Source organism: Notolepis coatsorum, assembly GCF_963971535.1.
Source record: "Notolepis coatsorum genome assembly, chromosome: 2".
NCBI classification, from domain to species: domain Eukaryota; kingdom Metazoa; phylum Chordata; class Actinopteri; order Aulopiformes; family Paralepididae; genus Notolepis; species Notolepis coatsorum.
This window is the reverse complement of record NC_140166.1, coordinates 173,180,435-173,252,523: the sequence shown is the minus strand read 5'-3', so window position 1 is coordinate 173,252,523 and position 72,089 is coordinate 173,180,435. Positions and strand designations below refer to the sequence as shown.

Genomic DNA, 72,089 nt, shown 5'->3' with positions numbered 1-72,089 from the left:
GACAAAAGTCTTTCTCTGTAATATCACATCAGATGTTGTAATCTCACAATAGCATATCAATTTATCACATTATATTATTCTTATTTCACAATAAAATATTGTAATTTTATACAAAACAAGACGAAAGTCTTTCTCTGTAATATCACATCAAATGTTGTAATCTCACAATAGCATATCAACATATCACATTATATTATTCTTATTTCACAATAAGATACCGCAATCAAAATCCTTTGTAATATCACATCAGATGTTGTAATCTCACAGTAGCATATGAATATTTCACATAATTTATTTATTATTTCACAATAAAATATTGCAATCAAAATCCTCTGTAATATCACATCAGTTGAATCAATTGACTTTACCCATTCTAGTCGGAAGGCGTGGCAAACGATCAACCAGCTTACAAGCAGATGTACGAAGCCCCCAAGCTGCCCAGTCACTGCAGATGCCATCGCCTCCGAGCTCCTGAAGAACGGTCGTTACCCAGACGCAGACAAAGATGTTACCCGCCTGATAACACAGGAGGTGTTTTCCCTCTCCAAGGTGGCCAGTGTAGATTCTAACTTCTCAGGAGAGTTCACAGCAGATGAACTCGATGAGGCCATGAGTAAGCTCAAGACGGGCAAATCTCCAGGCCGTGACAACATCCACCCGGAGTTTATCACCCACCAGAGCACAACAACATCTGACTGGCTCTGTGCATTCTTCTCTGCATGCTATCAGAGGTGCAAGATCCCCAAGACCTGGCGTCGTGCTTCTGTAATTGCCCTGCCAAAGCCAAACAAACCTGCGGAAGACCCCAAGGCATATCGACCCATCTCGCTGCTCTGTGTTCCATTTAAGATATTGGAAAGAATGATCCATAGCCACATTGAGCCAGTAATTGACACACAGCTCCCACAGGAATAGGCCGGTTTCCGACGTGGTAGATCAACAGTGGACCAGGTAACACTATTGTACTGTCTGGCACCGTGGACTCCACCTGAAGCTGATGAGGATGGTACCTGATCGGCATATGGTGAAGTTTATCATGGAGATGTTGTCTAACCGCAGTTTTGTCCTACACACCAGCGATGGCCAGCGCAGCAGGCTCAGAAGACTGAGGAACGGTGTCCCACAGGGGTCAGTCCTTTCTCCGATGCTGTTTAATATTTACATCTACGATCTCCCAGTCACAGCATCCAGAAAGTACGGCTATGCGGACGATCTTGCCATCATGCTGAGAAGACCCACATGGAAGGCACTGGAGGACGGTCTTAACCAAGACATGGACATCCTAGTAGCCTATCTACAAAAGTGGCGCCTACAGCTCAGCACCAGCAAGACCGTTTCAGCAGCATACCATCTCTGCAATAGAGACGCCAAGAGGGAACTGGAGGTATATGCTGACCACAAGCGTCTGGAGTCCCAGCAAGCCCCTAAATACCTTGGCGTGCGTCTGGATCGGACACTGTCCTTCAAACAACACCTCGAAGATGTCAGGGCAAAGACAACATCAAGGGTTGCGCTGATCCGACGCCTCGCAGGTACAACCTGGGGAGCCACTGCCAAGACCCTTCGGATATCCACCCAAGCCCTGGTCTTCTCGGCAGCAGAGTACTGTGCCCCAGTCTGGAGCAGAAGCCCACACGTTAAAAAAGTTGATGCGGCTACTAACAACGCCCTCCGGATCATCACTGGATGCCTGAAGGCTACACCCGTCTTCCTGCTGCCAGTCCTTGCAGGAATCGCACCAGCTGGCCTACGACGAGAGGCTGCCACTCTCGCCCTAGCAAGGAAGGCAGTGAAGCATGACTGGCACATCCTACACAACACCACAACAACAACAGCACCTATGAGCAGACTCAAGTCCCGCCACCCCTACAACAAGGTGGCACAAGAGATGCTCCGTTCCACCACTGAGGACCTATCCAGAAATGGATGGCTGGCGGCAGCCTGGAAGAGAGAGTGGGAGAGTGCTGGGCCAACCCGTATCCACCACCACATCTGGGATCCAGGAGACGGCGCCACAGGAGACGATCTTCCACGCCGGCAATGGGTTCTGCTGAACCGTTTAAGATCTGGGGTTGGTCGCTTTAAAGCATCATTAAAGAAGTGGGGCCTGGCAGACAGCGCTGCATGTGAGTGTGGAGACCCTGAGCAGACTGTTGACCACAGCCTGACCATCTGCCCCCTATACAAACCACCCTCGGAAGCCAGCCTCTTTGATGTGGGACCAGAGTTAAGGGCATGGCTACAAGATACGGAGTTGGACCTCTGACGTTACACGAAAGAAGAATAAAATATTGTAATTTTATACAAAACAAGACAAAAGTCTTTCTCTGTAATATCACATCAGATGTTGTAATCTCACAATAGCATATCAATTTACCACATTATATTATTCTTATTTCACAATAAAATATTGTAATTTTATACAAAACAAGACCAAAGTCTTTCTCTGTAATATCACATCAGATGTTGTAATCTCACAATAGCATATCAACATATCACATTATATTATTCTTATTTCACAATTACCGCAATCAAAATCCTCTGTAATATCACATCAGATGTTGTAATCTCACAGTAGCATATGAATATTTCACATAATTTATTTATTATTTCACAATAGAATATTGCAATCAAAATCCTCTGTAATATCACATCACATTTTGTAATCTCACAGTAGCATATGAATATTTCACATAATTTATTTATTATTTCACAATAATATATTGTAATTTTATGAAAAAAAAACAAGACAAAAGTCTTTCTCTGTAATATCACATCAGATGTTGTAATCTCACAATAGCATATCAACATATCACATTATATTATTCTTATTTCACAATAAAATATTGTAATTTTATTAGAGGTGGGCATAGATTAATGTTTTTAATCTAGATTAATCTATCTGCAATCCTGGATTTAATCTAGATTAATCTAGATTAAAATGCCCCAAAAAAAACCTGCTGAAGGCATTCAAAATATGTGTGTTCTACCAAAATAATGACCAGAAGTAAGTCCTTACTTTTTCTTTCCTCCTTATGTTTCTCAGGCCAGGTGGCCCATTACACCATGAGCCCATCTCCCATTTCCAAAATGCATTACAGACTGTTTGAAAAAGCTGTTTTGCTATGATAATTGGTAATGAAATATCAAAATAATGTTCAATAAGATGTACTTGTGTTTAATAAGTTGTTTTATTCAGAAGTTAACACAAATAAATAATATTACCAGTACAGTACAGTATCTAGCACTCTCAGGAGCAAAACAGAAAGAATAATTTCAAACTTGAACTATGTGACATGGCTTGAATCAACTGCTCCAGTGGAGTTGCTCAGTGGCCAATGGTGTCAACTGTGGTTGTACTGGGCAGCTCCCAGGTGTGAATGGAACTGTGTGAATGTGAAGCAGGGCGTTCCTGAAAAAGAGCATCTGTGCTCAGCGAACCTACCCTGGGTAAATAAAGGTAAAAAAAAAAAAATGTAAAAAAAAAAAAAACATTATATTTTTTTTAGATTAATGCGTTAATTATATTATCGCGCGATACTAGTATAGCGTTAACGCAGCACGTTAACGCCGTTAACGGCCCAGCTCTAAATTTTATACAAAACAAGACGAAAGTCTTTCTCTGGTCTGCATCCCCTTACAGTTTTTCTCGATTGCTAAAGCACAATTTCTAGATCTCTGAGTACAATGACCAGTTGCCTAAACACATTTAATAAATCAGGCCCCCAGGACACATTTCACCTCAATCTCAGATTTCACAAAACTCTGAACACATTGGCATTTGCCAAAACACACGTTGCAGAACTCTAAACACATTCGCACTTACTCTAAACACTTCCGCACTTGCTAAAACACACGTTGCACAACACATTCTCATTCACTGAACACATTTTGCTCACACGATGCAAAATGGTAGACTCAATCATCAAAAGTTGAACACAATGAAAGCACGGGTGTCATTGCTAAAACACGGTGACTCAAAATTGAAGACACCTGCCAATGATGTGACAACACCTATAGGCCAGTTTAGAATGCATAGTTTGCTGAAGGTGCCAAACAGCCGGCACAGACCCCTCCACAGGCCCCTCCACAGGCCCCCCCACAGGCCCCTCCACAGGCCCCCCCACAGGCCCCCCACAGGCCCCCCACAGGCCCCCGCACAGACCCCCCACAGGCCCCCCCACAGGCCCCCGCACAGACCCCTCCACAGGCCCCTCCACAGGCCCCTGCACAGGCCCCCCACAGGGTTGCTAGGGTGTTTCTAGGTGGTTGCTAGGGTGTTATAGGTGGTTGCTAGGGTGTTTCTAGGTGGTTGCTAGGGTATTTCTAGGTGGTTGCTAGGGTGGTATAGGTGGTTGCTAGGGTGTTTCTAGGTGGTTGCTAAGGTGTTATAGGTGGTTGCTAGGTTGTTATGTGATTAATCACGACAGGAAACCAAAGTGTGACCTTCAGGAAGTGTACTGGAGCTGGACTACAAAAATACATGTAGGCTATTGTAAATACACAATACATTGTTGTAATATATATACAACAAAATAATGTGATATCACAGTAATTTCTTACAATTTGATGTTGTGAAGTCACAATACATTGTTGTAATATATATACAACAAAATATTGTAATATCACAGTAATTTCTTACAATTTGATGTTGTGAAGTCACAATACATTGTTGTAATATATATACAACAAAATATTGTAATATCACAGTAATGTCTTACAATATGATGTTGTGAGGTCACAATACATTGCTGTAATATATATACAACAAAATAATGTGATATTACAGTAAATGTCTTACAATTTGATGTTGTGAAGTCACAATACATTGTTGTAATATATATACAACAAAATAATGTGATATCACAGTAATTTCTTACTGTAAGAAGTTGTGAAATTACAACAATGTATTGTACTACCATTACTGTGAAATTACAACACATTGCTGTGAAGCCATTCACAGTAAATGATTGTGAATCTTACTGTAAAGGTCATGCAACACATTGCCAGTAAGTATTGTAATATCACAGTAATTTCTTACAATATGATGTTGTGAAATTACAACAATGTATTGTACTACCATTACTGTGAAATTACAACACATTGCTGTGAAGCCATTCACAGAAAATTATTGTGAATCTTACTGTAAAAGTCATGCAAAATATTGCCTGTAAGCTATTGTAACTTTATGGTGAAAAATCTTACAGTGTGCATCTGAATGTCGCGGGCTGAATTTGTGTCCCAGTCCGCCACTGGGTGTGAGCTTGACACATGGTAGTTTTGATGAGCTTCTCATGGTGCTCCCTGCATGGCTCGCTGTGACTGGCTGAGACTATATCATACAGAATGTTACTTCCTTTAAAGGAACACGCCAACTTTTGGGGAAATTTGCTTATTTGCCATCTACCCTGGAGTTAGACAAGCAGATACCCTTTTCTTCTCTGTGCATGCATTAGGCTTAGGGAACAGCCGCACCATTAGCCTAGCTTAGCCAAATACAACTCCAAAACGTTCCTAGTGTAAACATGTTGTGACCTGTGCATTTACCACGTGGAGAAATAAAAAATTTGACATTTTCGTTTTCTAAACAGATATTTTTTGCTGAACCACTGCTGCCTGGGCGCAGTGATTTCATCACCTCAAAAGCCCTGTTGCAAATTTTCTTTTTATTTCTCCATGTGGTAAATACACAGGTCACAACTTTTGGAGTTGTATTTGGAGTGTATTTTGTGACTGTTGGGAACTAGGCTACACTGGCACACCTACTTCCAGTGAATGGCGCTAAGCTAGGCTAATGGTGCGGCTGTTCCCTAAACCTAATGCATGCACAGAGAAGAAAATGGTATGTATCTGCTTGTCTAACTCCAGGGTAGATGGCAAATAAGCAAATGTCCCCAAAAGTTGGCGTGTTCCTTTAAACAGTCTTTGATATTGTTATTTTTGTTGTGATTATTATTATTTGTGATATAATTATTTATTTATTCCAATCCCTTTTTCATGTCCAGGGTTCACAGCAAAGCTGATAGGACAACCAAAAACATACAAAACAAAGAGATACATAAATAATAAAGAGGGCATATGTATATAAGAGCAAAACACACCAAGATACTATTCATCTTTCTCTTATTATTAAAGTTCCAATCTTCCAGTTCCAGTCTTTGAATGAATGAATGATTGAATTGAATATCCTCTGACTGATTAAATTAGCTTTCACCAACACTTAGTTGAGGCAACTGAATCAGATATGCAAATGTGTGTCTTGTGTTAAAAATTGTACATAGCTTGCCACCCCCCGCTCCAAAAATGTATTAAACTGAGAACAAGTGCAAACCTGATGCTTGTAGCATCACAAGAAAAGACTGCATTGTTGCACAGTGACAAAGCGCTTTCAGTCAGTCCACTTTCTCCATTCAAACCACACAAGAATAGAACTCCCCGCCGGTGCACATTAGAGAACTCAACTTTATTGTTCATTCAAGAAACTAAATAAATCAGCAGTCAGAAATTAGGTATTAATCATTTAATTAATTAGGGATGTGAGGGCTGATTGCCTTGGTCCCTGGTGCACAGATGAGGACCAGATGTGTTGATTTGTGAAATGTATGGCTTGGATGAATTATTGTGTTTGAATTTTTGGTATGTGTTTGTTTGACTGGTTTGTAAACATGGGAAACAACTGTTGCTTGCGTGTCTTTCTGTTTAGTTTTGTCTTTTGCTTTTGGGTAAACATATTTCAATTGCTGTTGATCACTCACTTTGCCAAGTGATTTTTGGATTGTGATTAGAGAGTGATTACATAATGGTTCAAATTTGGGATTTCTTACATTGCTTTGTCCAGAAATCGTTGACTAGTGTATACCTAGATGTGAGATTGTGTGTAATTTAATGCATTTCACCTATTGTCATGTAACACGTCCTTAAGATATGCAGTGTGTCTAATATGAATGACATATATAGCTATGTGTGACAAAACATTATAAGATGCCCATGTCTTATGTCCTTGTCACTTGCTGTCCTGTGACTTTTGTTGTGGCCAAGGTACTATCCATATTATAAAATACAAAAGTGAAGAACATTCATCATGCAGATGTTTTATTACTGGGAAAATGTGTAGTCTTTCAGAGATCTTTTTAATTGGTTGAAAGGTGAATTTGGAAGTGGGTGGGACTCTTTGACACAATTCGTCAGGTTCAGAGGTTTTCATCTAGAAGCGCTCGGAGTGGCTACACAAAAAAGGCGGCGCGCACTCTGAAGAAAAGAAGCCGGGTGCAGCTCTTTTCCTATAGGTGACCCCCTGAGGATCTAGCAATTTGAGCTTTGCAGACAGACTCTGAATGGTGTTCTCTACTAGCTGTTAATGGCCCACAGATTTGAACACAAAACCCACTCTAACCACTAGGGAAAAGGACGTCTGTCGAAGGGGGTTTGACACACCATTGCTTCATGGTTGTCTAGATCCCATAGACGTAATAATTTTCACCTAAAAAGTTGTTTATTAACCTATATACTCAACCCTAAGCTTAAAGGAACACGCCAAGCTTAGCACAAATGAATGGAAGCAGATACGGACCACTAGCATAACTTAAAACTCTGGGAGAGGCGTTTTTGGCCAATAGCTATAGGCTAGTGGTCCGTATCTGCTTCCATTCATTTGTGCTAAGCTAAGCTAGCTTGCAGCCGGATATCTTTCTACTGAACATACAAAGAGGAAATTGGGATCTATTTTCTTGTCTAACTCTGGAGAAGACGGTAAAGTGCATTTCCCATAATGCTGGCGTGTTCCTTTAACCATTCATCTACAAATTTAAATGAAATGTGTAAACATCCTTCCCGCTATGGGATCTAGACACCACCTTTCTTTTCATCGTCAAGAGACATTCCGCAGCCCTTTGGAACAAGCGTAGAACTGGGCCACAAATTCCTGAATACAAGAAACAATGAACACGGTATGTCTGAGTAGGTTTAGGGCTCGACTCTGATCACAAGATGAAAACAAACAGCTCTCTCTGCAGGATCCACTCACCTGTGCACCATGTCCATGAGACCGGCACAGCAAGGCCTTGTTAAAACAGTGCACCCAGATGGGCCACCATTAACCCCACTGTGGAGCCAGACCCAGAGGCTTGCTGATCCAGGGGCTGGGTCACAATGAAAAGCAGATGTCTACAGCTCCCATTTGTTTACCCAGGTAGAGACCGGCTTTTATTGTGCACATCTTTCTCAAATACAGATGTCAGAAGTGATAACGGGAGTGTATTTTTTTTTCTTTTACATATAACGTACAACGTATATCATGCCAGTTAGGATACCTTGTGTGTACTGCACCTGTGCATACTGTTTACTTTACTCATAGGATATATTCAGATTCTAATTCTTTATTGCCCATATTTATTGTAACGTATAATGTAACTGATAGGGCATGCATACCCTCATCTGCACCTTTGATTACATTGTTTACGTTATCATATTCTTATTAATTACAGTGTATTGTTTACTCTGCTTATTTCTTTTAATCTTTATTATAATTGTATTGCCTATATTTATGTCTTTCTACTATTACCCTGCGCATACCTGTATCTCCCCTCCCCCATGCTTCTATGATGCCTGAATTTCCCCAAGGGGATCAATAAAGGAATATCTTATCTTATCTTATTTTATTGAAATAATCATTTCCACTCACCTGGAATTCATCTTGAATCTTTACTTTTTCCCTCCTGAATTGCCTCATATCGGTGTGGCTTATCAAATTCAGCTGCTGGCTCCACACTAGCTTCACTCGCCTTGAATACACTACATGACCATGAAAACAAATACATTCCCAAGCAGTGTAACTCGCTGAGCACTGATTTAGATAGGGAAACCAGGCCTAAATGACCTTCAGGTCTTCACTATTTATTTCTACCGAGACGGCTTAAGCGTAGTGCTTACAGGCACAGTGTCAGTTCTACAAGTTAACAATCGAATAAAAAGCATCGTTTATCAAAGCCCTACGTTCCTCAAAGCGCCAGAGCGTCGCTCTAAATAGAAATGCTCAAATATAAAAATAAAGTGTCTATAAATACACTCCTCTCTCTCTCGTTCTGCTCCGTTTTGACTTTTGTGGAAACTCCACATGCGCCGACGCACAAGCCAGATTCCAGATCGACATGAGCTGATGTTTACTTTTAGTCCCTTTGAGGATGAGCTCTTGAACAGGATCAAAGTCGCAGACTTTGTGTTGAAATCGTATTTCTTCCCTTGCTTAATTAAAGCAAAACAAAAGAAAAGGGCACGTGTCTCTGAGGCCATGTGAATACCGCAGGTACACCTAATAAGGCTATGGTTAGACTAGTGTATTCCTGGCGTTTTTGTATACGTTTTTGACGACGTTTGATGTCCTATCTACACAGAAATGCGTTTTTTGGCGTTTTTTTGTGGATACGGCTGAAACGCAAAATTGTGTTTGCGTTTGGAGATACGCAAAAAAAACGCTTCGACAACAGCGTGTAGTCAGCACGGAGCAGTTGTTGCGAAAACGCCCATGCGCAGTAGATACCATCTGCGTGCCCTTCCGGTGACAACAGTGTGTGTGTTTGGGACAGAGCTCCGTGTCCCAAATAGCTTCAGCTACCATGTGTTGTCAAGTTATTGTTATAAGGACCCCAGTCCAAGCTACAACAGTCTGCATTCCCTTAACAATTGTTTGTATTGAGCCGTATTGTATTGTACCCATATGCAATATGTTAAATAAAGTTTACATCCATTCATTCTGCTAGCATTACCGATTGCATGAGCAGCTGGCTAACGTGAGCTATCAGGATTCAGACCCTGTTAGCTCAGAGTTCCTCTTTCAACTTAACAAGCATTAAACAAAATGGCCCAGTCATCTATTCACCTTTGTTTAATACACACAGCGTTGTCTCTAATGTTATCTAACTACTGATAGCTCGCGATATCATCAGTTTTGGTGCTAAGTAGCGTGAGCTAACGTTAGCTTCTAGCCACAATGCTATATTGTTATAATGGCATACTCCATTGACGTTAGCATGCAGCTAACAATGCTACCGATCGTTTTTTAGACTAAACTATCCGCTCTTGGTGGTCACTTGTGTTGATGTTAGTTTTGTTTCATCAACAAATGACAGGCAGAACACACAGTGAATGTATCCGTTTTGTTTATTGCACTTTTATTAGGCTTTGCTGAAAAATTATTGCTGCATTGAGTAAATAGGCAAGATGGTGGCGCGGCATAGGCGCCTGCCTTATTGACATTTTCTTTTGCTGGAGCTTCCACCAGGAAGTGTATTGGCACATTCGTTCTGATTGGTTGAAATTGCCTTCATGTTTGCCACCTACTGCCACCTACTGCTTTGGCAGTGTACTACATCAGTGTGCTCGGCTGACAAAAACGAAAAAAAAACGAAAGTGTGACTCGAGGCGCATGACGTCGCGGCGATACGCGGCGATACGTATAAGAAAACAATACGAAATGATACGAAAGGTGTAACCGCAGCCTAAATGTCTGTGTCGTGGACTTTCTGTATGAACTTATCATCATAAGGAATCGTTTTTTTACTCAATATGAATTGATTAATTTTCAACGAATAGGCTATTTACTGTAATTGTGTGAATTGTGTTCAGAGGAATGCTGTGTTTTAATTCACCTTGTATTAAAGATTCATTACTGAATCTTAACTACTCATTCCAAACGATTGAAAATCTTACTGAGTGCCCCTTTAACTGCCACCTGTAGTTGGAGTGTTGAATATCTTCCTCGCCAAGCTCTCCATACTATAGTGCTTTGTCCTTGAGATTAATGATGACCTTGCTGGTGCACACCCTCTGGCTTGGAAACAGCCTCCTCTCTCTCCTTATAAAGTTCTTGTAAAATATTCCTTGAACTAATTACAAAACATTCCATGTACAATCTCCGCCAATCTAAATCTAAAGTTGCCGTTCGGGTCCAATTTTCAAGGTTCGGGAACCGCCAAGAAAGCTTTTGAGAAAAACACATACTCTAGTATCCTGAATTTGTCAATACCTGAAGCTCACATCAAAGGGGCATGGGTCTGTTGCGGTTGGCAATGCTGTTTGTGTTGGGGATTGTATGCGACCCCAATTGCATGACACAGACAGGTAATCAGAGTTAGCCAAAAACAAGGGCATGATTTATTTATACAACAGAAATGTGCAACACTGACCCATAAAGGGTAAAAAACACTAAAGTCCAAGAACACAAAAATAGCAGCACTGTGCCTTTAAAGGGCGACCAAAAAGGTACACAGGAATCTCCTAGAACACAGGCATCTTCCCGACCAGAACGCTTCCGATGGGCAACGCAGCAAACAGGGGGTCCAAGGGGAATGGGGTGAGAACACGGGCATCCTCCCGTGGAACAATAGAGAGCGATGAAGCGATCTCGCCCCGGGAACGAGGTCCATGAAGAGGGAGTAGGGATGGCACGACATCTGGAGTGGGAACATTTGGATCCTCCCGTGGAAGTCTAGAGTGCGAAGACGGTGTCCTACTGCAGGAAACGGCGATAGGTGGTAATGTACAGAGACGACCTGGCAAGGAGTGGAAGGCAACCATCAGTACTAATACTCTCCCGAGGAGCTGATTGCCAACCACTCACAGGTGCGTGAGGAAGAAAGTTCGGCACGCCCCCTCGTTGGGCAGCATGCAGTCCTACCCAGCCCTCACAGTACCCCCCACCTCCACGGGAGCCACCTGGCGACCAGCCAGGCCCACAGGGGTGGGGGAAACTTTTTTTTCAGAGAGCGGGGCAGGGGACATGACAGAGCAACAAAAAATGGAGGCCATGCTAGCAGGGGAAGCTACACATAAAGTGGGGCTAGCAGAGGGACAGGGTAGCTGCCAGGGCATTGCTAGCTACAGGGCCTATGCTAGCTGTAAAACATACATCAGCATAGAGCTGCGCTAGCTGCCAGAGCTAAGCTAGCAGAATGGCTGGACTAGCATGAGAACACATGGGGTTAGCTGCAGGGGCTAAGCTAACAGATGGCTGGACTAGCTGAGGAAGCCGGTTAGCTGCAGGGGCTCTCTAATACACTGTCTGTGCCGGCTGGGGTCGTCAACAGGGCCAGGTCGTAACTGTTGGGGATTGTATGCGACCCCAATTGCACAACACAGACAGGTATTCAAAGTTAGCCAAAAACAAGGACATGATTTATTTATACAACAGAAAAGTGCAACACTGACCCATTAAGGGTGAAAAAACACTAATGTCCAGGAACACAAAAATAGCAGCACTGTGCCTTTAACACTTTGAGTGCCAGCCACGGCATAATTCGTTATTTCATGCCAACCGTTGAGTGCCAGGAACGTGATATGCCATTTTTTTGTCGTTATTTTTTTATTAACGATTTCCATTTATATTTCATCAATCTAGCCTCACATTACCACTGGCAGTCTCTCTGAGCTCGAATTGGGAAAATACCGCCCCCTATCGTCTCTCCGGATGGTACTGCACCCCATTGGATTAGACTGAATGAAACGCATGGCAAAAAAAGAGTCCGGAATCCCCATTTTACTTCTCGGGCAAGTAACCCGAGCCGATCAGACTCATTGTGGACCATCAGAACAGCGTGGAATATATATTTCCAGTACCCAGCGTTGGATCAATAAACACGATCGATATTTGGAATGGCGATCAGGAATTGGAATAATCTTTTTGGAGAACATCTGATCTGAGGTAAGGAATCTATTTTTACCAGTATTGGGATAATCAGAGCTGTTTTCACCTATATATCAACATGTCCCCTATGTGTGTGTGTGGCTGATCAGGTAATAAGAGAATCGATTTTTTCCCCCAAAAAGGTAAATAGGAATCTCCTAGAACACGGGCATCTTCCCGACCAGAACGCTGCCGACGGGCAACGCAGCAAACAGGGGGTCCAAGGGGAATGGGGTGAGGACACGGGCATCCTCCCGTGGAACAATAGAGAGCGATGAAGCAGTCTCACCCCGGGAACGAGGTCCATGAAGAGGGAGTAGGGAAGTAGCTGGCACGACATCTGGAGTGGGAACATTGGGATCCTCCCGTGGAGGTCTAGAGAACGAAGACGGTGTCCTACTCCAGGAAATGGTGATAGGTGGTAATGTATAGAGACGACCTGGCAAGGAGTGGAAGGCAACCAGCAGTTTTGCCAACCACTCACAGGTGCGCAAGGAAGAAAGTTCGGCACGCCCCCTCGTTGGGCAGCATGCAGTCCTACCCAGCCCTGACAGTTTGGGGGTCATTATGGGCCACATTATACAGTTGTAGTGTGTAAGTCCATAGTATTTATATGCATGTTAGACTTTCTTTTGGAAATGGGAGTGGGTTTCTTCATTGAGCTCTTATCCTTATCATTAGGGCACAAGTATCTTGTGTTTTATTATAAATAAAACTACTGTGATGTATCTTTACAATGAAATCTGTTTGTTTAATGCAGGTCTTTCTCTGTAAAGGGTCCCAACTAAGGCTGTCAAAGTTAACGAGATATTAACGCGTTAACGCACGATTCTATTAATGCCACGATTAACTTTTTGGAAAAAAGAAAAAAATATATTTGTAACTTTTTTTTTATTAGACTTTGAAGTGGATTCCCAAGCTGTTACGGTTCTGCTCTGTTCAGAACCGGGTGCTTAGTACTCTGCGTTGTTTCAATAGCTTTAAAGCTCTGGGAATTACTTCTATCTTCTCAGCGGTGCAGGCAGAAGGAATCAGGAGGAAAAGGTAGTTAACAACAGCTGTTTAATTAAAGTTAAGAGTTGTATACAAATTACAATAAAGAATGCTATGGTTGTGATCAAAAACACTATGCCGTAAATTAACACAACCAGAATAATATTACAGTAAAGAGAATGATAGTTGATAAATTGTTGATGGTCTTTGTTCTCTGCTGATAACAAAGCAGTCCGTTTTCCCTCCAAAAAGTTCCTTTGTTCTTCTGCCGACCTGCTGCCTTGACTGTGGATGAGATGGTTGGTTCGAGGTGTTCTCGTGTCGGTTGGGTTTTCCAGAGTCCTCTCTCCCCATCACACCCAGATCTTATAGCCAAGACCTGCAGTCTTTTGTGATGTCATCAGAATGACATCATCAAATTCTTTCCTCCAATCCCAGGCCTGCTAAGCTTGAATTTGAAAATAGGGGTTTGGCTTAATAGGCCAACCCTCTTCTTAGTTTAAACCCAGAGAATAGTTTGCCTGTATTTTTAATACTTTGATTGATGAACCTCAAGATATATTGATTACATAAACACAGATATATCATACTTAAACACATTACTTGTACACATTCTGTTATTTTTAGGACTAGTTTCACCTTAAGTGAAACTAATCTTCTTTACCACAAAGTCGGCTGACTTTCAATAAATTGCTACCAAGTCCAATCATTCTGTTAGCTTATATCAATATTTTATACAGTTTTAGTATGACTTCAAAATTATTACCACAATGTAAACACTTCTAATTATATTTTCATATCAAAAACTAAGTTGTGTGTGTATGTGTGTGTGTATGTGTGCTCTGATTGTGTGAATGTGTGTGTGTGTGTGTCTATGTGTGTGTGTGTGTGTGTGTGTGTGTCTGTGAGTGTGTGTCTGTGTGTGTCTGTGTGTGTGTGTGTGTGTGTGTGTGTGTGTGTGTGTGTGTGTCACAGGAGACTCCAGCGAGATAACATGTTTACGTGACCTTTTGGTCCTTTGTTACTTTATATGTAAATCGACCTCTGTGTGGCCACAATGTCAATCAGTCTCTGTAAACACACTCACAATCTATGAACTATTGTTTGAGGGCCAAGTGTTTCTACACATTCATGAGATCTATGTTTCAGAATCTACCACATTTCCACACTCGGATAGTTTATCTATCCTTAATATGTCAAACATAGATATCAATTTCTACACACTACTATCTAGATAATACTTAAGACATTTTAAATCATACTAGGATAAAATACATATGGTTTGCCACACTCAGATCCTAAAATTCAAATGAGCAGTTTCAGTTTTTGTGATCCCGTGTACAGTCTTTAACAACCTGTTCTCGTACCAAGATCAATTTCCATTGGTTTCAACTGTGAGTTGTCAAATTCTGACTTGGAGCAGTGAGGAGGGGGGTCCATGTTTTCTAGATTTGACCCGGCCTCCTCTTTATCGCTCAGAGCTGGTGCAGTTCACGACTGCTGGGTGCGACCCCCCATTCTGGGAGGTGGAATTTAGAAAGCAAATTGCCTTTCCTATCCCACCCCATCTTCTGTCGAGAACCTCTTGACTCGTGTTGACCTCTATTAGGGGGTAGAACCCCCTGCTGTATTTTTCTATTGCTGTCACAGCGGTGGGGAGGTCGTCGCTGGCTGCTCGACCCCCGTTGACCTTTGGATTAGTGGAAGAGGTTCGCTTCTCTCCCCCTCCGCCTGGTCGTTTATAGGGGCGATAGCAGCTCCACCCTTTCGCTTGTTGACCCCCTGGTCAATGGTTGAGGCATTGCGTCTGTTGACAGCCGGAGTTGTTGCTGAGGCCTAGCCGCCTGTCTCCTCGTTGGTTGCCTGTCGTTTCCCTCTGAAGCCTCAAGACTCGGTCACTGCGTTGGCCGAAACTCTCCCGGCCCGAGAGGTAGGCGTCTCCTGGTTCTCCGCAGTGTTGTGGTTCCCCATGGAACCGCTAGGTAGACACTAGCCAGTGTCCTGGATCAACAGTACCGATGGAGTCCTTGTCTTCCTTGTACCACACTCTGATGACTGCTGACTCCCCAATCTCCCATCCGTATCCTGCAGTGAATATATATCGCTTCGGGGGACAGTGCAGGTCACTTCTACCACAACAATTGATTGAGAATCCATACTTTTCCTCCCTCAGACTCTCTTTACTGGTCTGAGCTTTGACAACTTTCTTTTCCAAATCATTTATCTATATATTTCATGGCTTCTAGATCATTAATTTTCAAAATTCTGAAAAATTCACATGGCTCTCATTATATTATGCTGTCAAAACAGTATACTCCTACCACCCTTCAATGTGGAATACACATTCAAACATTGTTACCTTCGTCCTTTGGACAGCTGCACCCCGGACCGGACGGTCAGCACTGACACATCCACTCTCCCAGTAATCCTGTGTGTATGGCAACAAATCACAGTCCGCCTTAAACACACATCTTCCACACTCTCCGCCAGCCCTCATCAAGCCCACGGAGTCCCCCACAAGCCAATCATCAATTGCACATGTTCACACCCTACACAAAGACTAATTTGGCCAATAGCGACCAAACCTATTGAGCTTCATTAATGTACAGAGAATCATGCTTCCCAACACTTTCACCAATCACGACACACCCCCAGCCCCTAAAACCGGGTATTCAATGGGCGGAGAACAAAAATCCATGAACTAGCTCATGTCCCTTCACTTTGTTCCCAGTCCATTTCACAGACATATACTACCCAGTCCCGATGTGTCGAGATCACTCCCAGCTTGCCAGGTACCCTAAGAAAAAATATATAGAAAGAAAGGAAACAGAAAACAAAACATACAAAGAAAAAACCTTGCCAAACCAAATAAATGAAAAAATAATCCAAACTTGTGAGCTTTTTCTTTTTTCTTTTCAACTAATTTTTAACCTATCATCTAGAGGCTTATGCACCCCTGTATTAACTAAGAAACAAAAAAGGGAAATCAAATGAATAGAGAAGTAAAAATAAAAGTAAATAAACACCTATATCTATTGCTCATAACTGTTAATAATCTATCAATACTATAAACCACTATGGGTCTTTTTAATCTCCTAATCATGCACTCCACCCTTTGACCAATCTGAATATTGACCAAGCATGGATAATTTACTGACCACTCGCTTCCGCCGTGTCAATATTAACTGTTTAACATAATTAGATTTTCTTGTTAGTCTGATTAGTTCATGCATTTGTCAGCGCTCATACATCCGTTTTTAGTAACTTCCATTCATAATCTAATCACCTAACCCCTCTATTTATTTATTTTTATTCTATTTTTATTCTAACCCGGAGCATATATTTTTTTATTCAACCTATTCCATCTGTACCCTAATCAGTTGTATATATTTTTATTCTGCCGGTGGCCTCTGCAGACATGACCTTTGAAAATGACCTTTCACGCCACAGATCCAACAACACTGGCTGTCTCCCCCGGGTTGTGGGACCCGGTGGGTCAGCCGCCTGTGACCGGACGACCCTGGGGTCATCGGGCCCAGAACATGTCCTGGCGGTATGCCATCATCGCCATGGTTCCCTGGAGCCTGTTCGGAGGAGAAAGCCACGTACCTATTTGGTTCAGTCACAGTTCCTTGAGAGGGTTGTTGGGAGGGGCCCGCCACCTGTTTCTGTACAAACACGCCCTGTTGTCTATAGGGCGCCGCCTTTTCCCCCATCTCAGTGCTGGCGGCTTGACTCCCCATTGCTGGGCTCCGCCTCTCATCTTGGCTTTGGTGCTGCGGGGGTCCTGGACAGGGGGAGCTTGCGGGCTGTGGACACTGTACTTGATACCGACCTTGGTTTTGCCCACGCCCACCTCCTCTGTTCCCCCATCGAGGGCCTCCTGTTGTGGATAGATGGTCCCACTCTGCACAGTCCCGAGAAAGGTGTCCGAGAGTCCCACACGGCCAACACTCCATCCGCCGCACCGCGTAGCCATTCGGATTCCTGCCTCTGCCTCCACCTCTTCCTCGTGGTTGCCACCCGATTGCCCCTCTCGACCTTTGTTGTTGTTCTGGCGCAGGACCCCCTTGTGGCCCCAACTGGGCCCGTCTCTGGCCATCTGGTTCTCCATTGGAACCTGTCTCCCCTCCGGGCTGTGTGGACTGGATTAGGCCTTGGAGGTATTCCACTACCTGTCTAGCCTCGGCTAGCTGTTGTTCTAGAGGGAGGCACGTCTTCCCCTCTTCCTCCACCCTGGCCCTTGCTGACTGACTCCTAGTCATCGGGCCACATCCCTCAGTTTGGTACTGATGGTGGGGGTGGAGAAAACCTGGGCACGAGACACAGGTGGGCTGTAGAAACTGTTCATGTAGTATCCCATACCTGTTGTCGGTCTCCGTACGGCCAGCGTCAACTCCCTGGGACTGCTGCAACAACATCGCTCTCCTCTGTTGCTTTCTTTGTCTCTTGGTTAACTGGCAGTCACCTGCAACGGACACTTCAGCGTGGATCGACTCGGGTAATACAGTTGTCTCTGGGTCGCTCGCTGCAACGACTCCCTGTGGCGGAGTAAAAGACATTATTTCCAGTCCCTCCGTCACACTGGACACTAGAGGGGAGTCGATCACATTCCAGTCAATCAAGTTAACGTCACTGTCCAATTCGGTCAATGTAATGTCTGCAGAGGTTATCGGCATTACCCCACTACCGGCATTATTTAATATCTTTGGCCATTTTTTTGTCACTTTTATTGTGACATCTCCAGTCGTTAAAATAAACAGATTGTCTACCCTTTCTATGGTTAGTGCATCTAACCCTCCAGTTGCTCCTATCTGTGTATTTTCCATTCTCACCTTTCTTCAAACACTCGTAACGTCACCGTTTGGAAAGCAAGTTTCTCTGTATTCAAACTATTTTTACCAAACTTGAGTTAATTTCACTCACACTTATATATTGGTGCAAACAGGAATTGATAACTCGCTGTGTGATACTATACCCCCTGACTGTCAACAGTCTCTTTGATTTCCCTGTTGGGGTTCGGAATTGTCAGTGCTGGCCATCCGTCCTGGAGCAGCTGTGAAGAGAGAAGCAAAAAAATACACTTAATTATCAGTGACATTTCCCATTCACAATCCATCATTTATCTTTAAGCATGGAATGTCGGGCATCTCCTATACTAAAATCACTTGAGAGCATTTGTGCAATTTTCGTTTTTGATTTATCAATGACACAGCCTTAATCTTTTTCCAGTTGTCTCCATTGGAAAACCAGAACTCTCAATCCTGTTGTCATGATCCTCCTTAATACAACTCCGGGGAACTTATTTTGCATCAGCCTCCTCCTTCTGTTGGTCAATCAGAAATGTGTTATTTACAGCCTATCATTTCTAAACATCTGTATTGGACATGGTAATCTAGGTGAATAATCTCACTTTTACTCTAATTGTTCTTTGCAAATGACTATGTGTATGTGTAACTATATTTATTTCTGTCCGTGAAAGCCTAGTATGTATTCCGCTCATATTACATTATACATATCAGTAACATACATATTTTCCATTCATAATCTCTCACACAGTTACTATATTTCCCCCGTAACACCTAACCCCTTAGGTGTTAAAAACGCGCTTCTCACGAGAACAGAAATCAATTTTCAGCGTCTTATGTCACTGAAGTCCCCGTGCATTTAGAACAGTGTCACACAACCCGTTCATAACCACAGGCGCCGACACCATCCCCACATTGAAATCCCTGCCGACCAATGACATCCCACTGGTCAACCTAACTTGTAGCCCACGGCGTCCCCCTCCAGCTTGCAATCCTGGAGCGTGACACCCCGGGCTCCCTACTCAAGGATATCCAAAACTCATTCCACTCACAACCACTGCCACACACATACAGCACCTCCGACACCATTCAACCACCGTAACCACAGTCACCCAAAAACCCATACACAATACAACCCAATGCACGTAGTGTGGCAGCGAGCCTTTGACGAGTGCACGCATAGCGCATCCCCGTTAATGCGCGGTGGCAGACAACGAGCCCACCCCCGCCACGACGTCTAGCAGTCCCCGTACCCCCGTTAAAATGAAAAATGTGCGCAGTGTGGTAGCGAGCATCGACGAGTCGCACACATAGCGCATCCCCGTCAAAGCGTGGAGGCAGACAGTGAGCTACGACGAACTGTCTACCCACACCCCCATCGTAGGCGCAGCCGAGCAGAGTAAATATGCTCCGACTTACGGCCCACCAACATGAACGCCACACAAAAATACTGACACGGAGCCCCCGCCTTACCAGCCGGAGCTTGTCCAAATGCAAGGAAAGAAGTACGAGCGCCTTGTCGACCAAAGCGTAGCGCCACTGGTTCAACACGACCGGCCGCCACCCAGGGACCACATCATATGGTCCATATGCAGCTTCGTCAACCTGAACCCGCAGCAACCCCGGTTCGAATCCGGGTCATGGCACCAAATGAAGTGGATTCCCAAGCTGTTACGGTTCTGCTCTGTTCAGAACCGGGTGCTTAGTACTCTGCGTTGTTTCAATAGCTTTAAAGCTCTGGGAATTACTTCTATCTTCTCAGCGGTGCAGGCAGAAGGAATCAGGAGGAAAAGGTAGTTAACAACAGCTGTTTAATTAAAGTTAAGAGTTGTATACAAATTACAATAAAGAATGCTATAGTTGTGATCAAAAACACTATGCCGTAATTGAACACAACCAGACTAATATAACAGTAAAGAGAATGATAGTTGATGAGTTGTTGAAAGTCTTTGTTCTCTGCTGATAACAAAGAGGATTCTGTTTTTCCCTCCAAAAAGTTCCTTTGTTCTTCTGCCGACCTGCCTGTGGATGAGATGGTAAGAGGTCTTGTCTTGTCGGTTGGGTTTTCCAGCGTCCTCTCTCCCCATCACACCCAGATCTTATAGCCAAGACCTGCAGTCTTTTGTGATGTCATCAGAATGACATCATTTACATTTACATTTACATTTAGTCATTTAGCTGACGCTTTTATCCAAAGCGACTTACAAGTTCTGTACGACAAGCCATCAGGAAGGGCACAACTCTATCAGCTGAGCAACAATGTTCATCAAAGTGTTGAGTGCTACAGTGTAGGTTAGTTTATTAGGACAAGTGCATGACAGTACGGTTAGTTAGGGTTAGATTTTTTTTTTTTTTTTTTTTTTTTTAATTCAGATAATGGTTGAAGAAGTGCGTCTTTAGTCGACGGCGAAAGATTGGACGTGATTTGGCTGTCCTAACTGGGGTGGGTAGTTCATTCCACCATTGTGGGGCAAGGACTGAGAATAGGCGACTTCTCTTTGATGACCCTCCCGGAGCTTGGATAGGAGTAGGTCTGAGGCGGCCAGAAGATGCAGAGCGTAGGGGTCTTGAGGGTGTGTAGTTAGAGACCATTGACCGGAGGTAGGCGGGAGCGGTTCCCTTTGCCGCACGGTATGCTAGGTCGAGGGCCTTGAAGCGGATTCGTGCAGCAATGGGGAGCCAGTGCAGGTCCCTAAGAAGTGGGGTGACATGGGCCGACTTCGGTAGGTTTGAGATCAGGCGGGCTGCTGCGTTCTGAATGAGTTGAAGAGGCTTAGTGGCAGTGGCCGGGAGGCCAGCGAGCAGTGCATTGCAGTAGTCGAGGCGGGAGATGACTGTTGATTGGACGAGGAGTTGGGTGGCTTCTTTTGTCAGGAAGGGGCGTATCCTTCTGACGTTGCTCAGGAGGAATCGGCAGGTTCTGGTCGTCGCTGCGATGTGAGCAGAGAAGTTCAACTGGTCGTCGAGGACAACACCAAGGTTCTTGGCGGTCGGGGACGCAGTCACAGCTGCATTCTCAACTGTGATTGAAAGGTCGGTTAGGGGGGAGGATTTGGCCGGCAGGTGGAGCAATTCTGTTTTGCTTAGGTTCAGTTTGAGGTGGTTGGACGTCATCCAGGCTGAGATGTCGGACAGACAGGCCGAGATCCGCTCAGAGACGTGGATATCTGAGGGAGGGAAGGAGAGGAAGAGTTGAGTATCGTCGGCATAACAATGGTAGGAGAAGCCATGAGACGTGATAATGTTACCCAGTGATTTAGTGTAGAGGGAGAAGAGAAGGGGTCCTAAAACCGAGCCCTGGGGGACACCCGTCCGCAGGGGGCGGGTGGCCGACAGGGTCCCTCTCCATGACACTTGGTAGGAGCGGTCATTGAGGTATGATGACAGCCATGTCAGCGCAGAGCCAGCCACTCCCATTCCTGCGAGGGCCGCAAGGAGGATCTGGTGGTTGACTGTGTCGAAGGCTGCAGATAGATCTAGGAGAATCAGGACAGAGGAGAGGCCTTTCGCTTTTGCTAAGTGAAGTGCCTCTGTGACCGCAATGAGGGCTGTCTCTGTGGAGTGACCAGTCCTGAAGCCTGACTGATTAGGGTCTAGGAGGTCATTCTGTAAGAGATAAGCAGTAAGTTGGTTGGATACAGCACGTTCAAGTGTTTTAGAAAGGAAGGAGAGAAGAGAGACAGGACGGTAGTTGCCTATGACGGTAGGGTTCAGGGTTGGTTTTTTTATGAGCGGCGTGACTCTGGCTTGTTTTAGGGAGGTGGGGACCACCCCCGAGTTGAGTGAGGAGTTGATGGTTGCAGTTAGGAATGGGAGGATGTCTGGTGCTATGGTCTGGAGGAGTGGGGAGGGTAGCTGGTCCAGCTGGCAAGTAGTCGGACGGTTTGACGTTACCAGTGTCAGGGTCTCTGCTTCTGTAATGGGAGAGAAAGATGACATCATCAAATTCTTTCCTCCAATCCCAGGCCTGCTAAGCTTGAATTTGAAAATAGGGGTTTGGCTTAATAGGCCAACCCTCTTCTTAGTTTAAACCCAGAGAATAGTTTGCCTGTATTTTTAATACTTTGATTGATGAACCTCAAGATATATTGATTACATAAACACAGATATATCATACTTAAACACATTACTTGCACACATTCTGTTATTTTTAGGACTAGTTTCACCTTAAGTGAAACTAATCTTCTTTACCACAAAGTCGGCTGACTTTTAATAAATTGCTACCAAGTCCAATCATTCTGTTAGCTTACATCAATATTTTATACAGTTTTAGTATGACTTCAAAATTATTACCACAATGTAAACACTTCTAATTATATTTTCATATCAAAAACTAAGTTGTGTGTGTATGTGTGTGTGTATGTGTGCTCTGATTGTGTGAATGTGTGTGTGTGTGTGTGTCTATGTGTGTGTGTGTGTGTGTGTCTGTGAGTGTGTGTCTGTGTGTGTCTGTGTGTGTGTGTGTGTGTGTGTGTGTGTGTGTGTGTGTGTGTGTGTGTGTGTGTGTCACAGGAGACTCCAGCGAGATAACATGTTTTTACGTGACCTTTTGGTCCTTTGTTACTTTATATGTAAATCGACCTCTGTGTGGCCACAATGTCAATCAGTCTCTGTAAACACACTCACAATCTATGAACTATTGTTTGAGGGCCAAGTGTTTCTACACATTCATGAGATCTATGTTTCAGAATCTACCACAACTTCACTCAGGTGTATTATTGATACCCTCATTGATACTATGTTTGTTTCTGACTCAAAGTGTGTGTGTGAGAGAGAAAGGGGGATAGAGAGAGGGGGGTGAGAGAGATGAGGAAGGGGCAAGAGAGAAAGAGAGCTGGGAGAGTGTGTGTGTGTGTGTGTGTGTGAGAGAGAGAGGGGGGGGGGGGTGAGTACTCAGCCCTTGTGTGGGTGAATGTAAGTTCCTAACGTTTTCTTTCCCCTATTATTTCATGCACATGTAGCACTTGTGTCACTAACAGTAACAGCTGTTCGCCACGGGCACAGTTCTAGATTCGAGGAGAGGAGTAATATGCACAATTAAAGGAATAGTAGACCAGAGACAGAGTTATAACAATGACCGTGTTTTATTTCTAAGCGCGCTAACTAGACAATAATAATACATACAAACGTGAATTACAAAGTAGTAGTGTGAAGTATCGCTTTTAGGTTCTTTCATTAACCACTCCTTCTTTCGGGAGGGTTAGTTCGATATCAAGTCCTAGGTTGATTGGATCAATACATTAGGGTTGGTTCAGACGTCTCTGAGGTTATCTCTAGCTAAAGCTAGGTTCAAGGTTGGATATTGGATGTATCCCTTTATCATGAGTAACTCGTTATCTTTTCTTCTGCAATTGCAGATCAGTAGACTATATCAGTTTATCATTTCAATAGGTAAGTGTTTAAACATATTAATTTAAACCTTTAAGTGTGCAGGGAATGCAAGTACCATATTAGGTGAAATGCCCCTTTAAACTCTTAAGTACCAATAGAAATATTCCAGGTTATAGGAATGCAAATACCTTATTAGGTGAATTTACCCTTTAAACCATCCTTCTTTACAGGAGAACCATCAGTGATTCAACTATAATCAATATGTCATCAATGAGATTCAAGTATCTTACTGGGTACATAGAGCCTTTAACTCGTCCTCTATAATGGAGAACATCAGTAGTTCAGGAATCTTACTGGGTGTATTTACCCTTTAATTCTCCTTTCTTAATGGAGAATTATCAGTGGTTCAAGTATCTTACTGGGTGTATTTACCCTTTAATTCTCCTTTCTTAATGGAGAATGATCAGTGGTTCAAGTATCTTACTGGGTGTATTTACCCTTTAATTCTCCCTTCTTATAGGAGAAATATCAGTACCCATATATCAAATCAAATCAAATACAAAATACAATATCAAAATAACAAAAGGTGAACGGGGTCGAAGCCCTTGGAAGTCCTTGTATTCTCGTTCAATCAGTTTGTGTCATAGAAAAGGATATGGTCCTTGGAAGTTCTTATGACTCAAGTTCAATCAGTTCAAGCCTACCGGACTGTTGAGGCAACAGGGGTTGAGCAACAGGGGTATTCGAATCAGGCCGGCATTAGCCTTGATCTATATCAGAGGTTCAGTGGGTTGGCTCGCCATCTTGTATCGGTCCGGCACACTGCCTCGTCCCGCGTGGGCACACGTGGTATCATGTTTGCCAAGAACACTGTGACACACAGCCATAGGAAGAGGATGTGTAGCGTTGTCTCTGTGGAATCATGTCATAAACCATGTCACTTCTGGTCCACACATGGGAAGAGGATGTGTAGCGTTGTCTCTGTGGAATCATGTCATAAACCATGTCACTTCTGGTCCACACATGGGAAGAGGATGTGTAGCGTTGTCTCTGTGGAATCATGTCATAAACCATGTCACTTCTGGTCCACACATGGGAAGAGGATGTGTAGCGTTGTCTCTGTGGAATCATGTCATAAACCATGTCACTTCTGGTCCACACATGGGCTTGAACTGATACACATTGCATGACTTTAAATGAGAACTTTAGCTACTGTACTGTTTATTAACTACGACCAGCAGCTCTATACATGGTAAATGATAAATGGACTGCTGGGGCAGTTAGGGGTTAAGTGTCTTGCTCGTGGACACTTCGACATTACCAGATGGCCGATGGTTGGTTGGTTGGTTGGTTGATTGGTTGGTTGGTTGGATGGTCCACACACAAGTGTCCTCAGCCACAGTTTTCACCCTAGAAAGCTGAAATTGGATGGTCAAGTGTGTGTGTGTGTGTGTGTGTGTGTGTGTGTGTGTGTGTGTGTGTGTGTGTGTGTGTGTCTGTGTGTGTGTGTGTGTGTGTGTGTGTGTGTGTGTGTGTGTGTGTGTGTGTGTGTGTGTGTGTGTGTGTGTGTGTGTGTGTGTGTGTGTGTGTGTGTGTGTGTGTGTGTGTGTGTGAATGCATGTGTGTATGGATGTATGAATGTACCCGGTCCCGGTCACAGTAATTGTGGATTCACACTTGTTTGCAGGCCCGGACTAGCCATCGGGAGCACCGGGAGTTTTCCCGTGGCCTGGCCTGCACAGATAAAAAAAAGAAAAAAAAATTTATTATAATTTTTCTTTTCTTTTTGCCAGGCCATTGTTTCTAGTTGTGGCGGCGGCGCTGCGCGATAGTTAGATAACCTAGGCAGGGGCGTCCATTTGGTATGGCAAGGTATGGCACTCGCCATACCTTGGCAAATAAAAATGTAATTTTTTTTTTTCTTTTTTTTTTTTTTACAATTTTGTATGTTGATTTAGAATTCGAATGTCAACATTATGAACGAAGCTTCGAACTATTCGGTACAGCCCTAGCATGTTTTGATATTGTCAATTATCTCACTTTTACTAGGTGACTTTTGCTGTGACTAACTGAAATATGCCCAAAAAAAAGGAAAATGGACATAGGGACGTTTTTTTATCAAAGGGCAGCAGAGACAAGTGATACAGGGACACAGGTAAGGTCTGGCTTAGTGATTATAATAGTGCAGTTCAGCATTCAGTAACCCATACTTTTTGTGAATGTGTTTTTGATACTAGATTCTGTTGAACACACACCTCAAAACCGTACCTAAGGAAAATTGGCTCAATTGCAAGAAAAGTAATAGACAGTTATGATATTACATTCTGCATAATTCGTATGCAAAATATTGTGGTTCCCTGCTTTAGTCTGTTGACACATTTCTATACTAAAAATGCTTGTAGTCCTGTGTCATACCTAAATGTTATATAACTGAATTGTATAGAAACAACTCACCAAAAGTGACTATTGCACAACTGATTTGACAAAAAAAATCCACCCCCCCCCCCCCCCCCCGCCCTCCTCGCCATACCTTGCATTTTAGTGAAAGGACGCCGCTGAACCTAGGTGGGTGGGGAACAACCAGGATTTCACTGTCTGCGACAGAGTTGGAGAACTATCTGACTCTCTCTCTCTCCCTCACGCGGATCACACACACACACAATGGAGCCGTGCTGCCGCTTGTGATTGGTGGAGGCGGGACCAGGCGATACAACTGATTGACAGCAGAGGCGGCGAATGGAATGGCAGATGAATAAATGAAAACTTTATTTAACAGATTGCAGAATGGGTACAATACTAGATGGCACTCAGATGCAGAATAACAGCCAGGCACTGAGCCAGGTAGTGAGGGACTCGGGAGAGATACAGTAGAGCGAAAGTCAATTAACGTTGATGTCAAGATGGACAGTGGAAGAAAGAGAAAAGGTGGAGGAGAGAGTGATAAAACAAAGAAAAAGAGAGATGCTGCTAAATCCGGCAACATTTATCAAATGTTTTCTTGCACCAAGGTCAAGGAACCAGCACGTTAGTCAGTGATAAAAATAAACATGTGGATGTTAGCTAGCTAACGTTACCATGCAATATCATCTCCCCTGTCAAAAGCCCAAGTTAAATCTGCCAAGAAACAAATAAATAATTTAACCCTTGTGTCTGAAAACTAAAGTGTTATACTCTTACCATATTAGGGGACTAAATTGAAAAACGCCATAAAAAGATTATATGTTGAAATAATTTCCCACTTTCTTTTCCATAAATATTTTATTCAATTTCAGATTAAAATGAAATACTCCCACTTTTCTGAAAGGAGTTGTTAAATCTGACATTACAAAAAACAATATGTGGTGGTTATGATTGGGGCTGAAGTTGAATAAACAATTTATGAAAGAGAAAGTCAAAATAATTCCAAGATAATTCAAAGATTACACACCTTTGCCACATATATTGGCTACAAACATAATCACTGCAAAGTTATAAAAAAAAATAAGAATCTGATCAGACACAAGGGTTAAGTTGTTGTTCCCTTTCTAATTTCCTCAAAAACATCTAGTCTAGTTAATGTGATCAATATTATTTGACAATTGATGCTTTTTGTTGGACATTTCAGTCAGTGAGCTCATACTTTGAGCTCATTTTATAGTTAAAATGATTGAGACAATGCAATCTTCTGTCTTGGTTGTGCATGCATGCGTGTGCTCACCACACGCGATACATGTGTCACTATTCTAGCAGTGGCTACTGTTATTATAGTATTGTAATGAAAGGTCTGTTATTTAATGTTTGTGTAAAGGGCTATTTTAATGCATCAGTAAAGTGAATATGGTATTGTGCTATTGCTCTGTTTGAATAGGTGGAGAGAGTGGTTAGAAAGTAGTAAATAGAAAAATATGTTGTGCTCTTGCTTTTTCTTTTTGAAGGTGGAGAGAGTAGCATCGTTTTATTTGAGGTTCATAACAGTACATTGTACTAAGCAATTGTTGGCTCATTAGTTTGTGATTCACATGCACTAAAATTCACCAGAATGCAGGAAATTAAGTCTTTGTAACAAAAAAATTCCTGGTGGGGGACCCCCAGACCCCCCGCTTAAAAAGTGGCCTGATTGGGGATATATTTCGCGCTATATCTCCCGGTATGAATTATTTCCCCAGTCCGGCCCTGCTTGTTTGGATATTATTATAATCATAAAAGACCCCAGCCACACCACAGCTTGATCCAACTGCTGCCTTCCGGGGGGGTGTTACCGCAGCCTCAGAGCCAGGTCCAGCAGGCTCAAGGACTTGTACTTTCATCAAGCCATCAGACTCATGAACACTACTTAGTCATTCAGATTTTATTGTATATATTTATGTATTTAGTACTTTAAGTATTTTAAGTATTTTAAGTACCTTATGTTGATTTCATTCTACTGTTGCACTTTTTGTATTAACCACTCTCAGCACTGTCACCTTTTTCATACATCATACATTATGCTGGTTTTTATTGTGTTTTTGTGTATTGTATTGTTCTATTGTGTATTTTATTGCCATGCTGTAGGTCGAGGGGGCAAGACCCAAGAATCTTGCTCTTTTTTGTACGAGAAATATGACAAAGATGCAACATTAAAGCTGAATCTGAATCAGTAGTGGAGGAGTGGGAATCAGTTCTAAACTATTCTTTAATGAAATGGCCTGGAGAGAAAATAATGAAACTATCAATACAATAGTCTGTCAATACAATAGTCTGTGTTTAAGTATTTTAAATCGCCAGGAACCAAATCTCTCCGCAGTAGTTTTCATAACTTTGAGTCTGAGAACCATGATATTATTGGAATTGCATTAACAGCAAACAACCAGAGATAATTTTGAGTTCGGTGAGTTCTTTATTGCAGGCAATATGAAGTTGTGCTACCAATGAAAATAGACTGCTGTCCAAATACTATTAGGAAGAGTAATCAATATTGGTTCCATTTATTACTTCACAAGAATATAAAATAGTTTATGCATGCACACACATGTTCACACACATGCACGAGCATGCACACACACACACAGGCAGATGATCAATCATGTGATTCATAGGAAAAGGTGGAATGATTCACTGAAACTGATTCACTTCATTAATTTGCATTTATTTACATAAAAAGCTGTAATTCATTCATCTATAATAAAACACAAGATATTAGAACACACATTTACACGTATTACAGCTTCATGCAAATCATAATATCTAATACATGATCATTTACATTATATATATTTTTTAATAGTTTAACCCATTCAGGCATATAATGGCATGTGTGATATTCGCTGTCTGGTCCCTCCAGAGTTCCATCACACCGCGGTGTGACTGGAATGCATTGAATCCACTGTTACAGCAGTCTGATGCAGGCAGCAGTCTGAGGGAGTGGGAGGAGGATAAGGAGAGGTCACTGAGTCACCATGGTTACTACTGCAAACCAGGAAAAACTTCAGTGATGATGTCACACCGCTTCATCCACATCCAAGACGATTCGTTATCCCTCTGAAATTGAAAACACACACTTTTGTCTGTATGAAAAGTGAAATTGGTGGGAGGCCTTTGTCTGTTATCTCCAGTGGCGTCGCGTGGGTAAAATAACAGGGGATGCCAAAGAAAAAAGTTATAAAAAATAAAAAAAATAATAAAAAATGTTATTAATATTTTATTTTTTTTTATACTTAAGCCAAGCAGTCACCATGTACAGTATGGCTCGGCGGCCACTGCCAGTCAAACCAAGCAGTCACCATGTACAGTATGGCTCGGCGGCCACTGCCAGTCAAACCAAGCAGTCACTATGTACAGTATTGATTGATTGATTGAAAACTTTATTAACAGATTGCAGAATGGGTACAATACAGTAAAGCTCAATACACACAATTGTTAAGGGGTTGCAGACCAGAGAAAGACTTTCATCTTGTTTACATCAGGGTCCCCCATTTTCAATTCATCAGTATGGCTCGGTGGCGTTACTACTATGAACAAAACAAAGCCAAGAGAACAGTTTTGACTCTTCAAATAAAGTGACTATATTTATTTTTCCAAATAAATATAATTTGAGTCAATCACAAAATTCACAATCCGTCAATGTCATTAACAATGTGTTTCCCTGAACAATGAGTGAACTAAAAACCAACAGGTATTGTGCTTTGTCAGCAGATAAAACATTTGACGCTATAGGAGAGGAGACTGTTGTGGTCTTGGTCCATGAAACAACTATTACTTGGCATTTATAAGACAGCACGCCTCAAAAAGAATTAAATAAACCAAACAAACATCACAGGTACATATGTCCAAATTAACCTGGCTACTATGGAGGAATAAGTGACTGCGTATTCGAGCCCCTGGCCCCAAATGTACAGTCTCCTCACCACCGGATGTATATTTCTCTCCCACCCACCCACCCCCTCCTAATGTACAGTCCCCTCCCCATCATATCATATGTATATACTCTGTCAGGATCTATGAGTAACAGTGCTGTATATTTGGATACCGCATATGTCACAAATGTATCAGTACTAAATACCTATATGTCCCTATGCCATAAATGCAGTGGCGGCCGGTGGGTACTTCGCCACTAGGGGCGCTATACCAAACATTTTGCAAACATGTACAGTACAGTACCACGCAACAGACTCATGGCAAGACGTGAGCGATTCGACTCACGCTCACGGCAATGAATCGGCTCTTATGAACGAGTCGCTCAGCTGTTACTACAACAACACACAACCAGTCAAATAAAGTATAGTCTAGACTCTAATTCACAACTTGAAACACAATATATAAATAGAAAAGTTAGAAACAAAACTCGCCCATCTCCAAACACAGGCAGATCTCTCCCTCTCTCCTTCTCTCTCTCACACACAGCGCGACGTGGAATCGATTCGTTACACAATCAGACCTATTATATACCAAGAATAACTTCAGTATGAGTACAGGGCTGTACACATATTTTGCATATTGTTAAACGAGCCAAGGCTAGCTATTAAACTATCGATATGAATCGAAAATCTGGGACCCTGATGTAAACAAGACAAACGTCTTTCTCTGGTCTGCATCCCCTTAACAATTGTGTGTATTGAGCCGTACTGTATTGTACCCATTCTGCAATCTGTTAATAAAGTTCTCATTCATTCATTCATTCAAACATAGACGATATTGAACAAGCCATAATCCACGTATTTTCAATCCGAGAGAGCTGCAGTAGTTAAATCAATGAGCCATCGACACAGTCAGTGTGCAGTAACGTTATTATTGCATCCAAGATTGATACACGGCTGGCTAGGCAGTTGGTAGTCATAGTCTTGTGTTATAAAATAAATAAACAATCAGCAATGTCTCGCTTCATGAATGGCCAGCAGTAGCCTAACAGTACTGCTCCTAAAAAAAACTATTTACAAACGTTAACGTTAACCACACAGAGAGAGAGAGAGAGAGAGAGAGAGAGAGAGAGAGAGAGAGAGAGAGAGAGAGAGAGAGAGAGAGAGAGAGAGAAAGAGAGAGAGAGAGAGAGAGAGAGAGAGACTCACTGTTTAGTTGACACGTCCAGGGCAGGAGAGCTTGATAAACGTGTATAATCCACTGATGATGTATTCCAGACCACTGTCCACTGTAGTCTGTCTCCAGACTGCATCAGCCATATAGCTTGTTAGCCAAGTGTTAGCTTGTTAGCACAACACAAGTACATTCCTTTGTCCATTTCCGCTCGAACAGACTGCAAACTACCTGGCGTTCTATCGCCATGCTCTAAAAAAAAGAAGAAAAAAAAGCCTGACGATGTGCATTGGGCCGCGGCTCTCTGACGCCTTATTTTCTGGGCCCTGGCCTGAAAAGTTTGGGAACCCCTGCTCTAAGACAAACTCTAACCTTAACCAACTTTGAAAGAGTGCCTAAGCTTAACAGTCTAAAGAACTTGCAGTCACGGCACGCTCGTCTAAGACAAACAGCTGCCTGCATCATTCTCACAACAACACAACTATCTCCACCGACCAACCTACCAACCTAGGAACCAACGTAGGAATAACCTAGAATTGGAACATTAGAAATTGGATTCGGCCAATCAGAGATCGTCTCTGTGAAATTCTGCTACGGAAAAAAATACTGGCGTCGGCCAATCAGAGAGCGTCTCCGCGAAATGCGGCTACAGATATTCTTGACGCTACTGGCTAGACCGCTTCAAATCGCGCCCGGATTCCAACATAATAGTCATATTTCAACGCACAACGCGTTATGCACTGATTGGCTGTGACGGATACAGCGATCAAACTGTGACGCGCACTCAGAGCGCTATCGCGTATAGCCCGGGCCGAGAAATACGAAAAAATAAAAAAAAATAAAAAAAACGTGATGTCACTTCCTGCTCTGGAAAACGAGTGTTTTTTAATTGCGATAATAACGTTATATTGTGCATTGGAAATACAAACATACTTAAAATGAGTAAATATTATTCATTTTAAACATGTTTATATTATTTATAGGGCTATAAAACTAAAAACTAAAAACTTATTTTTCTTGTTCTCTCATATAACCAGGGTAGTTTCTGAGGGGGGGCGGCGCCCGAGCGCCCCTAGTGGCGAGCCGCCACTGCATAAATGTCATGTAAATGTCAATATGAATTGAAAATGGGGGACCCTGATGTAAACAAGACAAAACGTCTTTCTCTGGTCTGCATCCCCTTAACAATTGTGTGTATTGAGCCGTACTTTATTGTACCCATTCTGCAATCTGTTAAATAAAGTTTACATTCATTCATTAATTTGCTGTCTCGTTATAACACAAACAGCTCACGTTAGTCACCATGAACCGACCAGCTTACGTTAGTTAGCATCCAAGCTAGCCTGATAACGTTAGTAACTTAGCATCCAAGCTAGAAACTGCTTCTTACCTGGCCAATAAACTGGTCCTCCTCGCTCCTCCTGGACAGATAGATTTGTTAAATCATAATATCCACAGTGGTGTGCTGTGCTGGTCCTCAGTAAATGTCCCGCCGGCGAAAAATAAGTGGCTAATAAAGTGCTAAATGTTTGATACACTAATAGAGGATTCGAACGTGCCTGCTCTGTTAATAAGATTTTCAATCAATCAATCAATCCCGCGAGGGGATGACGTTCAGACGTTGTCACGTGACTCACGTTAGATGCCAGTATGTAGAGTACTTTTCTGTCAGAGAGACCCGTGTTATCATGTGGAAAGTGCTTTATTAAGCTCGAATCCTATTGGCTAATAATTGGTTTTGGATAAATCACGTGGTGGAAGCTAGGGAAAGACACCCCCCTCCTCCCCTCATGCCTGAGCTCCAGTGACTGACTGAGCACAGTGACTGCCAGCCTGCCTCAGTGAGTCTGACAGTGTAGAGAGTGAGAAAAAAAATTATAACACAGAGATGAAAAATAATGATTTTTGATTATGATTGTAAACTATATAATAAAAAAAATATATATATATATATATATTTTTTCATATTTCATATTCATATTTTAATGGGGAAGCCTGGCTTCCCTTGGCTTCCAGGAGGATTCACCACTGGTTATCTCTAACGTGCGCGTCGGGAGCCCGCACAAGGGGTGCCTATTTGGAAAATGCCAAACTCAACAGGGTTAATGAGGTTAAAGAACCCGGCATTAAAATGCAGCGATAAGTAATAAGACCTGTGCATGAATGCCTTATTACTGTCACATGTGAATAGCTGCAACAGTACAATATATAGTGGTCATTCGTTTATTTTAATTTGATCTCTTTACCTTAATTGTATCATATGATTGCATTTTGTAGTGAAATATGCTTTCCATCCTCATATCGGTGCTGGGAAATAAATATAGCTACATATCTAAAAATAATGACCTACTTGTATGCAATAGGATTTACATTATAATAACGGATGGTGTCTCCAGATCCAAATAAGGCACCACACATACATTTACATTTTATACAGCACATGGCTCCATATGTTTAAAAGGAGCTCATTCAAAATTTGTGTGGGGGTTCGTTGGAAAGGCATGTCTCCAACTTTACCTCAAAGGGGCAATTCACCAAAAAACAATGCTGATTTATTTTGCACATAATCTCACACACATCCAAACACTATAAAGAGTTTTGCACACATTAATTTAGTTTGACAGTTATTGAGAGTAAATGAGGTTGAATATGGCCACTAGTGATGTCATCGGGGACATTGGATCCTTGTGTTGTGTTAATTACAGCACCATGAAATGATGTAGATGAATTAAGCATTACATCACGCGCAGGAGTGTGTTATAGGAATTAGATCATGCCTAGGGGTGGTTGTTAGGCCCGACGCGCAGCGGAGGGTCGTTAGACCCCCCTAGGCATGATCTAATTCCTATAACACACGACTACAAGTGGTGTAATGTCTTTTATACAATGGCCAAATTCACCCAACCTTATTGCTATAGAATAAACACACAGTAATTGAAGCATAATGAAGATTTATTCACAAAACCATCCACAGAGAAAGTAGATCCAATAGTAGATCCACTATAGACACCAGAGGGAGCTCCACAAACCATGTTAAACCCAGATAGACAGTACTGCTACATCTATACATTCATGACATACCAGATTTACAAATACAGTACTGTTTTTGTAGGGTGATTATGGTTTATTTACATTGAGGTTCTGGGGTCACGTGGAGTGTGTTATACGAAATACCCCCTCCCCCCTCCACCCCACCTACCAATCTCCTACGTACCCACCTCCTCCAATGTAGTTTCTTCGTCAAATGTATATACTCTCTTTTTAGACTCTTCTTGTATCACAAACAGTACTGTAATTGTAAATCTGGTATGTCATAAATGTATAGATGTAGCAGTACTGTCTATCTATGTCATGTATGTCATTATATGTTATGATGCATTGAAAATGGGGGACCCTGATGTAAACAAGACGAAAGTCTTTCTCTGGTCTGCATCCCCTTAACAATTGTGTGTATTGAGCTGTACTGTATTGTACCCATTCTGCAATCTGTTAATACAATTTTCAATCAATCAATCAAATAACAACCGGTAACTTCACTGTGCTTCTTAGACAAGATGTAGCAGTACTGTCTATCTGTATGTCATGTATGTCATATATGTTATGATGCATTTAAAATGGGGGACCCTGATGTAAACAAGACGAAAGTCTTTCTCTGGTCTGCATCCCCTTAACAATTGTATGTATTGAGCCGTACTGTATTGTATTATATTATATATTATATTATATATTATTGTATTATAGGGACTGTGACCGTATCATTTCATTGAGCTGAACACATGAATCCAATGTCCCCTGGTGACATCACTGGTGGCCATATTCAAACTCCTTTACTCTCAATAACTGTCAAACTAAATGAATGTTGTCAAAACTCTTTATAGTCTTTGGATGTGTGTGAGATTATGTGCAAAATAAATATGCATTGTTTTTTGGTGAAGTGCCCCTTTAAAAAATGTCAAGTGAGGTCCAATTTGTTTTTGTTTTTTTGCCTTGAGCGGAAAATTATAGACGCCTTCTGGATATAAAACATCTGGGCGACAATAGGCGGTGAGCTTTTCCCAAGTGAGGCAGCTGAGGAGTGTGTGGAGAGCAGCTGATCACTGGGACTAAGTCAGCACAGACCATCCCAAGGATGAATTCACTTCTCATGCTGTGGGCTCTTCCTCTGCTCACCACAGTGGCAGCCCAGGACGACGACACCAACTACAGCTACCTTTACGAGATCCCCTGGGTGAACACATTCCGTCAGGGCTTCAACTTCCAGTGTCCCCACGGAGAAGTGGTGGTGGCCATGAGGAGCTACTTCGTCGAGAAGAAAGGCTCCGACCGATTGTGGACGTTCGAGTGCCAGAGCCCCCCCGAGAGCCTTGGGGAGCCCACCGACTGCTGGTGGGACGATATCAGCCGAGCCGGGCTGGAGTGGTAGGTCCCCCCCCCCCCCCCCCGCCTGGCATGTCTGGTCCTCTGCGTTATATATTGTAAACCTTTCTGACCGTCTGCATATGTGGCTGTCTGTGACAGATGGACATGTTTAGAGTCAGACCAGGGACAGGCTTGGATCAATTGAAGAGTATTTGGCGATAAGGGCAAGATGTAACTGAGGTAGAAGTGATTTGTACAAATTATACAACAGATTTTACACCCGTCGCTGCCACCCAATCAACAGTTGTCTGTAACTTATATCCAGTATCAGTTTGGTTCGTTTTTAAACATTTACATTTACATTTAGCTGACGCTTTTATCCAAAGTGACTTACAAGTTCTGTACAACAAGTCAGCAGGAAGGGTACAACTCTGGCAGCTAAGGGTAAGAATTTGTTTAAGTCAAACAGTGTTGAACTTGAGTGCTACAGTCTTGAGTGCATAGTAGTATAGACATATTAGCATATAGGTAGTAATATTGGCAAGGTAGATAACTTAGTAGCAAAGTGCATTTCCCCCCCCCCCCCCCCTTCTTCTTCATTTCAGATATTGATTGAAGAAGTCAATATCTGTGTGTTTTTAAACTTCTGTTTGGTAACCGTTTGATGTCTTTACCACATAAAACATTTCACAGGCTGGCCTAGTTGAAAATGATTTGCACCTCTCTGACACCAGAGACATGAATAAGTGATTTGGTAGTGTTATACCATTCTTGTTATTGTTATTATTATTATTATTATTATTATTATTATTATTATTATTATTATTATTATTATTTGACTAATTCTGACATGCACAGATGCAATTCTGTCATACACCAGTATCAAATAAGCAACAAAAGAAAACCTAGCACGTGAAAATGTGTCATCCTATCCCCATTTCTGTATAGAATGTTGCAGTAAAACAGATTATACTGATTTCTGATTCTGATTATTCTGTATTATTCTATATATAGTTTTTTTGTACCAGCTGTGAAAATGATTTCATGGATCTATTCATCACCAATCATAATATTAAAATGTATATTAAAGCTTCTGGGACCAGACTAATATCCTAACATTTAAAACACAACCGAAAGGCATAACATGGTTCAGCCGTTTGTTGGTAAGATAAAGACAGACGGCTTCTCAGTTACAGTGGGTGACAATATTGTCACAAGGAAAGAAGATATTACCTACCTGGGTTCCATCCTAGAGGCAAATCTTTCCTGTGACAAAATGGCATCCAATGTAATAAAGAAAGTCAACCAACGAACAGGATTCTTGTACCGGATCTCCTCACTGGTAAACAAGAATACCCTGAAGACTCTGGCAGGAGCACTCATTCAAGGGTACTACGACTATGCTTGCACCTCATGGTACCAAAGCACCTCAAAGGCGCTAAAAACAAAATTACAAACATCTCAAAACAAACTGGTCAGACTACTGCTTGACCTTACTCCTAGAACCCACCTCACCCCTGCCCACTTTGACAACCTAGGATGGCTTAGAGTAGACGACAGAGTACAGCAACTTGCAATGGGCCTGGTCTACAAGATACACTACACGACCAAGGTACCCATGTACATGTCAAAATACTTCCCAAAGGTCAGTGAATACCACGATCACAACACCAGAGGGAGCTCCACAAATCATGTTAAACCCAGATTTGGCTCAAACAAGGGACTAAACACCTTTCGCAACTATGCCACATCAATGTGGAACGCCCTACCCAAAGCTGTAAAGGAATGTGGATCACTACCCACTTTCAAAAACACTCTCAAAAAACACCTACGGGAGACTGCAATTCGAAACTGGCCCCTGTAAATGTCCTAACACAACCCCCCCCCAATGTACAGTAAATGACCAAGTATGGTCTTGTCAATATTCCAATGTACAGTTTTGCTTGTTCAGTTGTACAGTGTCCCCCACCCACCCCTCCTACCCAACCTCCCCCCCCCCCCCCCCCAACCACCTCCAATGTACAGCCCCCCCCCCCACCTACCCAACCTCCTCCAATGTACAGTTTCTACGTCAAATGTATATACTCTCTTTTCTGGACTCTTTTCGTATCACAAACAGTACTGTATTTGCAAATCTGGTATGTCATAAATGTATAGATGTAGCAGTACTGTCTATCTGTATGTCATGTATGTCATATATGTTATGATGAATTGAAAATGGGGGACCCTGATGTAAACAAGACGAAAGCCTTTCTCTGGTCTGCATCCCCTTAACAATTGTATGTATTGAGCTCTACTGTACTATACCCATTCTGCAATCTGTTAATAAAGTTTTCAATCAATCAATCAATCAATCATATGTGTCTTCCACAGGAGAGCAGTATATGGTTCGTCTTCATAGTTCTTCCACCATTAAGCCCATTATCGAATTGCACACAATCTGTCAATTTACATGTCCCCTCCTCTCAGGGGTCATTTTGCTCCCTGACATGGTGGACCAACTATGTTTTTTTTGTCTTGTTTCGTTTTAAAAGGTCACTATTAGCACACAACTTTAAAAGGGTCACTATTAGCACACAACACAGGCCCATCCCAGACCTGCTTGGAGTTGGCTGCTGGAGCTGTTGCATTAACAAAGACACCTGTGTTGTGCTGGCTCACACACAAAGGGACATCCACCAGACATTTGGAACATAACGGCAGAGATGGCTGCAACCAGACAAGACGATGGCAGAGATGATGATCTCAGTTTTGATGTACTGCAGTGCAAAGCAATGCTATGTTTTTCCTCTGCATCTTTTGCTTTTAGCGGAAAATATACTAGTATGCTACAGCCAGTATTCTACTCAGTCACAATCTAAAACTAAAATACTATGCTCTTAAACTTTCAGTGTGTGTACTTAAGTTTACTCTCATGGGTATACTGGATAGACCTGACAGTGAAAACACATGGACCCGCTCTCTGATTTCCCATTTAACGGCGCTCCACAGGGGGTGTCCATCTGCAAAATGGGGACTAAGACAATCAACCTTTTATGAGAATCAACCCATCAATACCTGCTCACAAACAATGGGCGGCTATGAGCAAGACTCAGTTAATTAAGAGATTATTTGGTTCCCAGTGAGTGATAGCAGCGTGTGACAATATAAGCTGTATTACATTTACATTTACATTTACATTTAGTAATTTAGCTGACGCTTTTATCCAAAGCGACTTACAAGTTCTGTACGACAAGTCATCAGGAAGGGCACAACTCTATCAGCTGAGTAACAATGTTCATCAAAGTGTTGAGTGCTACAGTGTAGGTTAGTTTATTAGGACAAGTGCATGACAGTAAGGTTAGTTGGGGTTAGATATCTTTTTATTTATTTATTTTTTTCAGATAATGGTTGAAGAAGTGCGTCTTTAGTCGACGGCGAAAGATTGGACGGGTTTCGGCTGTTCTAACTGGGGTGGGTAGTTCATTCCACCATTGTGGGGCAAGGACTGAGAATAGGCGGCTTCTCCTTGATGACCCTCCCGGAGCTCGGATAGGAGTAGGTCTGACCGTCTGAGGCGGCCAGAAGATGCAGAGCGTAGGGGTCTTGAGGGTGTGTAGTTGGAGACCATTGACCGGAGGTAGGCGGGAGCGGTTCCCTTTGCCGCACGGTATGCAGATTCGTGCAGCAATGGGGAGCCAGTGCAGGTCCCTAAGAAGTGGGGTGACATGGGCCGACTTCGGTAGGTTTGAGATCAGGCGGGCCGCTGCATTCTGAATGGCTTGGTGGCAGTGGCCGGGAGTCCAGCGAGCAGTGCGTTGCAGTAGTCGAGGCGGGAGATGACTGTTGATTGGACGAGGAGTTGGGTGGCTTCTTTTGTCAGGAAGGGGCGGATCCTTCTGACGTTGCTCAGGAGGAATCTGCAGGTTCTGGTTGTCGCTGCGACGTGAGCAGAGAAGTTCAACTGGTCGTCGAGGACAACATCAAGGTTCTTGGCGGTCGGGGACGCGGTCACAGTTGCATTCTCGACTGTGATGGAAAGGTCGGTCAGGGGGGAGTATTTGGCCGGCAGGTGGAGCAATTCTGTTTTGCTTAGGTTCAGTTTGAGGTGGTTGGTCGTCATCCAGGCGGAGATGTCAGACAGACAGGCCGAGATCCGCTCAGAGACGTGGATATCTGAGGGAGGGAAGGAGAGGAAGAGTTGAGTATCGTCGGCATAACAATGATACGAGAAGCCATGAGACGTGATAATGTTACCCAGTGATTTAGTGTAGAGGGAGAAGAGAAGGGGTCCTAGGACAGAGCCCTGGGGGACACCCGTCCGCAGGGGGCGGGTGGCTGACAGGGTCCCTCTCCATGACACTTGGTAGGAGCGGTCATTGAGGTATGATGTCAGCCATGTCAGCACAGAGCCAGCCACTCCTATTCCTGCGAGGGCCGCGAGGAGGATCTGATGGTTGACTGTGTCGAAGGCTGCAGATAGATCTAGGAGAATCAGGACAGAGGAGAGGCCTTTCGCTTTTGCTAAGTGAAGTGCCTCTGTGACCGCAATGAGGGCAGTTTTTTGTGGAGTGACCAGTCCGGAAGCCAGACTGATTAGGGTCTAGGAGGTCATTCTGTAAGAGATAAGCAGTAAGTTGGTTGGATACAGCACGTTCAAGTGTTTTAGGCCATGGTTACACAGACTGTTTTAGTTTTCGTTTTGTTGCTGTTTTGAATACGTTTGCTGTCCCTGTTAAATAGAAATGCCGTTTTGGCAGGAAAACGCGTTGCCCTACTGACAACGGTAAATTGTGTTTCCGTTTTGGAAAAACGCCAAAACTCGCCGACAACGTGTCGTGTAATCTGCGCGGAGCCGTTGTTGCTCAACGCCCATGCGCAGTAGATACCGACATCTGCGTGCCCTCACCAACGTCCGGTGACAACAGAGCTGTCCCAAATAGCTGCAGCTACCATGTGTTGTCAAGTTATTGTTATAAGGACCCCAGTCCAAGCTACAACAGTCTGCATTCCCTTAACAATTGTTTGTATTGAGCCGTATTGTATTGTACCCATTCTGCAATATGTTAAATAAAGTTTACATCCATTCATTCTGCTAGCATTAACGATTGCATGAGCAGTTGGCTAACGTGAGCTAACGTTAGCTACCAGACCCTGTTAGCTCAGAGCCCCTCTTTCAACATAACAAGCATTAAACAAAATGGCCCAGTCATCTATTCACTTTTGTTTAATACATGAGGCGTTGTCTCTAATGTTATCTAGCTACTGATAGCTCCTGATATCATCCTGGTGCTGGCTGGCTAACTAACGTGAGCTAACGTTAGCTGCTAGCCACAATGCTATACTGTTATACTGGCATATTCCATTCACGTTAGCATATAAGCAAACAAAATCGGCGCAGATGAGACTAAACTCCGCTTTTGGTGTTCAATTGTGTTGATGTTAGTTTTGTTTCATCAACAAATGAGAGGCAGAACACACAGTGAATGTATCCGTTTTGTTTATTGCACGTTCTTTGCTGAAAAATAAGTGCTACAGTGGCTAAATAGCTCAAGGAGGCATTTAAAGATGGCGGCTTGTATATTTTTTTTGCAGGAAGTGTATTGGCACATTCAAGTTCTGATTGGTTGAAAATTGCCTTCATGTTTTCCACCTACTGCCACCTACTGCTTTGGCATTGTAATAATAATAATAATAATAATGACTTGGATTTATATAGCGCTCTTCACTGACCCAGAGCGCTTCACAGAGTCCATTATTCATTCATACACAGTCATACCGGTGGTGGTAAGCTACTACATCACTGTGCTCAGGAGGCAAAACGAAAGTGCTCACGTTGCAAAACGAATGTCTAACTCGGCTGCCACTACGTTGCGACCGGGAAAGCGAAACTCATTTTGAAAACGAAACGAAAAACACCCTAGGTGTAACCTCAGCCTTAGAAAGGAAGGAGAGAAGAGAGACAGGACGATAGTTGCCTATGACGGTTGGGTTCAGGGTTGGTTTTTTTATGAGCGGCGTAACTCTGGCTTGTTTTAGGGAGGTGGGGACCACCCCCGAGTTGAGTGAGGAGTTGATGGTTGCAGTTAGGAATGGGAGGATGTCTGGTGCTATGGTCTGGAGGAGTGGGGAGGGTAGCCGGTCCAGCTGGCATGTAGTGGGACGGTTCGACGTTACCAGTGTCATGGTCTCGGCTTCTGTAATGGGAGAGAAAGATGACAGAGTGAAGGATGAGGTTCTCGATTCAGCATTTGGAATGGGTGGGGGTTGGGAGAAGGAGCTGCGGATGTTCTCCACTTTTTCCTCAAAGAAGATCGCGAAGTCTTTAGCAGAGAAAGATGAGGGGGGAGGGGGTGGGGGGGGAGTGAGGAGGGAGGACATGGTAGCATGCAGTTTGCGAAGATTCTTGGCAGAGGCCTCGATCTTATAGTGAAAGAAGGAAGCTTTGGCATTGTTTTGGAGAATGTTAACAAGAGGTTGTGATATGTGTCGATGTCAGCAGTGAGGCGTGACTTTCTATACTTCCTCTCAGCCGCTCTCAGGACCTGTCTTTGTTCTCTCACTGGATCTGTCAGCCATGGACTGGGTGGGGAACAGGTTTCTCAACGAGGGGACAGAGCTTATTATTTCATTACCACAATAAAACCACTGAGTTATTTAGCCAATACTAATATTCTGTGGTCAAACAAAAGGCGTGTACAGTAGTTTCCCACATGTAGAATACCCTTCCCTGCTTTATGTAGGTTTCACTCATACATCCCCGATTTCCCCAAGGGTATCATTAAAGGAATATCTTATCTTACCTTACATTAATATGACCTAGACATGTATGGTATTTCAGATACCTGTTGTGGCCCACTGTATTATATATATCAGTCAGAGCAAATGTCTGTATATGTGTCTGTATTATCTATTACTCAAAGAATATCCACCATCTGGAAAAATGCCAGTAGTGTCTTCACTTGATTAATCCTGGGAACAACATGACTGATTTATGGTCAGTCGCATCCAACTGGCTGTTTTCAGATTCTGATTCATGGTCAGTCGCATCCAACTGGCTGTTTCATATTCAGACTCCTTTCTGCCCTTCATGACCACATCATCTCAGAGGCATTTCCTGAACCCCTGCAACATGCAGCATACCTTCCACAGACTAATAAAACAAATCTGTCCAGCAGCTCAGTTGGAGGAAGACCGCTGCCAGGGTCCCTTAGAGAGGGATGGAACACACCCAGGGCTATGGCAGGGGGAAGGGTGCAGGATGGACCACACCCAGGGCCATGGCAGGGTGCAGGATGGAACACACCCAGGGTCATGGCAGGGTGCAGGATGGAACACACCCAGGGTCATGGCAGGGTGCAGGATGGAACACACCCAGGGTCATGGCAGGGTGCAGGATGGAACACACCCAGGGTCATGGCAGGGTGCAGGATGGAACACACCCAGGATCATGGCAGGGTGCAGGATGGAACACACCCAGGATCATGGCAGGGTGCAGGATGGAACACACCCAGGGCAGTCTTGTTGTTCTGAGGTTTATTGAAATGATTTCAAATGTATCTAATCTCAATGTGAAACACTGAAGAGGATAAAGCCAAGGAGAGACAGCTACAATAAAGCAGCTCATGTTATTCTACGGTACTCTCAGTTCATGTGATTTGACTTCTGAAATGGTGCATATCAATTATTTGTATTCAATATACAAAAGTACACAGTGAACCATACAGTATTGAGAGCTTACAGTAATGCACACAGCAAATGGGCCACGAGAGGTAACCCATAGCCTTCATTATAAGGCTTTCATTTTCATCCCATTCCCCATCTCCAAGAAGAACAAGGACACAGTGTCATAGATGCAAACCATTCTCGCATCCCTTGAACTGGTTTACACACATGGCCATGCCTGTGAGCTGCCACTAGGGGCAGAGTGGCCAACCGTGAGTGACTTACCGAATGAGCGAGCAAGGTAGTTAGTGGCATTGGCAGTCACAGAGGTGTTTTTGCATCTAAAAACCTCCAGACATGTTTTCCAGTAAACACTTGGGTGGATTCACCGTCAACTCACTCCTTTTGTTTCAGAACTGCGTGCATGCTAATTAAGCCTACACACTCCACTGCATCCAATCCCTTATCATACAATCTCTTTGACGACCCAGCCTCGTGAATCAAAAAAAGGCTCACTCTCAAGGCTCTCCAACCCCCGGCCACACTTGCCTCTATTACCATAGCTGTCTCTTTGAATTACACTCCGGCGGAGACGTTACTCTGCTGGGAAAGACCTAACCTATTCCTATTGGCTGAATGGCTGTGGGCTGTGTCCATGTTGCCATGACAAAAAACGAGACTGTGGATCACAGTGCACCCGTTGCTCGGGGGTTGGTAATCACGGATTCTGTTGTGATGACAACTAATTGTATGGGCCATAAACAATCCGCACTGTCAACAAACCAGCATTTACATCAAATCACCTGAGGATAAACTTGTGAGCAGGAGCAGCAGCTGCCGCACTATACTCTTGATTGATTGATTGAAAACTTTATTAACAGATTGCAGAATGGGTACAGTACAGTACAGCTCAATACATACAATTGTTAAAGGGGAACTATTTTACTATTTCTTTCACTATTTGGGCACTTTTACACAATTCCTGTGAGTCTATGGAACACCTCTGTAATATATATATTTTTTTTATTCATTGTTTTGTATTTCTAATCAAGTCCTCAAAAACAGCATTTTTCTACCTCAAGATTTCGAGCTGTTTTGAGTCTGGGCTGCAGGGCCGCACCTAAACCACTGCGGAGCGTCGTCGTCTATCTCAACATTAACATGCAGCAGTGACTATATGACATCACATATAGGCACATTTTCAAACGACTCAGTTCAGTGAGGGTGAATATTGTGAGAGGAGAATTGGAAGAATGCGCCAATATGAGAATTTTGAGACATAGATCATATTAATATAAGTTCACATAGCTAGGAAACAATGCTAAACACTCAAAAAGGCCATTTATAAGATAGTTCCCCTTTAAGGGGATGCAGACCAGAGAAAGACTTTCGTCTTGTTTACATCAGGGTCCCCCATTTTCAATTCATCACAACATATATGACACACATGACATACAGATAGACAGTTGCTACATCTATACATTTATGACATAGCAGATTTGCAAATACAGTACTGTTTGTGATACAAAAAGTGTCCAGAAAAGAGTGTATATACATTTGATGTATAAACTGTACATTGGAGGAGGTTGGGTAGGTGGGGTGGGGTTGGGTGGGTGGGGGGGGGGGACTGTACATTGGAGGTGGGGGGGGGGGGGGTTGGGGAGGGGGAGGGGGGGGCACTGTACACTGTACATTGGAATACTGACAAAGCCATACTTGGTCATTTACTGTACAACTGGGATAAGACATTTGTGGGGGCCAGTTTCTAATTGCAGTCTCCCGTAGGTGTTCTTTGAGAGTGTTTTTGAAAGTGGGTAGTGATTCACATTCCTTTACAGCTTTGGGTAGGGCGTTCCACATTGATGTGGCATAATTGCAAAACGTGTTTAGTCCCTTGTTTGAGCCGAATCTGGGTTTAACATGATTTGTTGAGCTCCCTCTGGTGTTGTGATCGTGGTATTCACTGACCTTTGGGAAGTATTTTGACATGTACATGGGTACCTTGGTCGTGTAGTGTATCTTGTAGACCAGGCCCATTGCAAGTTGCTGTACTCTGTCGTCTACTCTAAGCCATCCTAGGTTGTCAAAGTGGGCAGGGGTGAGGTGGGTTCTAGGAGTCAGGTCAAGCAGTAGTCTGACTAGTTTGTTTTGAGATGTTTGTAATTTGGTTTTTAGTGCCTTTGAGGTGCTTTGGTACCATGAGTTTTTTTTTATTTTTTTATTACATTGGATGCCATTTTGTCACAGGAAAGATTAGCCTCTAGGATGGAACCCAGGTAGGTAATTTTATCTTTCCTTGTGACAATATTGTCACCCACTGTAACTGAGAAGCCGTCGGTCTTGCTGAGTTTGTTATTTGAACCGAAGAGAATGGACTCTGTTTTGCCCATGTGTCAATAGTTTGTTATCGGCGAGCCATATGCAGATTTTGCCTAGTTCCGAGCTGAGGGTTTTTTCAACCTGTAACTTGTTCTTGTCAGAGACCAGCAAGGCTGAGTCGTCCGCAAACAGGAACAAGTTGCAGTCACAAGCTGACGACATGTAATTTGCATAAATTAGGAACAGTAGCGGTCCTAGTATGCTTCCTTAGGAACACCACAGCTCACTGGGAGGGGGGGGATAGGGTACCGTTTACCTCCACCATCTGTTCTCTCCCCTCCAGGTAGGATTGTATCCAGCTCACTGATAGACTATCAAAACCAATTGCTTTTAGCTTGTCAATCAGAATGGTGTGATTGACAGTGTCAAAGGCCTTTTGTAGGTCCAGCATGACCATGCCGCAGTATTTGCCCGCATCCACCTCTTGTTTGATGTGGTCGTTCAAATAGAGAAGGCATGTGTCAGTGGAGTGGGATGTTCTGAAGCCAGATTGGAATTCGTAGATTCGATTTTTTTCCGCAAGGTACTTTTCGACCTGTTTGTATACTATTATGACTTTCGAGATGGATGTAAGGATAGAAACGTAAGGTTATGTATATAACCAAGTTCTGTGAGTTGTGGTGCGCTCAGCACCAGTTGCACTGTACTTCACTTCGTGCACGAGCACTGAATAAAATTCCACCATGTACCTTTACATCCCAACATTCGTCTGGCCACACCCCCATCCGCTTACCTTCATAAGCAGGAGTGTGGTCACCTACTCGCCTCCTTCCCAAACTTTCACCATAAGGCGAGATCAAGGGCCGCAGCGGCGTCCTGGTGCTGAGCGCACCACAACTCACAGAACTTGGTTATATACATAACCTTACGTTCTGTTTCGTTATGGCTTCGCTCAGCACCAGTTGCACAACAGGAGCTGAGCGGGAGCCATAGCCCGACAAATGTACCCCGCTGAGGCCCCCCACAACCATCAGACCGGGGAGGACCGAGTCAATACCATAGTCCCCTCCAAACTCATAGCCAAGCTCAGGGACCTGGGCTTGAACTATGACCTGTGCCAGTGGGTCTTGGACTTCCTGACGGGCAGACCCCAGGTGGTAAGAGCCGGCAACTGCACCTCCTCATCCATCACGCTCAACATAGGGGCCCCCCAGGGCTGTGTTCTGAGCCCCCTCCTCTACTCCCTGTACACACATGACTGCGTAGCACAGCGGAACAACAACACCATCATCAAATTTGCTGATGACACAGTAGTGGTGGGCCTGATCTCTGCCAACGACGAAAGGGCCTACCTGGAAGAGGTAGAGAACCTGTCACAGTGGTGTCAGGAGAACTGCCTCTCCCTGAACGTCAGCAAAACAAAAGAGATGATTGTGGACTTCAGGAGGTCGGGGGTCAAGGACTACAGCCCCCTCAGCATCGACGGGGCACCGGTTGAGAGAGTGAACAGTTTCAAGTACCTCGGAGCCCACATATCCGAGGACTTGACATGGACCACACACATTGACAGTGTTGTGAAGAAGGCACGACAACGCCTCTACTTCCTCAGGCGCCTAAGGAAGTTCCAAGTCAGTCAGAAGATCCTTAGGAACTTCTACTCATGTACAATAGAGAGCATCCTGACCGGCAACATCACCTCCTGGTTTGGGAATAGCACTGCACAAGACCGTAGCAGACTACAAAGAGTGACACGTTCAGCCGAACGCACAATTTTTACAACAAGCGGTGCAAGGGGAAGGCTAAGAGAATTATTAAGGACTCGAGCCACCCGAACAACTGCCTCTTTGAACTGCTGCGGTCAGGCAAGCGATACCGGAGTCTTAAGGCGAGCACAGAAAGACTCAGAAGAAGCTTCTATCCCCAGGCCATCAGGCTGCTAAACGAACAATAATCGCTAAACGAACAATAATCACTATGCAACAACCATCAAATGCACACAGCACACACACCCACACGCACACACTCACTCAAACAAACAACACACTGCAGCACCCACTCTCCACACTTTAGATCACACAAACACACTTACACTTTATATTTATTGATAAAGGATTTGCACTACAACTCGTACACCTACTGTGAATTGTACCTAAATTGCACCTCGTCCCATTTCTCCATTTCTGCCTTGCACTATATAGTATTGTATATTAGTACACTGCACAGTATTGTATATTGTATGGTAACTACGTCTATTCTGCATCGAACATTGTACATATGTCTAAACTGAACACTGTGACCTCTTTTTTTTACTTCTAATTTTACTATGTTTTTATTTCATACTTATCTTGTCTTGCACAGTCTCTGAAGCGCAACAGTAAGAAGCATTTTGTACAAAAGTATTCTGTACTTCTGTATGACAACTATTAAAGAAACTTGAAACTTGAAAAACTCCCCCGACCCTCCCTAATGGAGGATACCCCCCCTATTGGAGGCTTACGGGAGGGAGACGGATCCGACCGTGCGAAGAGGAACTCAAGTAACTCAACGCACAGGGTGAGCAGACCGTGGCTTGACCCCACGACTACACACACGCACAACCCGCATGCCACCCGGGAACGAACGGAAGGAACAACCTCGCTACTGCCCCCAAAATCACGGGGTCAAGAGCAACCCAACCCCGTGGCAAGGCTGTAGCAGCGGAGCGCGAAGGAAGACCCAGACCCACCGAAGGGACTGGATCCCCTGGAAAAAAAGGGGGCCCGGAGAGGTCAATGACGCCAGGCATCAAGACCCCACCAGGCGGTCACTTAGTGACACCGCCCCCCACATCGCCAGCGTATTCGGATAAGGCCCCTCCAAGAGCGGGCCCTTTCCCCCCAATAGCACACCGCCTGGCACACTGACCCTGCAGAACAGGCAGTCAGCATGGCCGTAAGCACACAAAAAAGGTTAACCAACGGAAGCAGGCAGTGCACCGGGGAAACCAGGCAGCAGGCTGTAACCTGAGCCTGGAGCACTGTGGACGAGATGTGGCGTATGCTGGCGTTGTTGATCACCATGACAAAGCCTCCATTAAAAGAAAAACCACCCAGAGGGGTCGAGGCAGAGAAGGCTGACATGATTGGCAGACGTCATGAACGTACAGGGGCACACTCAACCGGGTAACCCGGGAGTTGACTCTGCTCCAACATACCAGGGAATCAACTACCCTCTCGGTACAGACGGTGGTTGTTCCTATAACCCCTCAAGAAAAAACTCCAAAACACACCTGCGGGTATACACCGGCTATACCGCAGTACAAGTGTTTCAGTTTTCAAAAAAGGGGTTATCCCAGGCCTACGGTATCAACGAAACTTTACTTCGGGCCGAGCCCGGCGGCACGGGAAGCACAGGGTTACCAGAGGAGGTCCAAGACCACCCCAACAGCCCCCTTTTCGCCACGCGTGAGAGAGGATCGAAAAGAATGGAGAACCAGCCCTAAGCACACCGCACTTGGTATTCCCAGGCGGTCTCCCAACCAAGTACTAACCAGGACCGAACCTGCTTAGCTTCCGAGATCGGACGAGATTGGGCGTGTACAGGTTGGTATGGCCGTAAGCCATTACGATAGTGCAGAGTACAACATGTACCCAACAAAGGGTCTCCATAACGCCTAACCCTGTGACACCCGGACCGACCCGGCATTTTCCCCCCCGAAAAAAGCACAAGTCCCTCAGGGTACCAGAACAGCAGGTCTGCATCCCCGGCGGACAACGGGTTAACTGACCTGGACCAGCGCGACCAGACCAGTCCCGTGTTCTAACCACGCCGACATGCCCACTCCAGAAGAGGGGGTAGGTATGCGTGTCGATCTAAAACATGAAAAGAGGGCGCCACCCAGACGGTCCCATTTGGACCGTGCTCAGTGGCCTACCACAAGGGCGTGAGACCCCTCTACCTATGTTCTGATCTATTCCGTTAACATCCCCCAGATATGAATGAGAATTCATCGAGACAACCTAGTGAACTGGCGCTCGGAAGAGACAAAACTCCATCCCAGTTGCCCTATAAAAACGCTGTTTTAACAAGCAACCAAGGCGCACTTAGCCCCTGCGTGATTCTTTAACAGAAACACACCGAGCCAGCACTATGTATGCGTCGAGACCCTAACACATCAATGGATAGTCTAGCAAGACACCAAACATTGTTCCTCCAAGTCGCCTGGGAGAACGACACGGAGCCGTCGTGCTTCATGTACCTTCCTTTTTTTATTCAAAAAAGAAAGAAACACAGACTGACATGAATCCCACGTGACGCAGCTGAGGGTAATTTTTTTTTACATTTTTACATCCCACCACCCTCGCCATAGGGAGGAGACGGAAATCCCCAGAGAGACTTCTCATGCGAGCTGTATAGATTGAAAAGAATATATTGCAACATTGAGCTATGTAATATTTGGGTTTAGGGCTCTCCGAGGAGGAGGCACTGAACCAATACACACTCAATAATCGAATTGAATCGAATACACACACAATAGAGCAGAACTCCTTTTTGAAGTTCTACTCACCATGACAATCTGAGGAGGAGGCTCTGAACTCTGAGGAGGCTCCCTCACAGGGAAGGAGAGTACGACTCACAGAAGGCCCGAGGAGGAGCTTCGTGAGGAGGAGCTCTGACAACTCCCTGAAACAGATCCATAACATGGACCTGAACAACCCACGGAAGTCTTACCAACAGAGACACGCTCAGTGGCGTACTCTATGGCGGGGGAATTTCCGCGGTGCACACGCCCAATCTTCCAGGGCGTGGGACCAGGAAACTCCCCCCCCCCCTCTTACCCTGTAACGTGCCGAACAGCAACGTGACAGGAACCTTGAAGGACAGGAGGTTTTAACCCCTGACCAATCAGAAAAGGGGAGGAAAGGATTACCAGTTCACCCCTTTACAACCCCACACCCATGATACGATGTAATGACAAATAGAGCATGACACAGTCATAGTCTGCTACATGAAGTATCTAACAGCTTCACACAGCTCATGTGCTAACCTGCTATCTGATTTTTACTAAGGAAAAACACAGAATAGAGAGGGCCCCCTTTAAGAGCCCCGGTACCAGACTTACACATGTGCTTCTGTGGCCAAACCTAACCCAGTTGTAGATCACAAGACACACACAACCCTTCATCACAACAAAAAATGGCAAAAGTACACTCTTGCTACAGAGGAACGCCGTTTTTCATAATGAGAGAATACAGAATCCTCGATTATGTATTGGCCACAGGCCTTGCTAAGCACACACGATAAGTGACCAAACAATCTTTTCTTTAGGAAAATATAGTTTCTCAAGCGGTTAGCACAACCCCAGCAATTAAGCTGAGGGTTACATCGTATCCCCACAAACACAGTGACACAATATATTGTAAACAACATGTCTGAGAGGAGGGTGGGGAAGCCCCAGGGAACCGGGGGGATCACCCCTCCTTCCTTACCCTTGATACGACCAAGTTGAACAGGTAACCCTGTTAATATGTGAACACACTGTTCATTGTCATTACAGGCTGAGAAAAGAATTCATTCCTTAATCACATGTCACTAAGCATAGCTTTATAGGTTAAATAACCCCCTTAGTTGTGAGTTCACTTACATGTACACACATGTTCTCATCACAACTAACCAGATCATTTTTACACATGTAAACAACAACCCGATTTCTATGGAGAGAGAAGCTATACCAGTGACAAGACAATTCACACACAACACGCGCCGTATCCTCAATGTATTGCAGCAACACACGTTTTGGAAAACATCGTTATTACAAAACATTTAGAAGGGAAGGAAAGAAGAAGTGTTTAAGGTCCGGTCGGGACCTTCCTACCCTGACCGCCGGCCAAGAGAACTGCAATCTGGCTAACGGGGCACCGAAGTTGAACACAGCATCCCTGTGTTGACGACGAGGGTAACGTCGTTGCGCCACCCAGCCGCTACGTTTCTCCATGTTTGACGCAGTCCTCGCTGGCAGGGCTCCGGTGTAGGTTCGACTAACATCCTCTGTCAAAGATGACGTCGTAGTCAGAGTGTTTAAGGCATGTTATAGTCATAGAAAACGTTCAACAGTGTAGCATTAAGCTAACAGCCGTTCGACCGATAGCAACAAGCTAACGTTTACTAGCCTGGTAACACAGCGGGCTAGCGTCGCAGCTAACAGCTGACTGGCTAACACAGTAGTCCACAACTAGCACGCAAGCTAAGCAGCTATCACCTGAACTGTACACAACGACATAACAAGCCACACTTCAGACAGGCCGCTGTCCAAGTCCCTCCCCTAAGAGGGAAAAGAAAAAGAATGTCAGAACACAGTTTTCAACGGTGATCCAGACATGCAGCGGGGCCAGCACAGTTCCCATTTCGGGCTGCAGCCGACTTTGAGCATGGAACTCCCGATAAAGAAGATCCTATGCCCACATTTCCTCGTTAGGGTATACTTTCATTTGTATATGAAAGATGGGCCTGCACGGGACAGAGAAGCATCTGCTCGAGAATCCTGGGATCACCAGGTCCTGGTCGGGGCCCACTAGATTGACCATCATGGGCGTCAGACCAAGATCCTCCGACCGCCGTTTAAGCCGAGCAGAGGACCCCAGCCTGAAGTCGGCGTTTCGTAAATTGTCAGCTAACCCCCACAGCATCAACAACAACCAGAGCTCGCAAGCAAAACAGTACGTACCCAACCTGGAAACAACCGCTTCTCACAACAGTCGGTGCTTCCCACAGTCCAGCTGTGTGGCCGGAGGGCAACCCCAACCCCATCATCTTCCAGACACTCCAGTAACGAAGACAATATCGCCGTATTTTCTCGAAAATAGTGAGAGAGAAAATAAAGATATGATGTCAACGTATCTTCTTTTGTTTTCCAACTTTCTTCTACTAACAACCTCGTCATGTGGGGATCTACCGAAGGCACTTCCTTGTGGTGAAAGTGAAGAAGGAGGCGAGTAGGTGACCACACTCCTGCTTATGAAGGTAAGCGGATGGGGGTGTGGCCAGACGAATGTTGGGATGTAAAGGTACATGGTGGAATTTTTTATTCAGTGCTCGTGCACGAAGTGAAGTACAGTGCAACTGGTGCTGAGCGAAGCCATAACGAAACAGAACATGGCGGTAGTTGCCTGGGTCTAATTTGCTGCCCTTTTTGTGCAGGGGTGTTACTCTCGCAATTTTGAAGTCCTTGGGGACGTGTCCCTGTTTTATGGAGAGGTTTATTATGTGTGTGATGACTGGGGTGATGGCGACTGCTGAGTCTCTGAGGAATTTGGAGGGGATGTTGTCATGGCCAGTGGCCTTGTTCGGTTGGAGAGCGCTCAGTTTTTTGAGTACCTCATCTGTAGTTACCATTTCCAGTTTGAAGTCGTCTTTGTGGACGCCTAGGTTCTTGTAGTATGCTACTATGTGTTCTACCCCATAATGCCCTGAGTGGGAGGGTAGTTTGTTTACCAGTGTTGTAGCTATGTTTGTGAAGAAAGTGTTTAAGTAATTGGCTACATCCAGCTTGTCTGTGATGAGCGTGTTGTCCGTCTTTATGTTTATGTTTGAGAACCTGGTTTTAATTTTTTTTACTGCAGCCTAGTTGATTATTGAGTAATTTCCAAAGTTCACGTGGTTTATTTTTGTTTTCCTCAGTTTTGTCATTGATGACATTTTTTTTAGCAGTTTTGATCATGGAGTTTACGTCATTTCTTAGTCTGTTTCTTTCTAGTTTGAGTTCAGTCACGTGGGCTTGGAGTTCACTGCTCGTGCTTTTAGTAAGCTTTGACTGACTTTTACGAAACTCAGAGCATTTTTTGTCTCTGGCTTTCATAGCGGTCAGTATTTCAGTGTGCATCCACGGCTCAGCACAATTTTTTACCCTGGTGGTTCTTAGGGGGGCCATGTTGTTTAGTATTGATGAAAATTTGGTTTTGAAGCCAAGCCATGTTTCTTCAACCAGTGTACCATTGAGCTCATCTGACCAATCCAGGCTCTCCAGTTCGAGGTTAAAGGCCTCGCTAGAGTAGGTGTTGAGGTCTCTAGATGTGACTGTTTTGTGACAGCCAGCCTTTTGCTTTAGCTTTTTGCGGGTACAGTACATAATATCATATAATGATCATTTAACCTGCATGCTATAACCACTTTATTGTGGATCTTGGACTTGTCAGAGGTCAGGATGAGGTCAATGGTAGTCTGAGTTGAATCACACACTCTTGTGGGTTGGGTGATTAGCTGGCTGAGGCTGTGTAGATCACAAAACCTACTGAAGGCCTTGAAGACGGGTGCTGCTTTACGGACTCTGTCTCCCCCTCTGCCCTGAAGCACTGCGCTGACCAGCTCGCACCGGTGTTTACCACCATTTTTAATGCATCGCTGGAGCTGTGTCACGTCCCAGCATGCTTCAAGGCCTCAACCATCATCCCCGTCCCCAAGAAGGCCAAGGTCACGGGCCTTAATGACTACAGACCTGTCGCCCTGACCTCTGTGGTCATGAAGGTCCTGGAGCGCTTTGTCCTGGCTCACCTGAAGCTCATCACAGATCCTGTGCTGGACCCGCTGCAGTTCGCGTACAGAGCCAACAGATCCACAGAGGATGCTGTGAACATGGCTCTGCACTACACGCTGGAACATCTGGACTACGCGGGCAACTATGTCAGGATCCTGTATGTGGACTTCAGCTCGGCCTTCAACACCATCCTTCCACCCATCCTGGAGCACCAGCTATCCCTGCTGCAGGTGCCGGCCTCCACTCGCAGGTGGATTACCGACTTCCTGTCCAACAGGTCTCAGCGGGTGAGGCTGGGGAAGAGCATTTCCAGCTCTAGGTCCACCAGCACCGGTTCCCCGCAGGGCTGCGTTCTATCCCCACTACTGTTCTCCCTGTACACAAACAGCTGTGCCTCTCTGCACCCCTCGGTCAAACTCCTGAAATTCGCTGACGACACCACCCTGGTGGGTCTCATCTCCAGGGGGGACGAGTCGGCCTATAGGAGGGAGATCGAGAGGCTGCAGAGCTGGTGCAGCTGCAACAACCTGGAGCTCAATGCTCAAAAGACAGTGGAGATGGTAGTGGATTTCAGGAAGAAAGCAGCCCTGCCCCCTCCCATCATACTGGGAGGCACTCAGGTGACCTCCGTGGAGTCATGCCGATTCCTCGGCATGACCATCTCCCGGGATTTGAAGTGGGAGCTCAACATCACGGGCCTGCTCAAGAAGGCCCAGGGGAGGATGTTCTTCCTCCGGCAGTTGAAGAAATATAAACTGCAGAGGACCATGATGGCCCAATTCTACACGGCCATCATTGAGTCCATCCTCACCCACTCCATCATCTCCTGGTTCCCTGCTGCAGCGGCAAAAGATCTTGCCAAGCTGCAGCGGGTGATTCGCTCCGCGGAGAGGGTGATCGGCTGTCCCCTGCCCTCCCTCAGGTCCCTGCACGACTCCAGGGCGCTGAAGAGGGCGAGAAAGATCATGGCCGACCCATCCCACCCCGGTCACAGCCTCTTCACCCTGCTCCCCTCTGGGAGAAGGCTGAGGATCCCAAAGGCTGTGAAAGCTCGACACAGACTGAGCTTCTTCCCCTCAGCCGCCAGGCTGATCAATGCCTCAGGCCCCCCCCCCCCCCCCGGTACCCCCCCCCCCCCCCCCCCCCCCCCCCCCCCCCTCTGCCCCCAAGTGACACTGGCTCAATGACATTGACTGCACTGCACTAGTCCGTACTGGATCTCTGCACACTTCACTTTATATATATATATATGTATTTTATTTATTGATTAATCCCCCACTGCACTGTTTTCGTTTCTTGTCTGTGTTGGTGTTTGTTTACTGTGAAAAAAGAAAGAATGCATACACTGTATTGCTGCAACAATTACCAATGTGTTTTACACAAATGGCTCAATAAAGGAATCTGAATCTGAATCTGAATCTGAGCATGTCCATGTTCCAGTCCCCAATAAGAATCTTTTCTCCGCCCTCCACCCCAGCTAAACACCCATCAAGTGTGTCATAGAAGCCACTGTGTTCTGGCGGTCTATAGATTGTGCCTACTAGTACTGATTTCGCCATTTCAAATAAGATTTCAATCCAAACAGTTTCAATCTTGTCATGGTTAAGGTCAGTACGGTTGATGAATTTGGTATCTTTGTGAATATACACACAGACGCCACCTCCATACTGGTTTCTATCCCTCCTGACGATTGAATAGTTCTCGATTTCAATCTCTGGATGATGATCCTGTACAGATGAGTCTAGTTTTGTTTCTGTGAAACACAATTATGTTAACTCTGCTCAAGAGACCTAAACAGGAGCACACTTGTCTTATCACTCGGTTTAAGTGTCTCTCTCTCTCTCTCTCTCTCTCTCTCTCTCTCTCTCTCTCTCTCTCTCTCTCTCTCTCTCTCTCTCTCTCTCTCTCTCTCTCTCTCTCTCTCTGTGTCTCTGTACAGGTCTTCAACGTGCACCGATAATGGGCTGGTGGCAGGAGTCCAGAGCAAGTACTTTGAAGCCGTTCTGGACCGGGAATGGCAGTTCTACTGCTGCCGCTACCAACGCCGCTGTCCGTACTCCTGCATGTATGTTTCCAAGACCACAGAACTAATGGTCGTTTTGAAGTTTTTAGCTGCAACCAAGCGGCTAGTATACTGTATGTCAATCTGTCTGTCTGTCCACCCAAACAAATGTGTTTGCTACCACATGGTACACGAGAGAGACATGCACACTTATAGATATTGGTGTGCCAGTGCATCAAGATTCAAATTCAATAGTTTATTACCATTTCAATGAAACATTGATTGGAATTTGTCTTGGTGAGACTGAGTGCACAGGTAAACAACAATCATACACAGTACAATACATACTCATCAGCATAGACGTGGAAAGAATACACAAAGTAAGCAAATAAACTAATATCAACAAACATCATACCAATTGGCCTGATGGTGGCGCTATAATCAAAGGTCAAAATGTCAAAATTGGAAAAGTCATAACTTGTCCACCCTAAGTCCAGTTGACACAGGACTTTGTACACACATATGGCTACAGCTGCCCCACTCACCAGCAAATTAAATGATCCATCTGTCTGTCTGTCTATCTCTTCTATACAACAGGAAAACCCCTGAGGTGCCCGAGTACTACAGGGAAGAGGCCGAGGTGGTTGTCCCCAGTTACGGCTACTTCATCAGAGGAGCCCAGACCACCTTCAGTGGAGTACTCAGGTCAGGGCTTCTTCCTATTAAACTCTGGTCTCACGTTATTATAACTTTTTTTAAACAAACGTAAAAATCTATCCCAGAACCGCCGGAGAAAAAACAAAACTTGTAGTTCTCATGGCTGAACTAGAGGTAAATAAATGTCAGCTGTGTGAGGCCTCTGGCGACTGGGGTTTATTGGCATACCATAGAAAGTAATCAGGAAAAAGCAATCCAATGAATTACGATGGTTAAAATAACGTGACTTTCTGTTTTACTTTATTTCAGAGACCGACAGTGGAAATACATCATGTGCAGGATGACCGACTTTGACTGTGAATTTGAGAATTTATAGACGTGTCAGCAGGATTTCAACCTCTACATACAACAATAGAAACAACAAAAACTAAATATACAAAATATATCTATACTCGTTATATTTACCTTTGAATATCTGAATATTATTAGTTTAGTATTCAAGAACCAACCATTTATTAAATGGTAATTGCCAAAACAAAGGAACAATACATGAAGTGTCTAGTGCATGGGTTCTGTCTAGTGGGGGACCCCACACTTAATGTATTGCATAATTTCAATTTGGAATTAAGGAATATCAAAATAAAAGCACACGTTGTTGAACTTGATCATGCATATTTATTAGAAAATGTAATTACAGCACTATATTATCAATACACATTTATAAAACTAGGCATATTTAGCCAAAATATGTTGCAAAAATAAAAAAAAATAAAAAACTTTTTTTCTTTTTTACTTGCCAATGCGCAACCCCACTGTCACCTACCCGCACCCCCACTTTTGGTCACGACCCGTAGTTTGAGAACCACTGGTCAAGTGTATTCAGGCTCCAAAAGCTTTAGTTAGCCAGGCGTTTGGTGCTTCCAATCGATTCACTGTCTGGAACTTGATTGAGTTTGACAGCCTTCTTCCACTCAAATTCCACCCATTTGGTGCTTAATGGTGGTGGAAAACCAAACACATGTCATGTCAGGCGCAGCTCTGGGATGTCTCCCACTCGTTCTGGTGCGTTAGGTAGCTATATCACATGTTCATTCACGGTTAGGTCACTCTGCCCCTAGTGGTCGCTTACGGGCATGGCACTTAATAATAATAATGCAGGACCTCTTTAGAGATGTCTTTATTCGGCATGCAACGACATGGGACATGCAATGGGCAGCACACACACACAGGAATACACACACACACATGCATTGTCTTTCTCAGGGTCGCCGATGAGATTGAGCTCTGCGCTTAACCCATCCCGTCGTCCTTCCCCCCAAGGGCAGCCGGCCCTTGTGGTCGCTTATGGGAGAAAGCTTTGCATCTATGAGACACTGTGAGCACTCAATGCCCCTGCGGATGAGAGGGGTGGATGTTGTCATCCTGGAAAGTGAGCGCTTCCAACGTGATAAAAGTCACCGGGAGATGATTATGGTTCAGAACTCTGCCGGTTACCTCGCTCCCCATGCGGGTGAGTGGACTTACATAATGCCAAGGACATTCATCCCACATGCTTTCAGCATTCTTTTCCTTTTCCATCAAAATCCATAATTTACCCAAGTGTATCCTTTATTTTAGTGAATAAAGCATATATACTGTACTGTCTCGTGTGTGTGTGTCATGTTGTATGAAGCTGGGATTAAATATATTCCCTTCATTTACCGCTGTGTAAATCTGTTATTGCGTCTGGAATAATGGGGGTTGGATTAATCTGCAGGATGCACAGAACATTATTTTAATGAGAATTCATTATGCAATTTTCAGGCTTATATTTTTTAAGCCAAACTGCCTCACACCCTAGTGACCCTACAGTGATGTGTCTTCTAAAAATGTTTAGACATTTAGCAAACATACATAGATCCCGATTCGAGCCCCAACACACACTATTTGAAGTCGTCAAGCTCCCTCTCTCCCACATCTCGCGTTTGTTTTTCTTGAGTGGGTGACATAATAACAGTGGATTTCTGTGAGGGTGGTGTGTGGGTGAATACCAAATATGCAAGGAAATGGATATCTCGCACACTAGATTACAGCTCCCAATACTAAAAAAGCAACGTTCCAACCCAACAGGGTCTGTCGTTGCTTTTTAGTCAATAAAGTATTGGGAGCTGTAATCCAGTCTGCGAGATATCCATTTCTTTCCATATTCATGTGTATTTTTAACCTGAACTTGGCCTAAACACTGGTTGGATTGTGCAGACTGTGCAGCTAATCTACTGTGAATAGGAATAATTGCAAGACAATATTCACAGTCTGGAATGATTGTGCATATTGTATTGTGTGTGATGACTGAATAAAACTACTACTACCACTACTACTACTATTACTACTACTACTACTACTACTACTACTACTACTACTACTACTACTACTACTACTACTACTACTACTACTACTACTATTACTATTACTATTACTACTAATACTACTACTATTACTACTACTACTATTACTACTACTACCACTACTACTACTACTACTACTACTACTACTACTACTACTACTACTACTACTACTACTACTACTACTACTACTACTACTACTACTACTACTACTACTACTACCACTACTACTACTACTACCACTACTATTACTACTATTACTACTATTACTACTACTACCACTACTACTACTACTACTACTACTACTACTACTACTACTACTACTACTACTACTACTACTACTACTACTACTACTACCACTACTACTACTACTACTACTACTACTACTACTACTACTACTACTACTACAACTACTACCACTACTACTACTATTACTACTACTACCACTACTACTATTAGTACTACTACTACCACTACTATTACTACTACTACTACCACCACCACCACCACTACTACTACTACTACTATTGATTGATTGATTGATTGAAAACTTTATTAACAGATTGCAGAATGGGTACAATACAGCAGTGGTTCCCAAAGTTGGGGTCGCGACCCAAAGGTGGGCCGCGAGCAGCCACGGATGGGCCGCGAGATGATTTAAAAAATAAAATAAAAACATTTTTTTAATTTTTTATTTTTATAATTTTTTATTTTTTTATTTAAAAAATTTTTGTCAGGCCACTGAACTTAGAAGCAGGCCAGGACAGTGTTTCTAGTTGTATTCTAAAATTCTATTCTATTGTATTCTAAAATGTGACTATATGGTTTTATATTAACTTAATAAATAAACAAAAAATCTACTTATTTCAACGAACATTTCAAACTAAATAACAGATTATGCACATAAAACGCTGAAAACAACCGAAGCAACAATAGTATTTTAATGAGGCTATTATTATTATCATTATTATTTTGCAACAAGTTAGCCCTCTCATAAATAGCACATATAAATGAATAACTAACTTGAACTAACTTAATAGGATTGAAGTGATATTTGGCTTAAAAAATCGGTCACCTGACAAAAAAAAAAAAAAAAAAAGCCAGACGATGTGCATTGGGCCGCGGCTCTCTGACGCCTTATTTTCTGGGCCCCGGCCTGAAAAGTTTGGGAACCCCTGCAATACAGTACAGCTCAATACACACAATTGTTAAGGGGATGCAGACCAGAGAAAGACTTTCGTCTTTCTACTACTACTACTACTACTACTACTACTACTACTACTACTACTACTACTACTACTACTACTACTACTACTACTACTACAAAAGGCTGTGTGTGTGTGTGTGTGTGGGGGTGGGGGCAGTGAGGATACACGCATCCAGTGTGTAAGAGTACACAAAGAATAAACTCATCTATGGCTAGACCAACGGTCGCTTTCACTTACTGGCATTCAGCCTTGACTCAGGCGGTCCTCAGCACAAATGTCACCCTGCTGTGTTTCTGAATAAAGGAAAGAAAACTCAACCAAAACCAAGTAGTGTAGACAAATGGGGGAATAAACATGATGTGGGTCTGAAGGAGAACACAACCGGCTGCTCTATCGTTCCCATTCAACCTATTCTCTACTTTGTTCAATAGCCTTTTCTTTAGCAGCTTGAACTCTGCAGAGAGGCAGGCCGCCATCCATTCTGAATGTAACGGGGGAAGCTGGGCCCAGGCCAGTGGGCCCTCTGCACTGTCTCAGAGCTGGGGACCGAGCCCAGTGGCTTTCACCACTGTTTGTTTATGGCAACTGCTGTCTCGGGGCACGGAGCCAAGCGCCACGGCACGCCACACAACTGTCCCCGGGGCCGCCGGCTGATGACCGGCCACACGCTTGCAGAAGCCTTCTTCCACCCAGAGGGAATTTGCGGGCCCTGTGGTGCAGGAATGAAAGGGGGTGTGTGGGAACCTTGAATGCAGATTACCATTCCATCCTCCCCCTCAATCCGGCCTATTTGAATGACGGTTGAACACGACGCTGTCAAAATACTATTCCGATTGGCTGTAATTAAGAGTTTAACTGGGGAACCACGAAACTGGTAAGGTCTCCGAACTGTAATCACTGCTGGAAGACATAGTTAGCCAGCATATAATGAAGGTGTGCGTATAGATGTATAGAGGACATTGGTATCTATCTTCTAGTCTGACTCTGAAAACAACAGCTTTTGGTTATAAGTCAAATTAAACAATAGGACATCCACTCTAAGAAAAAACACTAGATCTTGTTTACTTCAATTAACTTAAAACCATCAACTTCGACCCAAAACAAATACGTGTCTCTTGACCCTTTCAGGTATTTGATCACACCAGCGTGATTAGAGTCAGAGAACTGAACATTCTAATGAACCCATGGAGTTCTAGAATTCCAAAATGTAAACACAGAGGAAACATCTGAAAAATAAAGAAACCAACCAACCAGCTAGCCAACCAACCAGCTAGCCAACCAACCAGCTAGCCAACCAACCAGCTAGCCAACCAACCAGTTAGCCAGGCAACCAACCAACCAGCTAGCCAACCAACCAGCTAGCCAACCAACCAGCTAGCCAACCAACCAGCTAGCCAGGCAACCAACCAACCAGCTAGCCAACCAACCAGCTAGCCAACCACCCAGCGAGTCAACCAACCAACCAACCAGCTAGCCAGCCAACCAACCAACCAACCAGCTAGCCAACCAGCTAGCCAGCCAACCAGCGAGTCAACCAACCAGCTAGCCAGCCAACCAGTGAGTCAACCAGTCAGCCAACCAACCAACAAGCCAGCCAACCAACCAGTCAGCCAGCCAACCAACCAGCCAGGCAGTCAGCCAACCAGCCAGTCAGCCAGCCAACCAACCAGCCAGCCAGTCAGCCAGCCAATCAACCAGCCAGGCAGTCAGCCAACCAGCCAGTCAGCCAGCCAACCAACCAGCCAGCCAGGCAGTCAGCCAGCCAGCCAGCCAGCCAGCCGACCAGCCCTGAGTAGGTGTTTCTCTCAACTCGGAACATGGAGCCAGTTAGTACAGTAGATGGCATGTTTCATTAGCCACGGTCGAGTGGAGGGCCAGTGTAGACTGAGCTCGGCATGAGACAAACAGGAGATTAGCCAGCACTGGGCTCTGGGAAATAAGTTTCTCATGCACCCTTAGATCATAGAAAATCCATTCTGAAAAAGACTTCCATTTTAAATACTATGTTATCTATGGTGCTCCTGTGTGATGGCGATCAGAGCTGGTGCAAAAGACATATTCAAATACAGTTTCTAATTTAAAGTTGTGCTTAAAATGGTGTAGTTGGGACTCGTAGCCAATCAACACTCCTCAAGTGTTTGTATTTAATGATGGAAGAGAGACAGGAACCAGAATAAAGCGAGATGCAATAAACATAGCATGAACCAGAATTAGAAGAACATGTGAAGTTCAATGTACATAAGACAATATATGATATTCCTGTATTGATCCCCATGGTAAGTATTTGACATATGTAGTGATCTGTACTGTAGTGTGAATAGCAATCATTGACCCTCCATACCAAACAACATAAAAATTAACTTTTTCTTTTTTTAAGCAAGTTTTAGTTTATCTATTCTAAAGCACACGCCGACTCCTTGAGACAAAACAAACCTTCGAAAAACTGGGTGCAATTAACGTTTAATAACAGTTTAAAAAACATAAAGGGTTTGTCCTCAACAAGTGAATGGGGTGAGAGGCGAGGCCTAGCAGAGATATCCGCAGTATAAGTGAGCAGGGAGAGCCTGGGTAAGTAAGCCCCATGGTGAGTGACCCTGACTCAGCCCCGGGCCAACAGAGACAGCCTGTTTATTTTAGGGAGCCTCTGCCCACTCTCACTGCTCTCACTTGGGGAAAAGAACAGCTGCTTCGCTTCATGTCTGACAACTAATACAGATGGTGTGTGTGCGTGTGTGTGTGTGCGTGTGTGTGTACGTGCACATGGACACACAAACAGCAATAAGCGCACCATAAGGTCTCCCAGACCCCGTCTTACCTGTGAGGCCAGGTGTGCTGATCTAGGGTTGGTCCATGTAGCATGATGGGATGTCGTCATCCCACCGAGCGCTGGAGCAGCCTCACTCCTGGGGGAAATCAAGTAGTCTAAATGTCTGGGTGTACTGATTAAACAACAGAGATGTACAGACTGGGAAAAGTAAAGCAGCGGTTCTCAAACTACGGGTCACGACCCAAATTGGGGTTGTGGGTAGGTGACAGTGGGGTTGTGCATTGGCAAGTACTTTTTTTTTTTTTTTATTAAAATATCCATTTTCTTTTTTTTAATATGTTCTGGCAACATATTTTGGCTAAATATGCCTCGTTTTATAAATGTGTATGATAACAGTGCTGTAATAACATTTTCTAATAAATATGCATGATCAAGTTCAACATGTGCTTTTATTTTGATATTCCTTAGTTCCATGTTGAAATTACGCAATACATTAAGTGTGGGGTCGCCAAAAGAAATCCTAAATAAAATGGGGTCGTGGTATAAAAGAGTTTGAGAACCCCTGAAGTAAAGCAGCCAAACCAACATAAAGATCCGTATCTCTCTGCTCTGTAATGGATGTAGGGTTATTTTTCTGTCATAGGTTTGTTCCCGCTTTTCTCATAGGCCTACAGGAAAAGGTCAATGCTAATCACCATCGGTAACGATGTTAGTAATGACTGGTAATACTACATTAGTAATGATGTTAGTAATGACTGGTAATACTACATTAGTAATGATTGACATTGGTCTCTAGAGCTCTTACAGATGATTGGAACCGTCACTGTGGTGGAACTGTATCAAGGTCTTTACGTTATCATTTGCCTCCGAGCTGGATTCTGTATACGCTTCAGAGATCGTTATGTTACAATGTTCTTATTGCTTTTGTTTTGGTATACACAAAGACGAACACGGTGCTTACGACACATCAACAAGGGCTTAAAGGAACACGCCAACATTATGGGGAAAGCGCTTAGTCTTTCTCCAGAGTCAGACAAGAAGATAGAGATAGATACCAATTAACTCTCTGTGCGTTCAGTAGAAATCTTGCCTAGCTTAGCACAAATGCATGTAAGTGGATACGGACCAGTAGCCTAGATTAAAACTATGGGAGAGGTGTTTTAGGCCAACAGCTAGGCTAGCTGGTCCGTATCCGCTTACATTCATATGTGCTAAGCTAGCTTTCTACTGAACTCGCAGAGAGGAAATTGGTATCTATCTTCTAGTCTGACTCTGGATAAGACAGTAAGAGAATTTCCCATAATGTTGGCATGTTCCTTTAAAAACACATAACGTTCCATTACAAAGTCTTTCCTCCTGTATTTATAGGGCATAAAGCCTGAAGATCATCATCGTCATCTTCATTTGTACTGAAATGGATCTGTTGCCTCTTCCCTAGAAACAACAACCTCCTTGAAATAAACAGGGGCAACAAGGTGATGGGAATCCTCTTCTTCCTGCTGGCTTCCATGTTGCCAGTCACTTAGGAAGTCTGTCAGGATTCTTGGCATTGAGGCCTCTGGGGGAGGGGGGCGGGGCCACCTCTACAACTGTGTTTATTCAGTTCACACACGTTGGTCCTCTGACTGAGGAATTCAGCTATCTGATAATGTGATCTAGTTGAGATTTTAAGTTTAGAATAATAGCGTATCCACTTTTTTTCCCTTTTTTTTCAAGCCCCCTTCACTGTCTACAGAGCAAAAAATTTTGTGATTTGGACGGCAGCCAAGGCATTGTGGGAACGAGGGGTGTAAGCGTTGTGGGAACGAGGGGTGTAAGCGTTGTGGGAACGAGGGGTGTGAGCGGAGCTCGATTACTTTTAAGACACTGGTTCCCAGCCCTCTCTCCCTGGCTTTCTCTACTCTCTCCCCGCTCGCACCTCCAGACAAAAGCATCATTATTGCTCTTGGATTCTTCGTGGGTGAAATTCTTGGTACTGAAGTCGCACGTGATAAATCGCGGTTTTACGGCCCGCGGATGCAGACAGCTGAATGAGGGGCATCACCGGTGTCGTAGTATTCCTCGATTCCAGTCATTCAGACCTTCTTAACTGGAAGAATGAAGCCAGAGACACATTCAATGGCTATTCTGCGGCCCATTCAGTCCTTCCCCCGTCAGCCTCCCACTGGGCAGGAGGACAAGTTAGTCACCGCATTCTAGGAATCAAAACAATCGATGCAGAGCCAAACGTGTCCCCTCGGAAAAGGACTCGTTCTCTGATTCTACTGGATCTCCTGGCAGGTGAAAGGTCATAGCTGTGAGTGTAAAAGACAGACTGGGTCCTGTCAGCGTGTTTAATCCATCTGTTGGCCAGGAGCCCGGGCGGAGGAAAGAGCAGGACCCACCAACAGTATAGAGTTACACACAAAACAGGTTCTTCTCACACCATAAAGCACGTGTGCTGACCCCCTGCGGAGACGTTCAAAAGACGAAACTCCCGCTAGTCCTCTGTGGTGGGTTCTCCAGAGGAACACCTCTCGTCACACAATGCAACAATGACAACGGTGCCTTCCTGTTTTCTTAACACCAGTGTAAAATATCTATAAATCTATAATTCTATCTATTGTAAAAGGACTATGAAACAGTGTCTACAATATGCCATTGGTTCCATGGTAACCGGCATTCCATTTGTAGGCCGACCTTGAGAATTATCTCTCTCCCTCTATCGAGGGAGGGCCAGGAACTCCTACGTTTTGCTATATATGACTCACTGGACAGATGGGGGCTTCTTGAGGCGAACTGCTGGACAGCTAACTGGACCCACCAGTCTGTGTGGCATTTCGTCTTAGGGACTCACTGGCTCGAGAATATATTCTGTTGTCTTTTATTTTTTCTGCATCAACTGCTCTGTTTATTATGAATACTTTTGCCTAATTAAACTATAAAAGAAATCCACATCTGAATAGAACTAGATTATTTGTCGCGACGGATCCCCCTCTTTCAAAGAGGATCTGAGCGTGGTCGGAATCCCCGACAACGGGGAACCACTTTTAGAAATAAAATAATGTCTAATGTGTTATTTCCATGGCCTAAGACAGTTTGATCGATATGTGTGAACATGAGCTACTCTCTCCCAACACCAGAAACCAAAGAAGTAAGAATCAAACTTGTGATGTCATCAGGTATGATTTTGTGGACCCACAGATAATAAAAAAAATTAAGTATATCCAAATTATATAGTAGTTCTCAGTTCTGAAACAGAACATGTACCTATGAACTCAGAATATTCCTGTGGGTGCTCTCAGTGTCATCTATAACATCCTTCCCAATTCACAACATCAAACTTGCCATGCTATAGCCTACTTGATGACATCACAGGTTTTTGCACTCTAGTTTTTGGTTTAGGGAAAGAGTTGCTCATCTACCACTAATATTTTTGTGCCGTCTTAGGCCAGAGGAACATTCAGCGGAATTCATTCTGAAATTGGGCATAGTTCCCCCTTTAACTGTGGTGGTATTATACTTATTTTTGGCGGATTATGCAAAAGCATTGTAATCGAATGACTTGATATTCACAAGATACATAACTCAACCATGCAAGTTCCCTGACTTGGGTAGTATTACTAGCATAGCCTGGGTAAGCACCCACCTATAAACCTACTCAGACAGCAGATTATTAAGTAGGAAACCTCTCATCACAGAACCCCCCCCTATATTAACCCTTTCACTACCACACTACAGGTTAACCCTTTCACTACCACACGGTTAACCATCTGTAGTGTGGTAGTGAAAGGGTTAACCTTCTGTAGTGTGGTAGTGAAAGGGTTAACAAATAATCCAATAATCTGACTGCACAAATTTTTTTCACACGCCAACTGAGAATTATTCTGCTCTACATAAACAGAAGTAGACAGAGATCACTACAGGGTTTCCCTCTCACTTCAACTCTTCCCTTTTGCTCCAGTTTTAAGCCTCTTTTAATTCTGCATCTTCCTCTCTGTCCCCGGATCCTGAGTGATTGAATTCCATCCAGAAGGTTTCCAACAAAGAACACCCCCCGTCAGTCATCCGACTGTCATGGCCGTGATCCCAACAAATATAGGTCAGTCAATAAACGCTGAGTGTTTATAACATGTCGTCCCCTCCACAAGGACAGGGCATTTTACAGAAAGCCCAGGAAGGAGCGTTGCCCGGTGCTCCCAATGCAGCCAGCTCAGAGATAACCCCCCCCGATAATGTCAATCGACCCCCAGCCGGCCAGACAACAGAGCACTGAAGGAGATCAAAGGCGTTGAGATAAGAGGTGCTGTGACTGTAAGCTCTTACATCATTATCACCCCCCACTCCAGCCTCCAAGGGTGGGCATGCAGGTGCCCCCTGACCACCAGGGCCCCCCAAAAGATTAGCGGCACTGCGTTTGCGTGTAAATAATTGTATAACATATTACCTGTAGCTGCCAGTTACGCTGCTGGCCAGTATGACTACGAGTCTACGACCATATTGTTTTTATACCTGCATCACTGACTGTACATGTTACAACTCTGTACATACATCTGATTAGCACTACACCCAGTAGTACTAATTTATATGTTTTATACCCAGTTTAATCACCTGTACATTGTATATTACTATTGCACTACTGTTACATTTGCACTCTGGTTGGATGCCAACCCTCTTTTCATTGTACTGTACTTGTGCTGTATAATGACAACACATTTGAATCTAATCTAATCAGAGGTGTACCCCTCCTGCCGACTTGTAAGTCACTTTGGATAAAAGCATCAGCTAAATAACTAAATGTATATTGTACTTGTGCTGTATGACAATACATTTGAATCGAATCGAATCAGATGTCTACCCCTCCTGCTGACTTGTAAGTTGGATAAAAGCATCAGCTAAATAACTAAATGTAAATGTAAATATAAACTTGCCACATCACTCATTTCAGTTTAGGGTTAAGGTTTTGCACCCTGTCAATATCCCCCATAGAGCAGCCTCGCCCCTTAATCCACCCATGCTCGCCTCCTGGGGCAGTTACGTTTCCCTGACAAACAGGAGTGATCCCCAGTGTCCTCGAGCTGCGTCCCTAGGCAGGGGAAACAGGCCTGTCATTGTTTCAGCATGATGAGCCATTTACCCCTCTGTGTGCTGCTCATCTTCATGCTTGAATCACATCACTGGAATAGGATGATAAGAGGAAACACTGTCTACATTTACACGCACGTTAATATTCCAATGTCATTCGAGAATCGATGTAAACACCATATTAATAGCAGCTAATATCATGACTATGGTCGCTGGGGATATGCCGATATGTCACTAGGGGAGATGAAGCCTGTAAACACCTCATCCTGTTGTTGACTGTCGGGTTCTGTTGTGTCTGTGTGTGAGAGTTCTGTTTCCATGGCAACGCTTGCAATATTCCGTTTTGCTCACGTGTACAGGCATATTTGGAATTGGGGATATAAATGATACATATAGCTCAAGCTCGTCATCCAGTGTATCCCAGCAGTGTAATCCCGGTGGGAACAGGGTGAAAAGGAAGTGGAACCCAACCTGAGCATGACATAAGAGCAAAATGGCCGCCTGTGTGAATATGGATCGATGACCTTGACAGAGATGCGTGGCTAGTATCCAGAATATTAAAGTGCATGTGCAGTAGATGCACCGCCTGAATTGTATGAAATAGATTTATTAACTTTTAATGTAGCCTGTGGGCAACATACTAAGCAAAACGCTGTTCTTCTCACCTAGTAGTAGCAGGCGAACCTCCCATGTCTCTCTATCTGGCCTGTCTACACACGGCACAGAGGCTCTCTTCAGGCAGTGTGTAATGGAAAAGTACTCCAGTACCATGGCAGCCTATAGTGTTAGCTTCATATCAATGGGTCTCTGGCCCTGGCAGAGCAAGACAATGAAAGATAAGACAATCTCCTCTCGCTCAGCCTCAGCCCCCCCCCCACAGCCGTGTTTGTCCTTGCAGCAGACAGGGACCTTTATCTTCCCGGAGTCTAGGTCAGACCAAAGAAAGATCCCAATGACTCCAGGCTGATTTAGGAGCCCCTTTAAGTGTTTGAGGGAACTGGAAGTGGGATATTAATCTAATAAATACCAAACCAAAATCTCCTTTATCCTCGTTTTCACAGGAGCGCAGACACATCAGTCATGGTACTGTAACCAACACACGTTGTCTTTAGTGTGGAAGCTAAGTTTGTATAAATTCTGCAAAACTTGCCTCCTCCTTTCCACTTCAAAAGACCCAATCCGTGATTGCAGTTACCCCCCTTTTCATATGTTTTACATGGCTTTTTGAAGCTGTTTGGGGTTTGTTTACATTGTAGGTTGTTGGTAAACATTGGGAGTGAAACTGACAGTGTTTCGAGTTAATACGTTGAAGAAAGCTCTAAAACATTTGCATTTTACATCTGTAAGTGATCCAACTTGTCAGGAACATTTCTGAATATTACCCAAAACCATACGCCATAACATAATCATAACATTTTGATTATTAAATACGTTTCGGATTGTGGCTTTAAAATTATTTGTATGACCATGTTGAAGAGACATCGACACAAACAAACGTCTCATCGTATATCATCTCAGTGTATCAGCAGCTGTTTTTGGGAGGATGTTGTCACTGGTTTTATGTGTCTGTGGGCATCTCTTGGAAATGCAGTGTTTACAGTCAATACTCCAGATGGCTTGAACTAGTAATGGAATTAGAATTTAGAACACCAAAGAAATAACCATTCAGAGGCAGAGAATCCTGCTGTTCACCTTTTTCAGAAGGCCAGTAGCAACTTTAACCCTCACATTCCAAGGAGACTGTGAATGAATGAATGAAAACTTTATTTAACAGATTGCAGAATGGGTACAATACAGTACGGCTCAATACACACAATATTGTTAAGGGGATGCAGACAGAAAGACGTTTGTCTTGTTTACATCAGGGTCCCCCATTTTCAATTCATAGTGACATTTATGACATACACAACATACATGACATCATGACATTTATGGCATAGGGACATATATGACATACAGGTATATAGTACTGTTACATTTGTGACATATACAATATGCAAATAACAGTAGTTACCGGACGTTAGGCTATTGTTTTCCATTTATGTGTGTTGTTGATACCTGTATCACTGTTTATACTAATGCTACAACTCTGTACATACATCTGATTAGCACGATTACTCAGTAGTACTAATTTATATATATTATACCCAGCTCAATCACCTGTACATTGTATATTACTATTGCACTTTACTGTTACATTTGCACTCAGGTTGGATGCCAAACCTATTTTCGTTGTACTGTATTTTAATCTAATCTTGTTGTTGTGTAGGCTACAGCATGCAATTATTCTTATATTCTAAGATTGGGACATTAAGGCTACAGTGATGTGAATGCTAAATGTGAAGCGATGATATCTTTTCCAGATAGGATTTTTTTTTTTACCACTCCAAAAATAAGCCTACATCGGCATAGGAAACCGTTTATAGACACAATAATCCAACTTTCATCATGAAAATCCGTTATTGAAAATGGGGGACCCTGATGTAAACAAGACGAAAGTCTTTCTCTGGTCTGCATCCCCAGAGTGCAATACTGCAATTGTGTGTATTGAGCTGTACTGTATTGTACCCATTCTGCAATCTGTTAATAAAGTTTTCAATCAATCAATCAATCAATCAATGACATTGTCATTCGGAAAAAAAGTTCTACCCCACAGCTCTCATCTACTTTGCATGACATTGAGAGGCGTTGCCAACCATGCTTCCCTTCTCACACGCTGAACCCACAAAGATCCCGAGAGGTCTGCAGACATTCACATTATAAATTACTGAACTCCCAATCCACACACATCGATCAGACCAAAACAAAACATACAAACAAAGTTAAATACCAAGCAGAGCTCCTTTGCCCATATCGATGTTTGGCAGCATTACATACCTTTAAATGACGAGGTCTGAATAAGTCAAATGTATACTCTCTTCTTTAGACTCTTCTTGTATCAAAAACAGTACTGTATTTGTACATCTGGTATGTCATAAATGTATAGATGTAGCAGTACTGTCTATCTGTATGTTATGATGAATTGAAAATGGGGGACCCTGATGTAAACAAGACGAAAGTATTTTTCTGGTCTGCACTGCATCCCCTTAACAATTGTGTGTATTGATTGATTGATTGATTGATTGATTGAAAAGTTTATTAACAGATTGCAGAATGGGTACAGTACAGTACAGCTCAATACATACAATTGTTAAGGGGATGCAGACCAGAGAAAGACTTTCGTCTTGTTTACATCAGGGTCCCCCCCTGAGCCGTACTGTATTGTACCCATTCTGCAATCTGTTAATAACATTTTCAATCAATCAATCAAAGCCAAGTAGACTGTCCCTGCGATAATCATCAGAATCCTTCGGCCAACGAGTCTCCTTTCTGTTGCAGCTGACTGACACCCCAGCCTGGAGGACCAAATGTTGTTACTAGAGCACGTCATATAGTTCGAGTATCTGAAAAGTTTGGACACTACTCCCTCTTGTGGAAAGATATGCACAAGACACGCGTGAAAGACCACCGCAACACTTCCGGTATTTTGATCTCATGGGAGAAAGCGGAAAGTATTCACGCAGCGGTGCGTAGGAAGAAGGCGTGATTACCAAAGGTAGCCGCATTTCTGGCAGACGTTTCTGGTCATGTGACATGTGCGCCCAATAGCGTGACGAGCTGTGTCTTTGCCCATTTCCACGTCAAACAGCCTGCAAACTACCTGGCGTTCTATCGCCATGCTCTAAGTCTAAGACAAACTCTAACCTTAACCAACTTCGAAAGAGTGCCTACGCTTAACCGTCGAAAGAACTTGCCGTCACGCTCTAAGACAAACTCTAATCTTAACCAACTTCGAAGAGTGCCTAAGCTTAACCAGTGTAGAAACTGGCGTCGGCCAATCAGAGAG

General features: G+C 43.8%; 1 protein-coding gene across 1 annotated transcript; it reads left to right on the top strand.

The window, feature by feature from the left end:
* Nucleotides 1-35,364: 35,364 nt before the first annotated feature.
* dpt (dermatopontin) lies at nt 35,365-57,472 on the top strand. Its single transcript, XM_084309259.1, has 4 exons — nt 35,365-35,712; nt 56,064-56,189; nt 56,724-56,831; nt 57,093-57,472. Exons 1-4 carry the CDS (start codon nt 35,423-35,425, stop codon nt 57,157-57,159), a joined length of 591 nt encoding a protein of 196 aa, XP_084165385.1. The 5' UTR covers nt 35,365-35,422; the 3' UTR covers nt 57,160-57,472.
* The last annotated feature ends 14,617 nt before the right edge of the window (nt 57,473-72,089 follow it).

Bases quoted from the DNA above. Each gene is read 5' to 3' on its own strand.
- dpt (XM_084309259.1), top strand. From the start codon at position 35,423: ATGAATTCACTTCTCATGCTGTGGGCTCTTCCTCTGCTCACCACAGTG. The intron at 35,713-56,063 runs GTAGGTCCCCCC...GTCTCTGTACAG, and splicing joins AGCCGAGCCGGGCTGGAGTG to GTCTTCAACGTGCACCGATA. The intron at 56,832-57,092 runs GTCAGGGCTTCT...ACTTTATTTCAG, and splicing joins ACCTTCAGTGGAGTACTCAG to AGACCGACAGTGGAAATACA.